This window comes from Pristis pectinata, chromosome 14 (assembly GCF_009764475.1).
Source record: "Pristis pectinata isolate sPriPec2 chromosome 14, sPriPec2.1.pri, whole genome shotgun sequence".
In the NCBI taxonomy this organism is placed as follows: Eukaryota; Metazoa; Chordata; class Chondrichthyes; order Rhinopristiformes; family Pristidae; genus Pristis; species Pristis pectinata.
The window spans coordinates 32,804,407-32,876,495 of record NC_067418.1 but is presented as its reverse complement, the minus strand read 5'-3'; positions in this window follow the sequence as shown (position 1 = coordinate 32,876,495).

The following is a 72,089-nucleotide window of genomic DNA, read 5'->3' as shown; positions in this document are numbered from 1 at the left end:
TTTCAAAATATAATTCGATTTGTGCAAGTTTTTAACATTCAGAGTGTATGACCAAAGGTCAGAAGTACTTTAAAATAAGTTCACTGTGTTCAAGATATAGTTTGTTGCTGTGGAGAAAACAAATAAAAATCTGATCCATGAATGTGATTCTGATAACAACAGCTCTTATATTTCAATGGTCAGCACAGTTGAACAACATCTTCAACCACTTTTATTGAATTATTGTTGTGGATCAATGTCCAATACAATTACCACTAGAAATTGAACCTCACTGTTGAAATGTCAATTTCATATCTGAGACGTTTACTATGTACCATCTTGCCCTTGTTTTTCTGGCACTGACTAAAATCACTATAGGAATTTATCGAGTTGCAGCAGTGATAACTAAATAGCATAGCAACAGACAAAACGTGCTGTTCCCTGGAAGTACTGCTGTTCATCCAAGAGGACAGATATAGATACCACAGTCTCACAAAGGGACCAAGGGAATGAGAGGAATCTTCAGAGAGGATGTTTTCATCATGCCTCTATTTAGAGGGATTAGTTTTCTGACATCCAACCCCTGTTTCATTTTGATTTTAAAAGAAAGAAAAAAGAACAAAATATATGTAGGCTCTTTGTACTTTTGTGAGGTAGATTCTGGCCACAGTATTGGTTTATTGCTCAGAAATCTACATTGCAGCACGTAATGAAGATACCAAGGATGGAAGATTGGAAAGGCTGTATATTGTAGAAAGAGGGTAAAACTGAAAAATAAAGACGGGGGATCTTTTCTTCTCACCACTGGTATTTTCAAGCAGACGTCAATTTTAACTAGACAAAGAATTTTTTTTAATCAATCACATTTGTGTCAAGGCTAGTGTTTAATGCCCATCATTTGTTTGTGTAAGGTGCTAGTAAGCTAATGCCTTGAGTTTAAATAATGCTGAAGAGATTGAAACATTTTGAGGTCCTTGTCCATGGAAGTTCACATACAGGGTCAGCAGGTAATTGGCAAGGCTAATGGAAAGCTGGCCTTCCTTCAAGGGTCTGGAGTATAAAAGTAGGGAAGGTTTACTACAACTGCACAAGGCACTAGTGAGGCCACATCTAGAGCAGTATAGTTCTGGTCCCCTTATTTAAGGGAAGACATCTTATGAGTGGAAGCAGTTTAGAAAAGGTTTTTAAGGTGATTCTGGATACAAAGAGATTGTCTTATGAGGAAAGTGTGAACAATTGGAGTTTAGAAGAATATAGTCACTCTCACTTCATCTCCGGAATTCAGCTCTCCTGTCCATTTCTGGATCTAGGCTGGAATTAGCACATGGGCTACGTGATTCTGGTGAAGCTGAGTATCATCGAGTAAAGTATTGGTGAATGAATGCTGCTTGATTGCACTGGCAATGACAAAAATAAAGCACGTGAAATTGGGGTAAAATACTGTCATGGACTGAGGATTCGTTAATTGATAGAAAACTGAGATTAGCAATAAACAGGTCATCTTTGGATTTGGAGGCGATAACTAACAGAGTCCCACAGGGATCAACGTTGGACCCCAGCTGTTTACAATCTATACATATGACTTGGATGAAGGGACCAAGTATAATATATCCAAGTTTGCTAATAATACAAAGCTGCATGGCAGTGTGAGTTGTGAAAAGGATGTCGTGAGGATTTAAGGGTATAGAGACAGGTTGAGTAAATGAACAAGGACATGGCAGATGAAATATGATCTGGATATATACAAAGTCATCTATTGGTTGAAATAATAGAAAAGCAGCCTATTTTTGAAATAATGAGAGATTAAAGAGTACTTGTGTGCGCATGAATGTGGGAATCCTTACCACAAATCACTGAAAGTTTAGTTGTGGATTCAGCAAACAATTAGGAAGCCAAATGGTAAATTGGACTTATTGAAACATTATTTGAGCATGAGAATAAATTTCACTTTCTATATAATTTCGGTGAAACTATATAGAAAGTGAAACCACACTTGGAACGTTATTTATTGGTTGGTCTCCCTACTTAAGGAAGAATATACCAGTGATAGAGGAAGTTCAATAAAGGTTCTCCAGATTGATTCCTGAGAAAGAGGGATTTTTATTTATTTATTTGTTTTTTTTGGATCTAAGCTTTGCTTATCCATATATAACTGGCATTGAGAGGGTGGTGACGAACCACCTTCTAGAACTGCTGCTGTCCTTCTGGTGAAGGTTCTCCCATAGTGCTGTTGAGCAGGGAATTACAGGATTTACACTCAGTAATACTGAGGAGAGGGCATTGTGCTTCGTCGTTAGGATGGTGTATGACTTGGTGAGGAACATGATGGTGATGGTGTTCCCATGTACCTGATGCATTTGCCCTTCTTGGCGGTAGAAGTCAGAGATTTGTGAGGTGCTGCCAGTGTAGCCTAGGCAAATAATTGTAGTACATCTTTGTACATGACACTGACACAGTCTACAGTGTGTATCAATGGTAGATGAATATTTAGGATGGTGAATTAGGAGCCAATCAAGTCAGCTTCTTTGTCCTTAATGTTGTCAAACTTCTCGAGTGTTGTTGGCACTGCACTCATCCAAGCAGGAGGTGAGCAATGTGTTACATGCCTGCATTGTAGATAGTGGAAAGGGCTTGAGTATCTGGGGGTGATTCACTTGCACAAGATACCCCAGCCATTGACCTGCTCTTGTAGCCACAGCATTTATATGGCTGGTTCAGCTGAGTTTCTGATTGGTGTTCCCTAAATACCCCTTGGCCTGAACCACTATCTTTTATTTTCAGCTTAGTTTTTCTCCCTCGTTCAATCTGTATACCACCTTACTGCCAACTCTGGTGGGATTGTCCTGCTGGTGAGACAGGCAGTTCCCAGAGATTGTGATGAAATCTGGGATATTGGCTAAAAAGAAGCATGATTCCGTGAGTGCAATTATATCAGACTATTGGTTGGTCTGTGGGACAGTTCTCCCAATTTCTGGAAGTCTCCAGATGTTAACATGGAGGATTTTGTCAGGTTGACTTTGAAGTGTATTTCCTTGTTGTATCTGAACCAGTGACTAGGTAGTTAACAAGTTTTCCTTTCAGATTTTTTTCAAATGGCTCATATTTTGCTAATATAACATTTTCCCACATAACCATGAACAATTTTTGAATTTCCACACAAGTGCGCACACTTGCTGCCAACCACAAAATCTGGGCCATTAAGTTTTGACACAGAGGTTTAATATGGTAGCGGTTTGCAGTGGTTTTGGGCCATTTCAGAAGGCAGTTAAAAGGCTGTGGTTTTGGAGTAACACATAGGGCAGACTGGGAAATGCAGCAGATTCCTTTCCTTAGTGAACCAGATGGATACTTGCACTGGTAGTTTGATAGTCACAGTTACTGATACTAGCTTTAATTCCTGGTTATTTAATTAATTGTTTGATTTCTGCAGCTATTGTGCTGGTGAGATTCAAACTCATATCTCTAGATCATTAATGATTTCTAGTCCAGTAAAATAACCCCAATAACAATGTACTATATTTGTAATCTCTCCACTGCAACTTTCACTAAGTTGATTAAGGCAGACAATGGGCCTACCACTTTCAGGGAGTAGGCTGCTCTTAATATACAAATCAGATCCTATAATCTTATGGTCCAAGAATACCAATAAAATTTAAGAGCAGAAATCCAATACCATTATCATTCTATGAAACATTTTTAACTTTTCCATTTGTACTGAAGCCTTTTTATGCATTTACTGGATGTGAGCACTACTGGCAATGCCAGCATTTAACATGCATCCCTAATTGCCCTTGAACTGAGAAGGCATGGTATCAAATATATTAGTGTGCTTAGAGTCACATGTAGACCAGATCAAGTAGGGATAGTAGATTTTACTTGCAGATCACATTCAGATTCAGATTAGTTTATTGTCATATGTTACTGAATCAGATGGGTTTTTGTGCCAATATGGTAATTTCATGGTCATTCTTACTGATGGCAGCTTTTGATTCCAGATTTATTTTTTTCTCACTCTGCTGCCATGGTGAGCTACCGACTCGTATATTTGGATGACTGTTCCAGACCTCTGCATGCTAGTCCAATAACCTAACCACTAGACTTTTGTACCCTTCAATAACATAGTATAGTAGTCCACTTTGTAGGTCTGAAACACACAAAACTTGCTCCTTTTATAATGGAGGGTGAATTTCAAAACTGGCACCAACAGAAGAATAGCTGCACCTGAGGTTTTATTTCTTTGTACATTGCCAAGGAATGTCTGTGCAGGGAACTGGACATTAGCTGCGGATTGTGCCAGCAGATGGCAGCTCTTTAACATTTGCTACAGGCATTGGAACTGCCTTCTTTTTATCACAGTTGAAGCTTCTCTTGGCAATAGTCCTGTAATATAAAAGAGAAATGGACGTGGAGTTTTCTGAGTTGTTTATATAACAATATCGATAAATGAAACTTAGACTGGCTTTGTAATTCAGATAATGAAGCCGTCCCCACTGGCCTTGTACAGGTCTTTGATGACATTCAGGTTGAAGTGGCAAGTTACATTTATGTCAGACAAGTGCCAGACAATGACTATTTTCTTCATGAGAAAGTCCAATATTGATATTAAATGGAATTACATCCTGGGAATTAACATTGCCAGAAACTTAACTTGACTAGCCCCATGAAGTGTGAGTATAAGAGTGAATGAAAGCCTGCTTACAATGTGTTGAGTGACGCCGATCCTATCTTTCCAAAGCCTTTCCACCATCTACAATACAAAAATCAAAGGCATCATGGAATACTCTCCCAGATGAATGCAGAATCAACAAAACTCAAGAAGTTCAACACTATCACAGACAAAGCACAATGTTTGTTGGCACACCATCCACCAAATCAAGTGTTCACTTCCTCTATCAGCCAGTGCACCATGGCTACAGGGTGCATTAGCTACAAGGTACACTGCAATGACTCACCAAGATTTTAATTCCACCTCCCAAATCTATGATGTCTACTTCCAAAATGAATAAGGGCAGAAAGTCAATGGGGATATCTTTCAAATCACACATCACTCTGGCTTGGGGAAAACGAAACACCATTCCTTCAACATGGGTCAAAATCCTGGTTCTTCTGATTTTAAACACTGTTGGAGTACTGTCACAATACCCGCTGCAAAGCTTCAAGTTAGGTTACTTATCTTGCTAGCAATAAGAGATGGGCAATAAATGTCAGCCATACCAGCAATGCCCACATCCCATGAATGAACCAAATATCTTCAGCAAAAGCACCCCAAAGTACTTCAGAGATAAAAATAACCTGCCACTGATGAGAGACAGGCTAGGGGTGATGATCAAAGGAAAGGGGTAGCTAGGCAGAACAGATTACCTGTGTTTATACTATCACACAAATTTCAAGCACAGGGAGACCCTTCAATCCAACATGTGTAAAAGGAACTGTTCAGGCTCATCCCACTTTCAAGCTTTCTCTCCAGTTTTAAATAAAAGTACAGATTCAGCAATCTTCTTATCCTCTATCATCATGTCTGGTGGCCAAAGAGAATCAGACTATTAAGTACAAAGCATTCTCCCATTTGCTTCACAACGGACTGATATAAATTTTATTTGGGACTGTTGACTTGTCTGCACTCCTCGATTAAGCTCTCTAATATTTCCTTTCTTGGTATATTCATCCTGTTCAATATTTAACACTTGAATAAGAGCTCTCCAACAAGATTCTAACCCAGGAAACATTGGCTTTACCATCTGACAATAATCAATTAAAAAGAATAAAACCTCAAATTATCTATATATTCCTGCATTTCAGTTAAAGACATTGGGTGGGGTAACACTTTAGTGGAGGCACCTCTGATTCAGTGGAACCATTTGTTCCTGCCATGCTTCCTTGGAGTTCTTTAGGTCTGGTTGCAGTTCGTCTATAGGAGGAACTTGGGGTGGGGGGGAACATTTATCATGAAGACACCTTGATTTCTCTTTCCTACTTGGTAGTTTAAGATACTATTGTTTGAAATGTGAGCTACAGAAAGAAACATATAGCTCCTACCACATCCTCCTAGATTTGCTTAAGTGTTTTATCGCAGTTTTGTATTAAGGTGATTACTGTTGTAATGTAAGGTAGAACCTCCCAGCTAGAACACAGGTAGAACACAGCAGGAAACTTTATCCTCCTTTGCATTACAGGGCAGTAGTTATTTTGTGCTCAGTGCATAAAATCTCATGATATCAGAGAATGCCTTTTCACAATGATTACGGAAATTTTAAGTGACAGACTTCATCTGTAGAACATATATCACCAGCTTGGATTTCAACATTAAAGAGATGTTGTGGCTTATTTAAACAGAAGAAATACAGCCAGTCAGTTTTTAAACTACCCTTCAATGGACTGCTGCCCAACTGCTTTATCTTTCTTTCTTTTTTGATCATCTTAGTGAACCACTTGAAATTCTCAGGAAAGATCAATGAATTGCTGTTTGGGGACTGAGTATATGGGATTCTGCTATGTCAGACTGGAGAGTTTATGGATTTGGCAGAAAATGCAAGAATAAAGGCCTGGCAAACTGTAAAAGCATCTTGCAAATAAGACTCTAGGGTACGTCATAAAGATTGTTAATATGAACCATCATTATCCATGCCTTTGTAATTATGTTAGGGGAAAAAATTGAAAGGCTGTGGGCTGTAAGTGAGAGATACAGGATACAGGCTCTGTCAAAGGAAAACAGCATGTGATGATGATTTATTGCTATATGTTTCATTAGCCTGGACAGTTTTTTTTTAGCAGGATTAGTAACAGAATATCACAGTGATGTACCACCAACTACCAGTACAATAGGGATTTGTGGTTTGGCTAATCCCCAATTCCACAGTGGATAGAATATTTCCAACATAGAGTTTCCAAATAGCAATCATATAAAAAAATACTTGCACTTATTCCACAAAGTTCCTTTTTAATTGGTATTCTTTTGTTTAAAGTATTTAACTTTTACAGCATGCATTGTGTAATGGTCAATTAAAGCCAAATTTTCCAATTATTTAAAACTTTTTACAATAACTAATTCAAAAGGAATAAAAATAAAAAGGCTGTACTTTCCAGTACCTTGATTTATGAGAATTACAGAAATTTCATTGTCAATATCTGAAAGCATGTCACACAGAGAATTATTTTTGGATTGTAGTGGGTAATTGTTATGTAGGCAATCAGACATTCTGCAATACTAATCTTCCAATGAGTAGTCTGAAATAATTATCAGTGAGTATTTTAATAATGTTGGGAGAAGTATATTTGCCTCCTCTTCACTGATCAGTCTGATAGACCAGTCTCAAGGCATAATAAGTAAGGGGCAGTTTTGAAGGGAATAAGTACAGAGAGGTTTTTGATTGAAGAACTTCTTCAAGGTATATCTTGATTACATTTATTGGTATTATCTACCAAAGAAATGTAATTTTCCTCGCATCCACTTTTCTACATCCAGAAATCATTTCATTCACTTCAATGGGGAAGTAAATCAGTAACCCCCGCACAGAAACCTGGCAAAGGCACCACTACTGCTCAGTGCGACACCTCCATTTTCCATGATGGCTCTCTGTGATGGAATACTTGTGCACAATTGCGCACTTCTGTCCTGTGACCCTGGCAGACAGTGAATAGAATGTTCTTGGCTAGGTTTGAATACATGTGAATGAACTAAGAGGGCAATGGATAATAACTGATTACATCATCCAAATTCAAATATTGTTTGAGCTCTTTAATAATAATTGAACATTGCAAACAAATTCTGTCAACTACCAGTTTACCGAAAATATTATCAAATAATATCTCATAAAAAGGAGAAAATCATAAGCCTTCTGGCTGAAAAGATATTCAGTTTAGCCAAGCTTTTTTTTTATCATCAAGGAGGATAGTTTTATTGTTAATACACTAATTTTAAACTGTGATGTCTGTCATTTTTACCAACTGCCATGTTAATTTGATATTCAACCACAACTTCAATGCTTCCCATGGTGGCCACATTGCCACTGCACTATGGTCACTGAGCAGCGGCAACATGTTAATGGACAGCATAAACTAAAGGATCCAATGCAAATTAAAAAAAACAATATATGGTAACACATTTGGATTTTGTAATCTAAATCGGAGGCTGCACTCTCTCCATCTGGAATTTGCTTTCTCCCAGGGTAGGGGAGTCTAAAACTAGAGGGCATAGATTTAAGGTGAAACGGGAAAGATTTAAAAGGGATCTGAGGGGCAACTTTTTCATACAGAGGGTGATGGGTATCTGAACAAGCTGTCAGAGGAAGTGGTAGAGGCGGATACAATTAAAATGTTTAAAATGCATTTGGACATGTACATTGATAGAAAAGATTTAGATGGATATGGGCCAAACTTAAGCAAACGAGACTAGTTCAGGTAGAAATCTTGGTCGGCATGAACATGTTGGGCCATAGGGCCTGTTTCCATGCTGTATGACTCTGACTCTATCAATGGTTTTGTCAATTGGATAACGGTTTGGTAATCAACCTTGCTATCCTTCAATCTGTTTACTCTCTATTCTTTTATTCAGTTTGGTTAATCCTACACAATTAATTATGGTGAACTGATTGCTATTTTAATAATTCAGAATATTATGGTGTACATATTATTTACAGAATCAGAAAGAGTATGGTGCTCTGGAAAACCAACTGTTGGCATGTACTTGGATCAAATATTTAGTTATCTGATTTTTTTTCTCTCTACTCACAATATGCACTTCTTGCATTGGGAGGTAAGGCCAGAAGCTAATGGTCTAACTCCTGATTGAATCTGGTTATTTTCCTGGGAAAATGTATTGATCCTAGCTAAAGACAGAATTTGTCTTAGGCAGGATGCCTTTCAACAATAGAGGTTGGTGATTTTGATTGTCAAAGATAAAATTAAGAATGACTGGGTTTTATTGACAATTGTACAATTGTAAATTTAGCAGGGTATCAAAATCTTCAATAAAGAGAGCAAGAAAAATGGAAAGAAGGGAGATTTAGAGGAGGGCAGAAACACAACAGGGTGATTTCATCGGGAGTTTTTGGGTGCTATGCATTTTCATAAATTAACAGTGCATAGACAAGGTCCAGAGAACAAAGGTGTTTGTACACATCAAATACACACAAGGTGTTTTCCTCACTCTATTTCATCTCAACTCAGCTGGCAGATGTTCTTCTCAGGAAATAATTAATGTACAAAATTCCACTAACTTATTACTTATAATCAGATCACTTATGATCTATTTCTGAAGTGACTGGACTGACAATAAGATTGCAGATTTAGCAGACGGTATAAGTTTAGATCCAGACCTTTGCAGATGATTCAGAGAATTTGCTGTTTTAAATGATTTGTGGGAAATAATTCTCACTACATTATCATGATTAATGACCAGGCAGCAGTCAAGGGTTATGAGGATCAAGCAGGAAGGTGGAATTCAGAAGTACTAAGGCAAATTATAGGGCCCAAAAGACCCAAAACTGAAATTAGCTCAATTAGTTCAATCTGGGGATCAAAGCCGAGGGATTCTGATGGTTTAGTCCTATATTGGGTAGAACTTTTAATCACTGTTTGTAGCTTTATAAATCCCCAAATAAATTTCCAAGCTCATCATTGCTATTCCTTGTTCTTGTCTTCAAAATCATACAAACATTTCCATAATGCTCCACCAGCATCCTGTAATGATTTTATGGAGCACAATACTTGGTGTAACGCTTGAACTAGTATGACTAATGAGTAATCTTTGGATTAGATAAACAGAGGATAGAGAGGATGTCTCAACTGGTTCACCCTGAGGACTTGGTCATGCCAATTGGGTATATGTGACATGAGAACTGATACCAAAAAATAAAAGATAATATGGCTTCAGATTACCTGTCATTTTTGTATTGGGTTAATGTCATCTGCAGGTCTAACAGATTTGAAAAATGACCATGTGTTAAAATAACAGCTGCCCTATAAAAAAGCACCTAAAACAATCTGGGCAGCAACAAGTCTGACAACATATGACTGAGTGATGAAGGAGAGGATAATAGTTAAACATACAGAAGCAGACTGCTGTGTCAGGGTGAACAATAAGTCATACAGAACACAGCCGGAGACAGAGAACCACACACAGATTTGTGTTTCAGAGGTAACCCAAAGGTAAAAAAAAACTTCAGTGTTAGTCTATGAGCACTTTAATCATTACCTCAATTAGAATGTAAATTCACAAAATAAAACCACCTCATTGCAATGGGAACCACTTTCTGCACTAAGTCTCCAGAAACATTTTGTCCCTTATGTTATACATGTCCTAGGATGAAAAACCTAAAGGTTATTGACTGATGTGCAGCAATGTGATTTCACTTGGGTGACGTGCTAACTTGCTTTCCTAGATGTTGCCTATTTTGGGGATGTGATTGTGTAGCTTGAAAAACTGCGAGGCACAACATCCAGCCTGGAGAATGGGTCTGTCCATCCCACACATCTCCACAAAGTCCATCTGGCACCTGCCCACACTAGCTGTCTTGGCCACCCTCCAAGGTTTGTTTCAATCCACGAGCCTGCGCTCCAAGAGGTTGTAATGCCTGTAGTATCACCTTTCCAATTTTCACTGGTTGAAGACACAAGAAAGACTGCAGATGCTGGCAATGCAGAAGTGGAGAGCTCTGAGGCCTTCCTGATGGGGCCCTCTGCAGCCTCCAATCTCATTGTTTCCCAAACCTGCACTGCCTGTTTCTACCTCTTACCCAAGATTCACAAACCTAAATGCCCCAGTAGCCCCATTGTTTCTGCCTGTGTCTGCCCTACTGAACTCGTATCCTCGTATCTTAACTCCCTCTGGTCCCCCTTGGTTCAGTCCCTTCCCACCTACATCGGTGACACTTCACATGCTCTCAACCACTTCTACAACTTTCAGTTCCCTGGCCCTGACCACCTCATTTTCACTATGGATTTCCAGAACTTGTACATTTCTATCCCCCATCAGGAAAGCCTTAGAGCTCTCCACTTCTCTCTGGATAACAGAACCAACCAGTTCCCCTTCACCACCACCCTCCTCTGTCTGACAGAACTGGTACTCACCCTCAACAACTTCTCTTTCGGCTCCTCCCACTTTCTCCAGACCAGAAGTGTAGCCATGGGCATTTGAGTTTAACTCGGGCCCGAGTTATGCCTGACTTTTCATCAGCTATGTGGAACAGTCCATGTTTGAAACCTACATCAGCAACGCTCCCCAACTCTTTCTCCGTTACATTGACGACTGCATTGTTGTCTGACTTCCTGCGCTCGTGCCGAGCTCATCAGTTCCATCAACTTTGTGATCAACTCCCACCCCGCCCTCAAATTCACTTGGCCCATCTCCGATACCTCTCTCCCCTTTTCTTGATCTCTCTGTCTCCATCTCGGGAGACAGTTTATCCACCGACATCTTCTACAAACCCACAGTTGCCTCGACTACACCTCTTCCCACTTTGTCACTTGCAAGGATGCTATTCCCTCCTCTCAGTTCCTCTGCATCCGCTGCATCTGTTCTCATGATGAGGCTTTCCATTCCAGGAAATCAGAGATGTCCTCTTTCTTCCAGAAAATGGGACCCCCTTCCCCCTTCCTCCCCACCCCGCCCACTGCTATCGTTGCAGCTCTCACTCGCATTTCTTCTATTTCTTGCACATCTGCCCTTGCCCCATTCCCCCCCGATATAACAGGGATAGAGTTCCCCTTATCTTCACCCACCACCCCACGAGCCTCCGCATCAAACACATCATTCTCCCCAATTTTCGCCACCTCCAAAGAGATCCCACCACCGGGCATATCTTCCCCTCCCCTATCTGCTTTCTGCAGGGGTTGCTCTCACAACGACTCCCTTGTCCGCTCGTCCCTCCCCACCGATTCCCCTCCAGGCTCTTATCCCTGCAACCATGCTACCCCTACACCTCCTCCCTCACCACCATTCAGGACCCTAAACAATCCTTCCAGGTGAGGCAGTCCTTCACATGTGAGTCCATTGGTGTCATTTATTGCATCCAGTGCTCCAGGTATGGCCTCCTCTACATCAGTGAGACTCAACACAGATAGGGGGATTGCTTCATCGAGCACCTTCGCTCTGTCTGCTGTAACAGCCAGAATCTCCTGGTGGCCAGCCATTTTAATTCCACTTCCCATTCCCACACCCACATGTCTGTCCATGGCCTCCTCTACTGCCAGGTTGAGGCAAGACACAGATTAGAGGAACAGCACCTCATGTTCTGCCTTGGTAGTCTCCAACCTGACGGCATGAACATGGATTTCTCTAACTTCTCTGGTACCACTCCCCTCTGTCCCCCTCTTGTTTTCCCTTTATCCTACTGGCCCCATCACCCCATCTCTTTCCCCTCTTGATCTGCCCATCATCCATACATTCCTTCCTCTGGTTCCCCTCCTCACCTCCTTCCCTTTATTCCATGGTCCACTGTCCTCTCCTGTCAGGTTCCATCTTCTTCAGCCCTTTGTCACTTCCACCTATCACCTCCCAGCTTCTTACATAATTCCCAGTCCCTCACCTGCTATCATCTCCCTTTCACCTGGATCCTGCCAGTTCTTTCTCCACCCCTTCTCCCCCCCCACTTTTTATACTGGCTACTCCCCTCTTTCTTTCCAGTCCTGATGAAGGGTCTTGACCCGAAACATCAATTGTCCATTTCCACCCATAGATGCTGCCTGACCCGCTGAGTTCCTCCAACTTTTTGTGTGTTGCTCCAGTGGTTGGAGAATGGGTTTCTATTTGAATGGTTCAATCAGATGGAGGATCCAGTGAGACCTGGTAATTGTTGAACCATTTAAGTAAAAAGCCTTTCTCTTCACCAATCTGAGTACTTCCAAAAAAAGAATATAAGACATGTTGAGGCCATTGGCAAGGTAGAAAAAGCTCTGGAAATATAGCAGGGAGATGATGAGGAAGGAGTAAGGAGGTAGTCCGTGCAACATGAGAGCTGAGGAAGAAATTGAAGGGGTTCAGAGAAAACATGTTCTCTCAAAGCAAAAAGGTCTTACTGCCAGATCTAGAGCTTCTGAAGGTCAAGGTGTTTGGAGGATAAAATAAGCCTAACAAATGGATGCTTGCATGAGACCCCAAGAGCACAGAGCCTAGAGGAGTACTGGAAGTGTAGCAGTGAAATTAAAAAGGGAAACTAGAAAAGCAAAAAAAGGACAGGCACGGTGGCACAGTGGTTAGCATAACGCTATTACAGCGCCAGCGACCCGGGTTCAATTCCGGCTGCTGCCTGTAAGGAGTTTGTATATTCTCCCCATGTCTGCGTGGGTTTGCTCCAGTTTCCTCCCACATTCCAAAGACGTACGGGTTAGGAAGTTGTGGGCATACTATGTTGGTGCCAGAAGCGTGGTGACACTTGTAGGCTGCCCCCAGAACACTCGATGCAAAAGATGTATTTCACTATGTGTTTCGATGTACTTATGAATAATAAAGATATCTTATACATCTTGTATCTTCTGTATGAAAAAGTGTCATCAAGTAAAATCAAAGAAATTCCAAAGATGTTTTACTATATGTTAGGAGCAAGGGATAACTAAGAAAAGAGTTAAGTCTATTAGGGACCAAAAAGACAAACTGCACATGAGGAGGAGGATGTGGATAATGTATTAATTTTGTGGTTGTCTTCACAAAAGCAGGAGATGACGTTGATGTTGTATTTAATGCATTCAAGTGTGAAGTATTGAATGGCACATAGTAAAAGAGAAAGTAATATACGATTTGGCATCTTTGGAGGAAGTTAAATCAATGAGCTTGGATGAAATATTTCCCAGGCAGTTAAAAGGAACAAGAGAGAAAATAGTGGAGGATCTAAGAATGATTTTTCAATCCTCTCTAGTTACAAAGGTGGTGCCAGAGGATTAGAGAACTGCTAAAGTTGCACCGTTGCTTAAAAAAAAGCGCAGGAAGGAATAAGTTGAGTGACTACAGCCCAGTTAGTTTAATTTGAATGGTGGGAGCATTTTTTTTGGACTTCATTCTTAGTTTCGAATGGCTTATATTAATTAAGGCCAGTCAGCATGGGTTTGTTAAGTGAAGGTCACATCTGACTTACTTCTCTAAATGAGGGTGTTACATGGAAGGTCGATGAGGGCAGTGCATCTGCTGTGATCTACATGGATTTCATTAAGGCTTTTGACAAGGTTCCACATAGCAGTCTGATCTCTACATTTAACTCCAAATCTTTAATACATACCACAAGAAGCAGGAGGCATAGTACTGACCCATGCAGAACCGCACTACATCAAGCCTTTGGTTATTAAAGTTCCCATTGATCATCAACCTTTTCCCATATCAAATGCCGCACTAAAATCTGTGTATACAATGTCACATTTTCTCCCTTTATTTACATTCCTTGATACCTAAACAGAAATTGAGTAGGTTCATCTGCATGACCTCCCCTTAATAAATCCATTCTGTCCTTGAGTAACTTGTGCCCCAGAATTGTTACAATACTTTTCCCACTAATGATGTCAGACATGGCATACATTTACTTGGTCTATCCCCTTCTCCTTTTTAGAAAAATGGTAGCACATCAGTAAATGTCTATTTCTCCATTACCTCACATATATCCAAAGAGCATTGAGAAACCATTATCAGAGCCTGCACTATTTCCTCCTGCTGTCGTAGAGTCTTACAGCATTAAGTGGGCCCTTTGGCTTTGTACGTCTGTACTTATCTATACTAATTCCATTTTCCAGAACTCATCCCATAGCCTTCTATGTCACAATGTTTCAGGTGCACATCTAAATACTCAAAAGCTGTGAGAGTAATTTCCTCCATCGCCCGCTTAGGCAGTGTGTTCCAGATTTCAGCCACCTGGGTGGAGAAAAAATCCTCAAATCCCCTCGAAACCACTTACCCCTTACTTGAAACCCATGCCTTCTAGTTATAGACTAAGGGGAAAAAAGTTCCTTTAAAGAACCTGGGATACATTTTATCTGGGCTGGAGATTTATCCACTTTTAAAGATGGTGGACCCTATAATATCACTCTATATTTATCATTTCCCATTCTTCACATTCTTCCTCCATGATGTTAATGCCCATATTATCCCCTTCTTCCATGAAGACATGTGCAAAATATATAGACTTTACACAAATCTTCTGCTTCCACTTTTGGGTTCCTCTTTTCATATCCACCAGGCCCTACTTTTTCCTTTCTAGTCCACTTTGCCTTCACATGTTTCTGCATATCTATAGTTATTCATTTCGCAGGGTTTTCCTTGATCTACCTGTCACTATTGTTTTATGTATGCTGGATTCTCTATGCCTTCTGCAGTGTTCAGCTCTTTGTATCCATTATAAGCTTTCAGTTTTGCTTTATCCTGCCCTACATGTTCCTCAAATTGATGTCCTTCCCTTTTCTCTTAATGGGTTCATATTTTTTTCTGAACTTTCAAAATCTCCTGTTTGAATGTCTGCCACTAATCTTGCATCGATTTAGATCATGGCTGTTTCTAGCTGACTTTTTCTCAATCATATTTCAACCCAGTCAAATTGGCATGTCCCAGTTTAGTTCCTTTAGAACATAGAACATTACAGCATAGTACAGGCCCTTCAGCCCACAATGTTGTGCCGACATTCTATCCTGTTCTAAGATCTATCTAACTCTTCCCTCCCACATAGCCCTCCATTTCTCTATCATTCATGTGTCTGTCTAAGAGTCTCTTAAATGTCCCTGATGTATCTGCCCCCACAACTTCTGCCGGCAGTGTGTTCCATGCACCCCCCACTTTCTGTGTATGTAAAAAAACTTACCTCTGACATCCCCCTTATATCTTCCTCCAATCACCTTAAAATTATGCCCCCTCATGTTAGCCATTGTTGCCCTGGGAAAAAGTCTCTGACTGTCCACTCGATCTATGCCTCTTATCATCTTGTACACCTCTATCAATTCTCCTCTCATCCTCCTTCTCTCCAAGGAGAAAAGCACTAGCTCACTCAACTTATCATCATAAGACATGCTCTCCAATCAAGGCAGCATCCTGGTAAATCTCCTCTACACCCTCTCCAAAGCTTTCACATTCTTCCTATAATGAGGTGACCAGATAATGAGGGGACCTTTACTCCCATTCTATGATTATCCTCTTCCAGAATCATGATAAATTCAACTTAATTTTTATCTCTTACCCCAATATGGCCTCTTCCAGTGTTATGTTTTCCATTTATCTTGTTATCTTTGCACTTTTCAGAAATTTGCTTACAAATTTCTGGTTCCTTCTCCCTCTAACAGTTAGAGACCTATAGTACATGCCCCTCAATGTGCATGTTCTTTCTCCATTCCTCACTTCAATCAATATGGCCTTATTTGTTGATCATTTCATTACATCATTCCTCCTCAAAGTTATAATTGTTTCCATGACCAAAATTTCTATGCCAGTTCTTATTTTACCTTTTTGTTTCTCTCATCTAGTAGTTTCTACAATTCCTTTTTTTTCCTGAGAACTAATCTTTCCGCCATTATTTCGAGAATCAATAAGATTGGTTAAATAGTATGAGGCCAGCCAAGAATAGCTTCTAAAATCTGGACTTCTGATCACTTTGTACAACCAAAGGATAAGACCAATGAAAGTTGCAATGTACTTGCAGCTATCCAGATTTACACTGAGCAGAAGATGAGATGTTAAAGCAAAGGTTTTGATCAAGGTTTCCTGGCTTTTCTTGATCAATCATGGCACCCGTGACTAAAAGATTGTCTTCAGGTTCAGGAATGTTCACCCTTCTTTGCAAGCCCTCTTGAAGAGAGTCATCTAAATCTGCTTCATTTTAAAGGTATAATCTCTTTCTACTTGCATTTTGATCCTTTTCTGGTGCCAGATAACTGTCCTCTGATTTTCTGGTGTCCTTGCATTGCTAGATTTTAAAAAGTCTTAAAAATCTCAATTTTTTGGATAGGTTTAAGCCTGGCCTTCCCAAGACTAGGTGTCCACTTGGACAGTTTATCTACAGGGTCCTCACTAAAACTACCAGACCAAGGGTCAATCCTAGACCCCAAACACTTCTCAAAAGACCCAGGATCAATAAAATCCCATTTGGCCTTATTGATCTTCCATTGACCTATGTTATTATATACATAGGTCTTGTATTTGGAGGTCATGTAAAATTCTGCCATCTTACTAATATTGATTTGTAACCTTGGATGCACTGAAGGTGGATATACCACTTAAGTTACTGCAGTACTTCTTGGCACTAAGCTGGGATCGTGTTGTTAGCCTCATAATCAAAGCATTCAATGATTAAAAGATTTTGATGACAAAGATGTAAACAAGTCATCAATTTAAACAGAGATTGCAGAAAAAGAGTTCACTTAAAAGCCTGGAATTTCATTTGATAGCCATTTGTATATAATCCCATTTGATTTTAAAAAGTTATGAGACATATGAAAAATACTGAAGAGAATATGCGGACTAAAATATTTAAATAAACAAGTCAATTTACATTTACATCTGACCAGAATTTACTGCCCACTCTCACTGCTAACCTGTTTGGCAAGTACATCAGAACAGGAATTAGAAGTATCTCCGTATTTGTGGCATTTGGAAAGATTACTCATTTCTTTGCCCTTCTGAAACATGGGTTAATCTGCCTCCTGCCTCTCTTTTCACTCTCTCCATTCCTACCCTACCTGCTTCTATATCTGTGCCAATCTGCCTGACCATCACTTCTCATTTGCATGGAACTCAGTAACCAGGGTGCTAGAATGCTTTCTGTCTGAGGAATGAACTGAATTGTCTAATGCAACTTAAATATTCTAGTCCCATCTTACTTATTCCTGTATCCACTTTAAAGATGGAAACTAAACATCTTGCAGGATGACGTAGAAATGTCATAGAATCATGGAAATGCACAGCGTGGAAACAGGCCATTTGGCTCAACTCATTCATGCTGATCAGTGTTAATCCCTTCTGTATTAATCCCATTGCCAGCACTTGGTCCATAGCCTATGTGATTCAAATGCTCATTCAGACACTTCTTAGCACAAAAAAGAAATCTACTTCATGGGTTCTACGCTAGTGATTTCTTTTTAACCCATGAGGTTTTATTTGCCACTGTACAGGAATCCACTTATAGCTGCCAGTGTATGTTATAAATTTCAAAAAGTGGATAAGGGAAAGGGTTGGGATAGAATTGAATATTTCACAATCTAATTGATAAAAACATCTGGAATTAATTACAAGCCACTTCCCCATAGGATGCCACAGCTTAGCATTTTTGGAAACTTTCTCAAGATCTACAATTAATGTGCAGTTAAAAAATTGCAAGAATTGAGCAAGATTGGAAATTGGGGAAAAATCTATCCCAAAGATAATAGGTATATGATATGTATTCTCAGAGAAGAATCAATTAATACTGTTAATATGGTTTTGTTAAGCAGCTCAATTGGATTTATAGAAGTCTGACAGAATTATTTCTTTCCAAGGGAATTCAGTGAAGAGGTAGGGCTCTTAAAGCGAAGAATGTTAAAATGGTTGCATGTAGTAGGCCAAAGAATGTCCCTGATAGGATCATCATCCATGCAGCAAGCTTGTTCAGCCTAGCGGGCTTTCTTTAACCAATGATTTTTTTTGTTGTTGGAAGTGCAAAAGAATATTAACATGCATTTGATTGAGACAGATATGTGGTATTATTCACCTTGTGGTTCCTATATGTTTCAGTCCAGTTGGCGGTTGTTTGTCTGAGAGTAATGTTAAGATTTGTTGGTGAGAGACAAGTGGTGGAATGAACCATGAACAATGCTGATTAATGGTCTTAGAAAAAGGAATTTGGAAATCTGCAGGGGATGTGCTAAAAACGAAATTTAGCCACGTGACAGGATCACTTATATGGGGTCAGAGTATCCCATCAGGGATCAGGTGAGATTAGTCAACAGACAGTCATTTCTGATTAACTCAATGAGCCTGAAAATAGCATGTTTAAACACAGAAGCCTGGCAATTTTCACCTCATCCCTCACTTCCATTTTCTTCTTGGTCTTTGTAATGAACTGTGGTTTATCCCCATAAGAAACAAAAGCCGGCATTTATTTCATCCTACATCGAAGGTTAAATTAACATCTATTAGCATCTTTTATTACAGAGCTGGGTATTATGGAAAGGCTCCAGAGACCAGCAGGAGATCCTGGGTAAAATTAGCCAAGATTTTCTTAAGGGGCTGTAGCCCATGTTCCTGATTCTCCCAAGCTCCAGATCTAGAAGGTGGATCTCACCGCCCAGGTGGTGACATGGGCAGGCCAGAACAATCCCTGCCCATAAACTGCTCTGGAAGCCTTTTGACAGGTGGCAAGGGCCCGATCTAGCTATGCCATCTGTATAAGTTGTTAAAGGCTTTTAGTGAAGTAAATAATTTTTATAAAATTATGAATTCCAAATTTCAATAAAAAGCTTAAAAAATAAATATTTGAACCAATTTCAATAAAATAAAAATGTTAAACAAGGCATTGTGTTTCTTCCACTGTTTCCACTTGTCCTCCATATACTCACATCACAGGCCAGGAACTTTCATGAATTAGTGAAGATATGACTTTTTTTTTCAAAGGAAACTTTGAGAACAACCTTGAAGCATTTTCACTGTTCTCCTGGAAAAATTTTGCCATGGTGGAATTTGGAGCTAAGTGCTTGCTTGAGAGTCTGGTGTCAGACGTGGGGACACAATGGCCCAACTATTGTAACTGGTTAAGCATGAGCAGAGCCTCAATGACAGGGATATTTGCTTGGGGGAGGACACTGACAATGGTCAGTGAAATGTTAACTCGGTTTCTCTTTCCACAAATAATGCCTGACTTGCCAAGTGTTTCCAGCATTTTCTGTTTCAGCATCTGCAGTTTTTTGACTTTCACTGACAATGATTTATTTATCCTGCCATTAGATTTGGAAAAATTTATGGAACGTCATTGGTAGCACTTCTCTCGTTCCTTGAGATGCTTTCTGTAGATTGTCAATGCCTCTAAAGCATATAAGAGAATGGGGATCACTGCTGCCCAGTAGATTCTGATGCTGGGTTTGATGCCTTGATTTCAAACACTCTTCATTCAGCTAACAGCTCTGCTTGTGCACTGGAGCTGGTAATGACTTTCATTGTTTGACATCTGCCTTTGCTGAGAGGTGGGTCTCAATATATGGAAAGTGATTTATTTTCCAGAGTCTCATCATGGATATTATTTGTCGGGGAAGTTGTGTTTTATGGCAGAAGCAAGCTCAAAGAGGACTTCCGCCTTCCATATGTTTAAGCAAGACCCATTCTCATGTACACTTCAATGAATGAATCAAAAACCATTTGGGGCTTGGCCTCCGAATATGAGCATATGGAAGTGCTGTCTACATATTGTGAATTCATATCTGAAATTGGAGTCATCTGATTGTGCAATGGAGAGAAGGAAGATTGAACAACCTGCCATTCATCTTGTGGATTAACTCTACTCCAGTGGGAAGCTTGTCAATGGTGAGGTGCAGTATTGCTGCAAGCTTAAGAAAGAAAGTTGGTGCAATGACACAAGCTTACTTCACCCCACTCAGAATCAGAATCAGATTTATTGTCATTGACTGTATAACATGAAATGTGTTGTTTTGTGGCAGCAGTACAATGCAAAGACATAAAATTACTATAAATTACAAAAAAAGTGCAAAATAAAGAATAATGAGGTAGTGTTAATAATGAGGTAGTGTTCATGGATCGTTCAGAAATCTGATGGCAGAGGGGAAGAAGCTGTTTGTTCCTAAGTCATTGAATGTGGGTATTCAAGCTCCTGTATCTCCTTCCTGATGGTAGTAATGAGAAGAGGGCATGTCCCAGATGGCGAGGGTCTTTAGTGATGGATGCCACCTTCTTGAGACACCGCCTCTTGAAGATGTCCTCGATGGTGGGGAGGGTTGTGCCCGTGATGGAGCTGGCTGAGTCTACAACCCTCTGCAGCCTCTTGTGATCCTGTGCATTGGAACCTCCATACCAGGCTGTGACGCAACCAGTCAGTATGCTCTTCACTGCACATCTATAGAAATTCCGAAGAGTCTTTGGTGACATACCAAATCTCCTCAAACTCCAACGAAATAGAGCTGCTGGTGTGCCGCCTTTGTGATTGCATCAATGTGTTGAGCCCAGGATAGATCCTCTGAGATGCTGATGCCCAAGAACTTGAAGCTGCTCACCCTTTCCACCGCTGACCCCTCAATGACGACTGGTGTGTGTTCTCCTGACTTCCTCTTCCTGAAGTCCACAATCAATTCCTTGGTCTTGCTGACGTTGAGTGCGTGGTTGTTGTTGCGACACCATTCAGCCAGCCAATCTATCTCACTCCTGTACGCCTTCTCTTTGCCACCTGAGATTCTACTAACAACGATGGTGTCATCAGTAAATTTATAGATGGTGTTTGGGCTGTGCTTAGCCATGCAGTCATGAGTGTAGAGAGAGTAGAGCAGTGGGCTAAGCACACATCTTTGAGGTGCGCCTATGTTGATTGTCAGAGAGGACGAAACGTTATTATCAATCCACACTGACTGTGGTCTCCCCGATAAGGAAGTCGAGGATCCAGTTGCAGAGGGAATTACAGAGGCACAGGTTTTGAAGCTTGGTGATTAGTACTGAGGGGATGATGGTGTTGAATGCCAGTGCACTGTGATTGGGTCTTTGGTGAACCTTTTAGTTAGGATCAAGGTGTGCATATTACCGAGTAGCTGACAAAGAATTGTAATGAATTTCCGAGGACAGCCAAATTGGAAAAATATTCTCTATAATCTTTTTTTGGTTGACAGAGATGAAGTCTTTAGTGTTCTTGAGAAAGGCCATGTCCTGTGGTTGATGCTGTTACCTACAATTTTCTTGGATTTGTCAGCTGCAATGGAACAGGTATACTTCAGAGGAGTTTTTTTTTACTTACAGCAAAGGTCATACTCGCTATTTTATGCCAGGGTTGTCCTGCACATTTCGTGTAATGGAAGAGGCTGCTTGTGTTTTATTCCCAAGTCTGCACAATTAGTTTGTGTATTCTTCCAGCTTCACAGTTTGCACCCATCTATTTCAGTGGTATCATTAATAAGATTTTGCAGAATGTTTTCATACTTTGAAGCATTTCCAGTCATAGTTTGTTTTAAATACAGTTAAAAGATGATGGCACGCAGAGGGAATAGATTAAAAGAGTTCTGTTTCCACAGTCATAACCATGAAAAGCTGGTATATTTCAAAAATGGAAAACAAAATTCTGGAAGGATCATTTAATATCAAAGTTACGTTAAGTTGCCTTTAGTTTGCTTTTCACACTATTGAAAGCCCTCAGTCTTTTACCCTTTGACTTATTTTGGCTTTATTTTAAAGAAAAATAAATCCAGTTTGATTGAATTTCTGTAGAAATGCCGTGGTAAAAAGCACTGAATTGATCCTTAGAGTTACAGATATCTCCTACACAGCTCTGAAGGAGCTATATGTGGAATTCTGCACAGTTCCGCAGAGGTCAACAGTGTTGCACTATTGTATTCCACCTCATGCTTAGTTTTCAAATAATATTCATGGGGTTCAATTTCTATATTCCCTTACCACACAGAAGGAGGTCATTTCAGCCCATCGAGTCTTTGCTGGTTTAGAGGGCAATGCTATTTTTCTCAATAATCTATTCTCCGACGTTCCCATCAACTTACCTCCCATCAACTCACCAATATACTTGGGCAATTTACAGTAGCCATTAACTTGGGAAACTGGAGCATCTGGGACCAACCCACATGGTCTCAGGGAGAACATACAAATACCACACAGATAACTCCAGAGATGGGAGTGAATCTGGGTCCCTGGGAGCTGAGGTAGCAGCTCTACCAGCTACGCCATTGTGTCTCCAAAGTCAGTTCGCCGTTCAAGGCAGATAGAACACAAGAAAATAGGATCAGTAATCAGCTGCTTGATTCCTCAAACCCGCCCCGTCATTCAGTCTGATCATCGCTGATATACCCCAGGCCTCAACTCCTCTTCTGTGCCAGATCCCCATAGCCCTCAATTCCCCGATCTTTCAGTAACTTATCTACTTTCACATTAAATACTTCTAATGATTTGGCCTTCACAGTCTCCTGAGGTAGACAATTCCAGAGATTCACAAGCCTCTGTGAGAAGAAATTTCTCCGTACTTCATCTTTAAATAACCAGCTCCTGATCTTAAAACCATGTCTCCTCATTTGAGACTCTTCCACCAGTAAAAAAACTCTCGTGAGTGATAGTGAGTAGTGTATAAACTGGGCCCCAGTTGAAGGGGTTAGGTTCTTAACTGGATTGTGGAGGCCAGGAGCTGTTGGCAGCAAAGGAGGAAGTGGTGCAGTTCGGTATGTCCCTGTGTGTTGTTAAGTTCTGAACATGAGTGTGTGTGTTTTTGTTTGTTCACAGGAACTCCACCTAGAAGTCAATCTCAATTGAGAGGCTTAGCCCCAGTCAGGCTGAGAATGCCCCAGAGGAGACCTCAGACACAGGAAAAGGTAAGGAACTTAAAGCTGCAGTGCTGGGACTGTGAGGGTGATTGGTCCCTGATTTTGTAAGGGATTTTGAATGTGGAGCAAGAAGTAGCTCTGTTTGTGGGGTGTGGCAGGGCATTGGGATGGAGACAGGGGCAAGTGATGCTCTTCTGCTGCTTGCCCATGAACAGTGTCTGGTTTCAACATGGGGGCAAGTATACTGAAGGAATCAACCTTTCCACTGCTTTTGAGGAGACCAGACTTTGGGTCCAAATTCCTGACAGTGAGATTGGTTTAGCCACTAGCCAAAACTTGGGTGTTGGTGGGGATGTGAGTGGGGGGGGGAAGGGGGGGACATGCTGGTGGTAAGAGGTGGTGCTGGGATGCATAGAACTAGGTGGGAATTTGTGTAGTGGAGTGGGCAACTATTTCAGATAAGTCAGCATCAAAGCATACTTTATGTGCTATAGATCTGCAAACTGCCAAACAAACCTGATGATGACGGTGATCTTCTCCAACTACAGTGACCCTGTCTCTTGCTGCTGGTATGGCCCCAGCACAACCTAATCACCAGGTCTGATATCTGTAATTTCTTCAATCACTATTCAGAAAACCCTTGAAAGACAACTTATACCAAAAAGATTGTAAACCTTTCCTCTTATGATAATATCTGTTGGTATAAGAACATATGAACATAAGAAATAGGAGCAGGAGGAGGCCATCTGGCCCGTCAAGCCTGCTCTGCCATTCAATAAGATCATGGCTGATCTGGCTATGGACTCAGATCCACCTATCTTTCTTTTCCCCATAGCCCTTAATTCCCCTGCTATGCAAAAATCTATCTGTCTGTCTCTTAAATATATATAATGAGGTAGCCTCTACTGCTTCCTTCGGCAGAGAATTGCACAGATTCACTACTCTCTGGGAAAAGCAGTTTCTCCTCATCTCGGTCCTGAATCTATTCTCCTGAATCTTGAGGCTATATACCCTAGTTCTAGTCTCACCTACCAGTGGAAACAACCTTCCTGCCTCTATCTTTTCTATCCCTTTCATAATTTTATGTGCTTCTATAAGATCCCCTCTCATTTTTCTGAATTCCAGTAAGTATAGTCCCAGGTGACTCAATCTCTCCTCATAGGCTAACCCCCTCATCTCCAGAATCAACCTCCTCTGCACCGCCTCCAAAGCCAGTATATCTTTCCTCAAATAAGGAGACCAGAACTGCATGCAGTACTCCAGGTGCAGCCTCACCAGTACCCTGTACAGTTGCAGCATAACCTCCCTGCTCTTAAATTCAGTCCTCTAGCAACGAAGGCCAACATTCCATTTGCCGCCTTGATAACCTGTTGCACCTGCAAACCAACCTTTTACAATTCATGCACAAGAACTCCGAAGTCCCTCTGCACAACAGCATGCTGCAATCTTTCACCATTTAAATAATCATCTGATCTTCTATTTTCCTTCCAAAGTGGATGAGCTCGCATTTACCAGCATTGTACTCCATCTGCCAGGCCCTTGCCCACTCACTTAACCTTTCTATATCTCTCTGCAGACTCTCTGCATCCTCTGCACAATTTGCTTTTCCACTCTATTTAGTGTCATCAGTAAACTTATATATGCTGCACTCTGTTCCCTCTTCCAAATTGTTAATGTATATCGTGAACAGTTGCGGGCCTAGCACCAACCCCTGCGGCAACCCGCTCACCACTGATTGCCAACCAGAGAAACACCCATTTATCCCAACTCTCTGCCTTCTATTGGTGAACCAATCCTCTATCTATGCTAATGAATTACCCCCAACTCCATGCATCCTTATCTTATGGATGTCTTTTATGCGGCACCTTATCGAATGCCTTCTGGAAATCCAAGTATACAACATCCACCTGTTCCCCTCTATCCACTGCACTCATTATATCCGGAAAGAACTCCAGTAGGTTTGTCAAACAGGACTTGCCCTTCCTGAATCCATGCTGTGTCTACCTGATGGAACCACTTCTATCCAGATGTCTTGCTATTTCTTCCTTAATGACAGCTTCAAGATTTTCTCAAGTACAGACATTAAGCTAACTGGCCTATAGTTACCTGCCCTTTGCCTACGTACTTTTTTAAACAGTGGTGTGACATTTGTTGTCTTCCAATCTGCTGGGACCTACCCGGAATCCAGAGAACTTTGGTAAATTATCACAAATGCCTCTACTATAATGTCTGCCATTTCTTTCAGTACCCTGGGATGCATCCCATCAGGACGAGATGACTTGTCTACCTTTAGGCCCACTAGTTTGCTCATCACTACCTCTTTAGTGACAGCAATTGTATTGAGGTCCTCACCTCTCATTGCATCCATAACATTCCTCTTTGGCATGTTAGATGTGTCCTCCACCGTGAATACTGACGCAAAATAGTCGTTCAAGGCTTCGGCCATTTCCACATTACCCAATATTAATTCCCCATTCTCGCTTTAGCCACCCTTTTCTGCTTTAGATAATTATAAAACTTTTTACCGTGTTTTTATATTTTGTGCTAATTTACTTTCATAATCTATCTTCCCTTTCCTTATTGCTTGCTTAGTGGTTCTTTGTTGCTTTTTAAAGTTTTCCCAATCTTCCAGCTTCCCACGACTCTTGGCGATTTTGTATGCATGAGCTTTTAGCATGATGCCTTCTTTTATTTCCTTATTTATCCAAGGCTGGCTCTCCCCACCCTTACTGTCCTTGCTTTTAACTGGAATGTACTTTTGTTGAGCACTGTGAAAAATCTCTTTGGAAGTCTTCCACTGTTCCTCAACTGTCCCGCCATATAGCCTGTGTATCTAATCTATGCTAGCCAACTCCTCCCTCATCCCATTGTAGTCTCCCTTGTTTAGGCATAATACAGTGGTTTTAGATCGAACTATTGCATCTTCTGTTTGTATGAGAAATTCAATCATACCATGATCACTCTTTCCAATAGGATCCCTAACTACAAGATTGTTAATTTTACCTGTCTCATTGCAGATCTAAGATAGCATGTCGATGTGCCTCTTCTTCATTGATGCCAACCTCTCCAATACTCCACAAGTGCACATAGATTTCTCATTCCTGATCCCTCCTTCCACTACCATCCCATCCACACTACAAAGCCTTCTCCTACTTGCCCTGACTGACCATGAGAAAACTCTCAGGACTTTTTACCTCTGTCACCACCTACCAGACAGTGCTGCAATACCCCAGTTACCAGTGAAATAAAAAAGAGCACAATTTTACATCTTTTATGAATACCAAAATTTGATTCCCAAAATCTTGCACCATCTACTCCTGTTGGTGCATTGGAATAGAAAACGTTGAATAACAAAAAAAGATTTATAATTATCTATGACATTAGAACATCTCAAGAGTATTTCACAAGCATATGAATTATTTTGTGTAATTTTTTTGCACAAAATTAAGTTATTATAATCATTCAAAGTAAGAAATGTGTTGAAGATTTACAATAAAAATCCAATTAACATGTTTGATTTTCCATGACCTTTTTAATATATCATTTGTTACATGACATTAAAATCATAATAAAAATCAGATAAGCAGATCTTCCATTTCATCTTCAGCAATAGCAACAGAGATCTAGCAACACATTAGAAAATTCCAGTATCAGATGGCAGCCAAGCACGTCTGAGAAATGGTTCAACAAGATATAAATCAACAAGATGTCAATGGGGGTTCAATATTAATGCCTGAAATTGGCCCTAACATTGGTACGGCAAGGTTAAATTTCTAACCAAACATCTGTCATCTGCCCTGATTTCTGGGGCATTGGATGGGTGACTCTAACTTGAACCGAGAAAGTAAACCCTGTTGTGTTTTTTTTGTGTTCTTGTATTGTCCATCTAAATATCAGAAGAATAAAATGCCTGAAGCCACACAACCTTCCCATTGTGCAGCACATCCTCAAATGGTTGCAATGTGCAAAGAAATATCAGTCGCCTGAATTTTGTAGATTGGAGCCCAATTCCCATATTCATCACAAAACACCATCAATACTGTATACTTAACCTTGTCTGCATTCCTGAAGGCAAAACAGTGGTGCATAAATTTTCTGTGGGGAGGGCCAGTTTTACAGGTTACCTGTACCAGCTCTTTGAAGGAGCTCATTGAAATTGCAATTAGTTACAGCGAGGAAACTTATTTTTACCTGGGCTGTACTCCTGTGTTACTCAGTGACTGATCCATTCCCTCAAGTGGAGAACACCTGTGTCTTGAGATAGACATGGATCTGAACCTAGACTCAGACCCAGAAGCTGAGACCATTTCTGATGGTCTGTAGCCCACCCAATGGTTGGTCCCTGAGCCCCAGCAACAGAGCCATTCATGCATAGCAGGAGGTGGGTGGGAGAAGAGTGGAAACTTACTTTACTCTCTGGTTTCCACAGTGCTCAGCCTGGTTCCCACAGGGTTCTGCTGGAGGATATCATGGGCTGCTCCTATGAATGAAATGGGGATTCCTGGGAACTGATGGCACACCTATGGCTGGAGCAGGGAGTGAGGTTAATGACCCTATGATGCACCATTTGTTGTACATCACAAATTAAAATGCTTTAATTCTCAAAAATATAAATAAACTCACCTGACAGCACTTAAACAGTTTTAAATAATTAAAAAATACCAGAAACATAATTAAAAACATGTAACTGTATCTTACATTTCTCCATTGAACTGAATGGGTTCATGGTTTCTGCACCATGGACCCATTCAGTCATCGGATTTGAGAGCAGATTCCCCAGTATAAGTGCTGGGGAATTCCAGCAGCCTCCTGCCCCGGTGTTGGAGCTTGGATGGATTCCAGCCAGTAGATCGCAGCAAGGAAATCACTGGTTTGGAACTTCCACATACAGACATGTGTTGTGAATTTGCCAGCACAGTGTAGAATTGCAGGCAAAGACCATTTTTAAGCATTACCTTTGCGAATGTTGATAAATATCTTCATAGGAGTGTGTGTGTGGCACATAAATTATGCAAGCTAGAATACTGCAACCACGGTTCTAGATATAGCTGAGCAATGCATATCATGTAGCTTCACTCTTACCTTTTCTATGATTTAATCTTGTTTCTGTGACTATAAATTTCTATGCTCCGGTAGCTCCTTGTTCCTGTTTCTCTTGTGTTTAGAAGCTGTGTTTTTTTTTCCAAACTCCTTGGTGGTCTCACATTGACTTCATAGGTCATCATGCTCACACCAGGATTCCAGGCAGAGGTCTCCAATTGGTGAATTCCGTCACAGTGCATACATCATCTTAAGTTATGTATTTGATTGATTGACCGTAGTTAAAAGTATTATTGACCTTGGAATATTTCAGGTTGCAGTGCCTTTGCAGAGGCATTTCACAAATCCTCTGTAGGGAAATGTGATGTGTAATCCCTGCATTCATCGTTTTATTGTTTTAGTCACCCTTGCTAATAGCTCCTTCTTTGGCATGCTATCAGTGTTTGTGTGATTATATTTCCATGTTGATTTTGGATCTTTAACTACCTCATGCAAACACAAGTCACTGTCTGTTGTAATGTACAGTTTTTTTAAAAATTCTGTTATACACTGAATTCTGTGTTTCATTTCAATTCTGGCTTTAAGTACTTGAATGTTGTATTTTGAAGTCAGACTAGCTGACACTGGCAGAATCTCATATTATTTGTAGCTGCATTTAATTTAAAACAAGTCTGTCCTCTTTCCCTCCTTTCTTGACTTCTTCAGGGCTCGCAGTAGTTTTCCAGGTGAGATTTAAGATGTTAAACTACATGAGTAAAGTTCAGATCACTATCCTAAGTCAACATTCACACGTGGGCACTTCCAGCAGTAATCAGATAGACAACACCCCTCCCTAACTCTAAGTTCATGTGACATCCCTACTGTGATCCTGGCTGATGTCAGCTTGCTCACCACTTACAAGGGATTGGAATAAGATGTATACACCTGTGTGTATATATAAGCAGTTTATTACCTTAATCAGAGAAGCCATCAGAAAATGCATTGTTTCCATGGACACTATTTGACAGTCAATTCTGTTAAATTGATAGCCTTGATTTTTAGCTTCCTCTGACACCGTTAGTGGGTAGTGTCTATTGCCACGTGAGGAGTTTAAATTATTGGCAAGGTATCTCCCTGGATTCTTGCATCATGTATACTATTTTAATGGGCAAACTTTGGGCAATCATTGGGTTTCGAAAGCTGAGTTTTGATGATGTCATTGAGACCCAGTGAAACAGCAGGCCTGGTATGGGGCCAAGGAGATAAGTTTCCCAGTAGACCAACTGGAGAAGAAGTGCAGCTGTATGCTGTGGAAGGCATCATTGAGCCTGCTGTTGCACTAATGGGACTAGTTTGACCCAAACTCTTGTTAAAATTGGCACCAATGTCTTCAGCTATGAAGCTACCCATAATTGTGAACAAAGCAAGATTCTACAAACTACAATGGTTAATAATTTGCTCTTCTGTTTTTTTGTTGCTGATTGATGACCAATAACCAGAAGAAGTTACAAACACACTGAAAGAAATTTTGTGTGAAGGAAGCCAAAGGTGCCAGCATTTTTTCTTTCTTATCAGCTGCTTGAGGGAAATGCAAGCAACATTTGCACACTTTTGGTCATTTGCATGGAACATCACCCTCAACATGTCAAGCAGTTGAAAAACAGTTCATACCAATGCTAAACCATTTATCATTATTAATCCAGGTCTTAAAAGAAGCAAGAGTTCTTTCAATGTACTGGCCAACATTTCACCCTTAGTCAATTCTACCAAAAATCCATCAACTGTCATCCATCTTGTTTTATTTTGTGAGAAGTTACTGGAACTGAATGCCTGACACATTTGACAATATAATTATCGTTATTACAATTCAAGTTGAATTATGAGAAGTGAAGAGCTTTAAGGCATTCATGTTACAAGGCATTTAAAAGGATACAGATGCCATTATCTTTTATATTTCCAGCCCCTAAGAAGTAATGGCTTCTTTTAACTTACCACCAATATTAGTTGTCTTTTATAATTTAATGTTTCTTCTGGATTGTGCTTCTACCATCGGTTGTTGCTCCATTCAAAGAGAATTGTTTTTTTTGCTGGTAGTACGGTCAACACACTCTGATTAAACCATTTATATTTGTGTTTAAATAACTTGTAATAGGTTTAGTCCTTTTGAGATTTTTTAGTGTTTTGAGGGTATAATAACGTGGTCACAATGGTTTATTGTTGTTGCCATACGTTTATTGGTAATGTCAAAGGTTGAAATGCAGATGGGATTCAGGTTGAAGAGTGTAACACCTGTTAACATTTGATCTGAAGAATACTGGCATTGGGTGGCAGGCCAATGTTGTTCCAAACTATCCTGGAGAATGCTGCAGACAGAGCAAAGTGAGGCAAGCAGTACATACTCTGAGGACATAATGGCTGTGAGGAATGCTTGAACGACGTGTGCACTGCCAAGCAAGCATTGCATGTAGGTAGGGAAACTAATGGGAGAATCACTTTGAGCCAACCTGTTAAGCTTCTTGCAGCTATTGTCAGAATGACAGTGAGAGATGCCAGGAAGCAGGGTTGGCCCATTTACTTTGAGCGGCATATGGACTCGGGAAGCAGAATGTGAGATAACAGAAGGAACATGGTGTCCCTAAAGCGTGACACAACAAGGCATATAACTACTCTAAGATAGTTCATAAAATTTTTATTTGAATGTAATTTTACTGTAGAAATGTTATTATAGTGCTCAAGGGGTTAAAGCCCATTGCATAGTCTTGGTATATAATTAGATTTGTTATTTAATCAGGTACAAAAAGAGCCCCTCTGATCCTCTTTGAGTCAATATTTTGGCTGCTGGTCCCAACCTTGCTCATCATTCACTAGATTCCTTAATCCTCCTGACGTGTAGTGAAGATCAAAGTGGCTATTGATAAAATGAAATTGTGGATCTAGGGAAAAGAGATATAAGAGCAATTCTAATTAGACGTAAGAACTTTACATGGAAAGGTGGTAAAATTAAATAGTAAAATGGTAAAATTATTTGGGCTGTATCCATCATCAACATGATTAATTGCATCTCAAAGGAAATCCCTTAAGTGGGATGATCAAAAAGCTATGCACAAAACAACCCTGGCTAGAATAGCAGTCTGCCTGCAAAGCACACATTGGAATTTGAAGAAGGCAGCATAGGAATGACCAGTTGTGGAATCGAGTCCAGCAAGGTACAATGCTGGTGACCTTAAACTGGATTTAATCATTTATGGAATGCTAAGGATCCAATATATTGAAATGCTTGTCCACTATCCAGGAATTCCAAAATCATTTTGTTACTTGATTTTTCTTATCAAGTAACAGGGGATCCACAGCAATTTTATATTGGACAATTGGTTTGTGTATCTTGAGCCTTTTGTGTGAAAATAAGTGTTAGCATCAACATTTTGCAAAAAACACAAACATAATGCATCCCCTGCCATGGGTGGGAGCTCAAACTGGGGTGCAGCCAAGGGGCAGCTTGGGGTAGATTTTCTCTTGGATAGTAGGTGAGTGATGGGGATAAGTATCATGCACTTCTGATGGTGGTTGGCAACTGAAGTCAGAGATCATGATTGGCAGAGCTCTCCAGCAAGAAAGGAGTACAAACTTGAGACCATCTAGAATGAATCGAGTCACTGCTATACTGGTTGACTCCCTGATAGGCAGGCAGGGACTTTAAACAACACTAAACCAGGCCTACACTTTCTGATGCTCCTGCATTCAAGACCTGTCCACTCACAAATTATATATTTGGACTACAATACCACAACAGTGATGTGCATTGGCATTGCAGTCTGATTGATCCACTGCTAACTGTCCATAAGCTGTTGGAAATAAGCTTGATATCCACACTCAGGGCTGTGTTGTAATTTATCAGAGTGTTTATGTGCCTATGATGTTGCATTTTTAATTTTTGGTTGTTTTTCAGATAGCATTGTATTGTTATAGAAAAACACAGATGGTATGTGGCAGAATTTCTTGACCATAACTTGCAAAGCGTAATAAATAATGTGATGATTCCCATCTTCTGGATAAGTTCTTGGGAACAGATGAAGAGAAATGGGTAACAAAACACATGGCTAGATGATATCATACAGTGGGCATGTGGAAAATAAGATGTATAAAATAATTTACCTTGAAGAGAGAGCAAAGAATGTTCTCAGATCATCAACCAATGATTGAGGAAGGAGTGAATTGGTAATTGGACAAAGGGGAAATTCAACCTTTAACTGCCAAAGGGTAAGTTCTTAAAATTGTACCTCATTTTAAGCATGTCTTGCTTTTAGGATGCAACCAATGCAAAATTAGAAGTATGAGAATGCCTCGATTAATTTAATGAGTTTATGATTTTATCACCTTGTTCGCTATAACATCCACCCAGTATTGGGACTCTGCTGTGAAATATTGCTTTGAGGTTCAGGATGCACAGTTCACTAACACTCAGTTAGTGTCATGAAAGTTGAGGGGGGTTAGGGTTCAATCATTACTCTGGTAATATGCCTACCAATCAAAGTTCTTACCAGCTGGCAAGGAAATTGAAATGTTGAACAGACAGTCTAATCACTAATGGAGCCTGAGTAAGAAGTGACACAGGAAATAATGTTATAAAGCTGCACTGGGCAGAAGTCAGAACATGATCAGTTAACAAGCACCATTATATTAAAATGGTGGCTCTCAGTCAGTTGAGTGGTGCAACAGATATGTAATGCTGTGTTGGGAGTATTTATGTTCAGGGCACACAGAAGTGGAAATTGGAGAGTGATCCACTCCAGGTCACAGTCATGGAATTCTCATTGCCCATACACTAAGTGGCATTAGAAATGTGCAGACATGTCCCTCCTTCCCATCAGGATTAATTCTGGTAAATGATTTTATTTGAGGTTATGGTCCATTCCTATGTTAAGTCTGAAATGAAAGTGCACACCAGACAAAAGCTGCACTGAATTTGTGTTTGCTTTTAAAATTCAAATGCAGCTTCTACTCCTGTGTACCACTATCATGCAAGTTTGAACACATACTTCATGAGGTGGGACAATATCATCAAACTAATTCTTTTTGCATTGAGGCAAGAAATAATTGAGCAGATGGAACAAGTCTTTAATTTTCATGTCTGTGCTTGCACAATTTTTCTACCCTTCACTAGTAAAACATCATAACTTTTTAAATCGTAAGAATATATTTATCGCTGTAGATTTTTATTCAAGTAAATATTTTCCCGCCTGTTAATTTCTCCACCGCTTCCTTCCCCTTCCCATTACTTCTGCCATTACTGAAAGGTAACTCCATAGTGCTGCCTGTTCCGCTTAACCTCTGATAAATGATGGTGGATAATTGTAAGTTATCCAGTCATAGGGTGCTTCAAACCCAGGCTATTCTGATTTCAAATGACAATCACTTTTCAGTAGGGACTTAATGAATATTAACCAGAGTATATTCACTGACTGAGTTATATTGAAGCCAATTTTTGCACTCCTGCTACCATCCCACTTGAGACCAAGTAAAACAACATTGAATGTCCATCAGAGTTTAGCTTTTCACCAAATATTCTGGTTGAGTCATTGGAGAATTAAACACTATTTGCCATTGTTCTTCCATCTCTTGTCCATCAAACAATGTTGAAAATGTTCCAAAATTGTAAATTGGCTGTTTTCGGGACTTAAAGTTCAACATTTATTGAATTCTGGTTCCATGTTGTTAATGCACTGCTTATCGAGGCCATCTCAGAAAAAATAAAGTCACTGAGTTAGCTAATTGCCAAGGAGAGTGACTATTGAGTTGTACTGAGAAGAAAATTCAGTCCAAATTATATGCATATTTGCCTTGCTCAGAATATTGAGCATCTTTTATTTAGACTCTGAGGGAAATAGCTATAAATTTTGAAAATTTACGTTACTGCATAATTGGAGTGCATCTTTGAGTAGTAAGTTGTGCAGACATTTTTAGAATGTGAAATGACTAGTTGAAATCTTAATTAACTGCTTCAGCATGTAACTACTTTTGCCATTCATTTTACATCCACATCTGGAATATGGTTGTGGTTATTGGAAGTTAATCAGCACAGCCCCAGGACATCACTGTAGGAGTTCCTCAGGGCGACGGCTTTGCTCAACCATTTCTGCTGCAGTGACCTTCCTTCCATCATAAGGTCACAATTACATGTTCATAATAGCGCAATGTTCAATTCTGTTCACAATTCATTGCCAAATGAACCAGCACATGCCTGCCTATACCGTCAATATCCTGGGATCACTTTGGAGCAGAAACTCAAATGGTCCAGCTACATAAAAACTGCAGCTACAAGAGCAGGTCAGAATCTGGGGATCCTGCAGTGAGTGACCAACTCCTGACACCGCAAGGCCTTTTCACTGTCTATGAGGTACATCAGAAGTGTAACGGAATACCCTCCACTTGCGTGGTTGAGTGCAGCTCCAACAATACTCAAGAAACTTCGCACAACCCAAACAAAGAATTCCAATTGACCGACAATTCTTTTACTATCCTAGGCATTGATTCTATCCAGCACAAGTGCACAGTGGCTGCATCCATAAACTGCACAGCAGTCACTCACCTAGGCTCCTCCTACACCACTTCCCAAACATGCACCCTCTACTACTGAGAGAGAGGAGGGCAACAGAGCACGGGAGCAAGTTGTAGACCATTCTTGCTTGGAAATATCATGCCAGTTCCTCATTGGATCACTGGACCTAAGTCATAGATACCCAACAGCATTTTGTGAATACCTTCATCAGAAGGACTGCAGTTGTTGAAGCAGATGGCTCATCACCAAATTTTCAAGGGCAATTTGCAATGGGAAACAAATCAGCAATACCCAGGTCTCAATAAATAAATAAAAACACCCCATGCTTTTCTGCTTCTGTATCAATTTCAAAATTATATTATGTGGTTCATTTTAAGATTAAAAAGTAAATCATAGATGATGGATCTACTTCTGGATTTCCAATATTAATTTTAAATATCAGTAATTGATTATACTGTGCCTGTACACGCCCCTGTCTGCAATATTACCATGACAAGTTAACTTCACAACTATCACCCTGCTGGATGTGGAAACGAGGGAATTTGGACAAGTGGAAATAAATGTGTTGTGGACCATTATGAAATGAGGCCTCATTAAAGAGCTAATTGAAAATATGGGATAGATTATTAAAAATACTACAGCAGCTTGGGATTGTTAATGTTTTGGTCAACAGAAAGTGATTTGGATCAGACTCCAATGCAGGCTTTTCTTGTCTTTGGACATTTTACACTGTCATACAAGTGTCAGTCTTGCCTCTGTGGCACTACTGCTGACTGTGAATCAGATTATTACATGTTAAAGATCCACTCCAGACTCATCAATCTTCAGGCTATCAATCTGTGCAATACTGAGCAAATCTGTCTTGCTGGAGGAGATGGCACAAATATTCTGTTTTGGAGCATGTTCCAGCTCCTCCATTTATGTGTTATTTTAATATAGAGAGGTATCCTGAAAGGCAGAGAGGTGAATAATGCTGTAAATTTTACCAGTGCATTAACATCAGTCACAGAAGCAAACCCTCACTTGGTGAAGCATGAGGCCTGCTTAGGTGGTACTTAAAGAGGACCTGCCTAAACACATGCAACTACCATCTCCATGGAGTCAAGTGTGGGGAACCTGATTAACCAACCTAACCCTCCAAGTCCAATTTATTCCCCTCTGCCTTTGGTCCTCTCTGTACCTTGACACCTTGATAGACCCAAACCTGAAACCTACCTGTTTTACTTCAGTTCTTCTTCAATAGAAAGTCCTGTTCTATTGTGCACAATGCCTTGGTTCACATGTGCATTACAATTTTGCAGCAATGGGTGTTCACAAAAGACCCTGCTGTTCATCGCATGTTCAATGCACCTTACCCAACGTGGAAACATTTCTCATCTCTTTTGGACGGGAGAACACCAGCTCAGGTAGATGTAAAAGATCTTGTGGATAAACAGGGTGTTGGCCAAAAATTATCCCTCAAGCAACACCTTTAAAAACTGGAAATAAAAGCAAAAAATTCTGGGGGTATTCAGCAGGTCAGGTGGTATTTGTGAGAGAGGAGATAGAGTTAACTTCTGATGAATGATCATTGACATGAAATGTTAATTCTGTTCCTCTTTCAACAGATGCTACCTGACCTGCCATCTTCAGGATTTTCTGTTTTTACTTCAGGTTTCCAGCAACTGCAGTTTTTTTTTGTTTCAACATTAAAATAGGATATGTATTACAAAAGTTCCCTACATGTCAAAAATACTTAATGGGAATGTCCTGTGACTATGGAACATAAATGCAATCAAAAGTTCTGATGAGAGGTCAATGATCTGAAATATCTATTCCATCTTTCTCTCCATAAATGCTGCCTGACCTGCTGAATATTTCTAGCAAGTTCTGCTTTTATCAAATAAAACATTTCTTAAGATGTTTCATAATACACTTAAACTATTGAAATTTTCTTAAATATTGCTGGCATTTAGTTTTGCCTCAGAGAAATGGAATTGTGTTTTAAACACTTCATATAAAAATAATTGTGATTCTTAGTACCGTACTGTTATGACAAAGCTTAAATGTGCAATTTTGTTGGAAGAATTAAAAGGGAAAATATAACATTTTGATTGATGATGAATAAAAAAGAATGCTGATAAAAAGAAACACTAACTATATTTTTATTATTTATTTTCACATCCTCACAACCATCCCAAAATGCTTCAAGGTATTAAGTATTTTTGTGGTCAATGTTTAATGCAGATTAACCTAGTTGCCAATTTGTGCAAGACAATGAGATAAATATTTCATTGGTTTTATTTGAGGAGTCACTGTTAGGATATCAGCCCTGTTCTGCTTCAAATAGTAGTTTAGAATCTTTTACAATGTCAAAAGATGAAACCTCAGTCGATTCATGATTCCTTGGCACTGCACTTCTATGCCAGCTTAGTTTATGTCCTTAAATGGGTGGAGTGAGGCATCAAACCATACTGTTGTGATTTAAACTTTGTCCTTCTGACTTAAAGGCTAGGGCTATAGAGCTCATCTTCTTACATTATAGAGGGAACCATGTGTTAAAGGACACTGGCTTGTAGAGTATGTGTTTGCTATGGTACCAGAAATCCTACAAAGTCCATTTAGTACAGAGAGTGTGAGACACAAGAAGCTGAAAACAAGGAATGTCCCCTGTATTCAAGGGTTCCTCACAGACTAGTCCTCTGGAAATACCTCCAAACTTTGTCGCAGCCAAGAGAGTAGTTATCACATGACAGAATCCTTAAAGAAGCAACAGCCTTGAAATTATTCCTTACAACTAATAGCATAACAACTAATACAACTAATAACACATAGCTAAGGGTGGATTTATGTCAGGCAAAATGCATAGAACTTGTCTTGTGTAACATTATGTGGTTTGTGCAGACTTCCTCAGTATAAATAGAATGAAGAACATTCGACTTCATAATGTCAACTTTACATACTATCCAGGGGTGTTTGTGAAGTAAATTACTTTCTGGTGTGGTTGCAATGCCAGCATTGCTGATTTAATCGTTTTGGACAGATGATGTCTGCCACTTTCTTACCAGCAGCCACATTGGCCTGCACTGGCTTGCTTTCACATTGAAATCACCAGATCACCTGCAAACTTTAAATGAAATGTGGTTAGAAGCCTGCTCACTAACAGCCTCTGAAATATGTGGCTTTTCTGAATGAAAATGACATCACGTGGTCTTTAGCTCCAGATATTTTTGCTTGTCATAACCTGGTATATTTTACCATGGCTGTTTTCTGACGTGACCTGAAAGAAGTTAGGGTCAGGTCAGGCTAGGGGGCAAGCTGCGATTATAACTACACAAGTGCAGCTTGTGGAGTAATCCTATCTTTTCCACTGGTTACTTCCTAGTGTGGTGACTTCTAGTCATCTGGGTGGTAGAGAAATGTTCAAGCTGTCAGAGGTCATTAAGCCTATGGATTTATGGAGGAAAAAGGACGATAGCTAGAATTCGAGGGGAAAAGGTGACACTGCTGTAGGCCTTTCGCCGCACAGCTTTCCATGCTACAGTATTTATGTGTGTTTGCAGAGCAGTATCAGTTACAAATCTGGAAGAAGCATTGGGGTTTTACAGAATTATGACAGTGTTTTCTTATGAAAAGGGACAGCTCTTCTATGACAATGAAGCTTTTTATTTGCATTGTTTCCAGGTTTTATCTTAAACAGAGAATGTAATTTAAATGTACAAAATGTTACTAACTTGTATTGAATCATTCAGAGTTTGTACATTTCCTTGTAATGCTCTCAAGCATATTTAGAAGAAAGACACTGATTTTACCAGTGCAAGGTGATCCTATGACAATTATAACTGATGGAATTTATTCCCTTCCACACAGGTTAACATTGACATCTTGCTGGGTGCAGTTCATCAAAGAAAGGCATGCTTTGGCATAAAATGACAGAGTTTGTACCATTCTCACCTCTCATTGAGAAGGTTCTGGGTTCAAATCCCACTCCAGAGACTTGATCACATGAAACTAGGTCCAGCAGGTTTTTGAAGGAGTGCTGCATTAGAACCATCTTCTAGCAAAAATGACTCAATTTCATGTAGTCTCTTCTTCTAGTGTAGTGATACTAGGCTTTGGCACCAGTACATTCATGCTACTTGTAAACAATTTTACCAGCTTTTGGGCAAGATTTCCAACTCCACAACTGTAAACTGCAGTAGTGTCATGTGGCAAGATGAAGGATGACTCTGGGAATTTATGCTACAAAGGATCAGCTCGGATTGTTTGTATGGTTCAGATGGAATAAATTATCAGATTCCAGTACAACTCATGGTGTCAGATGCTTTGTGATGCCATTCAAGCCTCACAAGTAATGATCCTAATTATCATTATTCGAGACATTAGGGGTTTCTAAATGCTTAGGTTTGTAGCAATGTGACTATATTCCATGCAGTTCATGTAGACCTGATATGCTGAGTTTTGAAATGGCTGCTTTGGTGATTGACTGTGTGGATGGTTTATTCGATTCTTTCCATCACTTGATGCAGCGACATGGAGTGGACTGGGGAGGTGTTCACATTTAATCTACCTGAGTGACACCACACACTTGAAATCCTGGGGGTTCCTAGGTCTGCCTTTGGGGGTGAACACATCCATTAGATGCTGGCAGAATCAGTGAGAGAAGATCTTGTGACTTCAAATCAACGTGTAAACAAATAAGTTATTTATTTTACATGAAAGCAGGAAGGGTCAGTGTTGAAAAAGACGCACAAAGTTTTTGACTCCTATAATAGCCCAAGGAGGTGAAAAAGCCAAATGTCATCCTTGCCTTCATAGGTTGGGGCATAGAATATGAGTTGGAATGTTTTGTTGCAGCTTTACAAAGCACCGATTGGGCCACACTAGGAGTATTGGGTGCAGTGGTGGTTGCCACACTATAAGCAGGATGTGATTACACTGGAGAGAGTGCAGAGGAGATTCACCAGGATGTTGCCTGGATTTGAGGACTTCAGTTTTGAGGAGAGACTGGCAGTGACCTGATATATAAGTATATAAGATTGTGAGAGGCATTGATAGGGTAGACAGACAAAACCTTTTTTCCATGGTCAGTCAAAAACAAGGCATAATTTAAGGTGAGGGGATCTGAGGGGTAAGTTTTTCACACAGAAAGTGGTTGATATCTGGAACTTGCTGCCAGAGGAGTTGGCGGAATCAGATACATTCACTATGTTTAAGAGACATTTAGACAGAAACTGTACTTAAATAGGCAAGGCATAGAAGGATACAGACCTAATGCAGGCAAATGGCATTAGTGCAGCTGGGCAGAAAGGGTGGCATGGATGTGGTGGACCGAAGGACCTGTTTCTATGCTGTACGACTCTGTAACTCTATGACACTATGAGAATTTCTGCCAACAATGGGCTCAACATTGACCTATATAATAAATTTGATCTTAGCTTTTATGGTGTCAACTTCCTGATCAAAACCACCTAGATCCATAGGTTGTGGCTGTTTGTCGTGGGAAGGCTTTACATGTGTAATGGTGGGAGGCAAGTGGAAGGGACAGAATGATGTCTTCATGGGGTGTGGCAAAACAAGCCCCACCTGCAAACAGCTGCAACAGACTAACCATTAGAGAAATGTTATCCTTGGCAATATAGCTCGTGGACCACTAAATTCATATAATCTGTGGGCTATAGTGTGGATACCGATCATGAAGATAAATTATTTTATCCAATTAACTGTTAAGTCTCAAAAATATGTTAAATGTTATTTTTTTACATTTTCAAAGGACACTTCATTTACTGAAAATATATATAACAAAACAATATTTTGAAGAAATTACAGGTAGCACCAGATGAGCAAGTATTGGAGAACAGAGGACCAAGTATGCTTGCACTGTTTGGCTTCATTTCAGTGTCAGTCAGTGGTATTCAACCAATAGTCAACTATTACCATAGGAACAAGAAGATCCAGGCTCATAACCAATGGATGTCAAGGTAAAGTTGACCTGGCCTTGTCAAACCTGATTTGTCCTTCATTATTTCAAAACACTGTTTGCAGCAATTGGGAGCTGTCTGGATGTTAATACCCAGGGAGAGGGTGATAAACTGGGATATCAGACCTCCCAAGCACCTGTGGATTTCTGGACAGGTCATCAAGCATAAGGGACCTTTGACCTACATCGTAGAGGCAAACAGACACATTCAGATGGACCACCTCTTACCTTCGTACGTTCCAACACTGCGAGCAGATATTCTTCCAGCTTGATACAGAAACATGGGACTGCATGTGAGACTGCAGCAGAACCTGTTCTACACACAACTGATCAGCCACCTCACCAGCATCCATTACTCCTGAATGAAGATACTCTCCATGGTAACAGAAGGCACCAGGGACACTTGACTTTTACATTGGACAATTCTGACCATATTTTACTAGTGGCAACAGAATCCATATGTGGGCAGAATAATCCTCTGAACTTACTCTGGGGTTGAATGGTCAACTTCAGATGTGCATTTAACAACTAATTGATCAAAAATTGACCAAAATTCCACCATGGGACCTTTTAAAGATAAAGTTTTTAAAAAATAGTGGCTGCAGTTTGAAGAAACTGCAAGAAAATATCCTTTCTTTACACAGACAAAATTAATCCAAGTTCACAAATGGCATTGCCTGTTTTGTCCACAAAGGTTTTGTAGTCTGACTGACTATGGAACATCTGTTGAGTAGGAACAACTCTTACAGGTGCCAATAAGTCAAAGATCTTCCCCATCACAACATCTCTTCAGTAAAAATTGGTGACACGGTTCTAATTGGATTAACAATGTTAGGGTGCAAGGTTCTATGAGGAATAAACTGGGTCCAGAAAGGACATTCACAAAGGGAAAGGTTTGCTTCAAATAATTGTCACAGGCATGACTTATTGATATTATGAAAGAAGAGGCTGGAGGCAAATCAGGGCAGCTTTGTAAATAATCTACTGACAGGTCCAATCAATGTGTACAGATGGGAGGTAATATTGTGCCCAGAATCAAAGAGCAAATACATGGTAGCTGAAGTAACAGTTAGTTAAGAGTTAAAAGCTACTGCAAAAATGCAGGGAACTTTATTCTAGTTTGTAACATTTCTTGTCATAATCCTATGTCTTTTGTATTTTCTTGCAACATCTTATGTTATTTGTAGTATTTTATATGATATCAGTAGTATTGTTAGTAAATTTCAATAAACCATTAAAAAGAATTCAGAGCTCTGCTGCTCAGTGAGGCTGGGATAGCTTTATCCCACTTAGACAAGTTCAGGACTGGACACAGAAAATCGGTATCATAGAGCACCACCTGCAGTGACTGCTATAGAACATAGAACAGTACAGCACAGGAACAGGCCCTTCGGCCCACAATGTTGTGCTGAAGTAATTAAACTAGTAATTAAATGCCTAACTAAACTAATCCCTTCTGCCTACACAATGTTCATATCCCTACATTCTCTGCATATTCATATACCTATCTAAAAGTCTCTTAAACACCACTATTGTATTTGCCTCCACTTCCAGCCTTGGCAGCACATTCCAGGCACCTACTACGCTCAGTGTAAAAAAAATTGCCCCACATACCTCCTTTGAATTAACCCCACTCTCACCTTAAATGCATGCCCTCTAGCATTAGACATTTCAACCCTGGGAAAAAGATACTGGCTGCCTATTCTATCTATAATCTCATAATCTTATAAACCTCTATCAAGGCTCTCCTCAGCCTCCGCCTTGCCAGAGAAAACAACCCAAGTTTGTCCACCTCTTTTCATAGCATATGCCCTTTAATCCAGGCAGTATCCTGATAAACCTCTTCTGCACCCTCTCGAAAGCCTCCATATCCTTCCTATAATGGGTGACCACAACTGAATGCAATACTCCAGATGCGGCCTAACCAGAATTTTGTAAAGCTGCAACATAACTTCCTGACCCTTGAACCCAGTGTCTTGACTATTAGTCAAGCATGCCATATGCCTTCTTTACTACCCTATCAACCTGTGCAGTCACTTTCAGGGAGCTATAGACTTGGACCCCAAGATCCCTCTGTACATCAACACTGTTAGGGGTCCTGCCATTAACAGTGTACTGCTTCTTTAAATTTGGTCTCCCAAAGTGCAACACCTTACATTTGGCTGGATTAAACTCCATCTGCCATTTCTCTGCACCGTATCTGCAACTGATCTACATCCTGCTGTATCCTTTGCCAGTCTTCTACACTATCCACACCACCACCAATCTCCGTATCATCTGCAAACTTACTAACTCACCCATTCACATTTTCATCCAGGTCATTACAAACAGCAGAGGTTGTTCTGCATTGATGAGTAGTTATATAATCTGTATACTCTTGTTAAGTTTAACCTGGTATAGTGAGTTGTGTAATTTGTTGTATCTGTCTGTCTTGAGTTGCTGTTGTGCTGGCTTAAGAGCAGTTACCCAGCTAGGGGAGTAAGGAGGAGAAAAGCATATAAAGAAGGCTTCACTCAGATGAACAGTGCATGTCTCTGTTTCCCTCTCTGTATTTTTCTGACTAAGGTTATTACAGGTATGGGTCCATAACTGACCTTGCTTCCAATCTTTAGTGCCTGACTTATAGGAAGTCTGACTTCATTATGAGTGATGTGGCCAAGGAATGCAAGACTAGAGATTGAGCTAGGAACCTTCTTGGTTTGTAGAGACAATGGGCATTTACCTGGCTATATTGTCGGTGGAATATAGGGCTGATATTCAGTGCTTTACAAAATCTAAATATTTTAATAACCTTAAGGTTGCTCATATTTCTGTCTATAAAACCTTACTACATTTTGTGTCACCTTTTCTAATTATAATGGAAACTTACCAATGTTATCTTGTCATACTCTAATTATATCATCCCCCCATTAGGAGATCTTTATACTTTCTCAGCTTGTATTGCCCTATTGCACCCTATTCTCCAACAAATTCTGCTTTCCAACTTGCCTTAATTCGCTATTCAACTGTAAATTATGTTTAAAATGTAATGAGAGAACATAGAATTTTAAAATGGCCTGAATACATATATGAGGGTGCCATTCTACTGCTGAACTGTCTGGGCATCACTCCTGTCATCTCACAACAAAAGAACTGTGAATAAGGCACCTTCTGCTGCCAGACTAATTAGTCAGTCCATCATTTGCCATTACCCTGGTGCCACTATTTGACCAAGTGTGAAGAATCTTTGCAGTTGTGGCTGTAGTCACAGCAAAGTATTAATCACTTAACATCCACCAGGCAAGGCTGAAAAAGTGATGAAGGATATCCTGTTGTTTGCACAAAGTACATGCCAATTCCATGTTGAAGCACAATTTTACGGGTTATTTCAACCATCTCCTCAACAGATGCCTTTTTTAAATTGAGAAACATGGATGACAAACATTACATATGGTACACCATACATACAATGTTGAATACTGTATGCAGTTTAGGTCTCTGTGCCCAAGGAAGGATATATGGGCATGTAGTCAGAACAGTGTAGATATACAAGAGATTCCTAGGGAGGTGGGGATGGTGGAAGTATACTATGAGGTACAATTGAGAAAGTTTTGACTATAGATGCTAGAATTTAGAAGAATGAGAGGGAAGTTGAGGCATAGGAGATTCTGAGAGGAATTAACAATGCAGATGCAAGATGGTTGTTTCCTCTCAGTGCAGAGTTCAGAATTAAAGGGAAGGGTCTTAAGATAAGGGATTAGCCATCTAGGACTGAGCTGAGGAGAAATTTCTTTCTGCAAAGATTGAAAGTCTTTGGAATTTTCTTCCTCGGGTGGCTGTGGATGGTCCATCATTGAATAAATTCTGGGGTGAGTTTGACAGATTTTTGGACACTGAGAAGATCAGGGGATGTGATGATTAGGCAGGAATGTGGTCTTAAAACATAGGATCAGCCATTGGATGTTGGAGCAGGATCAGGGGACCACATGACCCACTTCTATTTCTTATTCTATTAAAAGAATGGGAAGAATGATGAGCTGAGACAAGAGATGATTGTGAGAGTGAGATTGGATTAGAAAGCCTTAAGATTATGGAAATAAATAAATAATCAATTCAACCTTTGGGTACCTGTGAAGAAATACCTTAAAGCAGAACATTATAAAATGACTTGACATCGAGAAATGTCAAGGTACAAGAAGAACGATAGAGGTTATAGTATAAGAAAAAAAAAGAAATCATTCGACGATTTACCAGAGTAATTTCCATGATAGTGACAGATAGAAATAGTGTGAATCAAAAAGTACCTTAATGGTTATAAGCCAAAAGGGATGTTACAGTAAATGGAAAAAAAACATTTATTTTGGGATTTGAAGAGTGTTGAGGTTTTCTGAGGAAAATGAACTGTTTGATATGAAAATAGAAAACTGGTGTCTAGGAAGCAGCTTTAGCAGTGGGTGCATTTTTTAGAAATTCTGCTCAATGATTAATCAAAGCAGCAACATAAAATTATGTTTAAAGGGGATTCTTTGTCTCTGGAGCCTGTTTCACTTTTAGCACCTGATCTGTGTTCTATAACATAAGCCAGATATGTGTTTTTACTTTCGTAAAGCTAGATAACATCTGGCTTGGCTCTGGAAAGGTAGGATTACAAATATTCTCTGTTGCTTTTAAATGCAGAACCTTGACATCTGTGTACGTCAAACCTTTTCAAACCCTGCTACTTAAATATAAACATTTGCCTTATGACAGGAAAACAAGGCATAAAAATGAACCTTGATAATGTATTTAAATAAATTTTCAATAATTTTTATGCTTTGCAGACACAACAAAGGACAGCTTGGCATTGGAATGGAGAAGTCTGAGAATATTGTGAGGAATTTGAGATCTTTGATCCACAGAATAATCTTGGTCTCTGCAAAACTTTTTAGAAGTTCTGTATCTTGAAGATGTGATACCAGAATTCAGCCCTTTATACTTCCTAGAATATGGTCAAGTACTCCTCTGATGTCTGCTTCTGTTCACTTTCCTGAAAGGACAACAGTAAAGAGCTTGAGCTCTGCCTGTCACATTTCTTTCTTCAGTTCTGAAGTCCCTCGAATGTAGCCTGACAGAGTCCAGCCTGGTAGACCATTGATTGAACCCATAATTTGAGTCTGAGCATCTCAGTTCCTCTCCAGCTTGTGAATTTATCAATTGACCCTATGGGATCTCAGTTAGACATCAGTGATGCCGAAAGAGCAAAATCTCTCAGATCCCAGAAAGCTGAACTTTTAATAAGCAAATCTCAAATATACTCAGCATCGGGCAACATCCTCAGACAGAGGAACACTGGGTTATTGTTTCAGGTCAATGATCTATTACAGTTACTGGAAACACTTTCTTATTGTTACTTTGTTGCTGAGGAAAAATGATAATAAAGGCCCCGTTGTATGCTTCAGAGATGTCAAATACTATTGACATAACATAATAAAAAGAGAAAATGCTGGAAACACTCTGCAGATCAGGCAAATAAAACAGAGTGAACATTTCTGATTAAAGAACTTTCTTCAGAACTGGGAATGATAGATAGGATATAGGAAACTCCTCTGAAGTTCACAAATCAGATTATTTCATTAACAGGTTATCCACAGGGCAACACTGACCTCCCATATCAGAGATATGCCCTTTATTTATCCATCCCTTCCAACTTAAAACTGACTTGTTTTCTCTTTTGCAGTTCTGATGAGGAATCTTCAATCTGAAATGATAAATCTGTTTCTCTTTCCATAGATACTGTCTTATTTTCTAAACGTTTCCAGCAATTTTTGTTTTTGTTTCAGATTTCCAGCATTGCCGTATTTTTGTTTTGGGTTTTCAATGAGTGAGACCACACTTTCTGTCACATATCACTGGTGGCAGTAATGCCCCAACTACCCTGAAAACACTGATGCTGCACTTAAGTTAGGAAATAGGTACTTCTTGTTGCCAGTCTAAGTTTCTCATCCTAATTCCATTGGTGGAGATTGTGGATGGAGCTCTCTGTCAGTCACCTTCCAAAGGCATTCGCCAGCCACTCGGAAAGTCACCAGTTTTGGATCAAACAATAGTTCTTTAAAATAAGTGCATGCTTTGAAAGCCACAGTTTCTTTGAGTAAATCTAAATCCGATGACCTAACCCTGAATAGATTGAGGGAAAATCTGCGGTCAAAATTCTGAGAGCAAATCCCTCATTGGTTGAATTCCGGGCTTTTTAATTTAATAAGACACTAATTACAAAAACTGTGTACAAAAAACATATTGATGGTAGCAAGTGAATCTTTGAGGTTGAAATAATCTAGGATTGAAATAATTTTATGTTCCTGGGTATCTTCCAGAATTGTAGCACCTTGTGGATTGTGCAGTTTAAAACATTAATTCCTGAAAAGTATTATATGAAATTTAATGAGGGAATAACATAAAAAAATTACATTCTTTTAGTTCCATTGCCAGTTTACTTAATTTCTAATGTTCTTTCTCTTATTGATGTGTGCCATTAAATACTTGGAATGCTAACCATTTGTGGAATTACAGGGGGAGCTTTTGCACTAAAATTAGGAATTCAACAACAGTTATTCCAAGAACTTGAAGATTTCAGTGGTCTTCAATTGAAATCTTAAATCTTACTTTTACTTTTGAATATCCAACATCAACAAAGGCCAGCTGAATGCTTTCTCAGATGTTGCAAGAACATATGCCAGTGCTTAAAGCTGTTGAGGATTTTCTCTGCTTAAAGAGATTCCTCTCTTAAACAGGGATGCTTTGCCTTTTCTTTTCTTGTATGTTGTTCTTTTCCTTGTGTGAGGTCATTAAGGTTAAGATGGAAGATGATGGCCAAACAGAAAAGGTTTTTTATTTAGTTTGATCCTCTAGATGACTTTTTTCGAACCACTTTCTCAGAGTGGAGGACCAGGCACTAATGTCATGCCCCCTCTCAGCCTTGTCACCTGCTCAATCACTTTCCATTCTTACCCAAGTACTGCTGCTTTGTGCATTAAGTTTTAGCTGCTAAAGGTTAAACTATTCACAAATGGAAAGGGTCATTCGAAAGGGGAGATGCCTTTATTAACAAATGAAAATGCAATTCGTAAGGTTTTATCTCCAATAACTTTTTAATATATAATATATAGTGAGTTAGCCTTAGCTGAGGAAATCAGTCCATTAATTTAATGGAAACCTTTGCATACCAATCCCTTGGTTGTTTTAAACCATTTTGTTTACTTTCTGTGAAATTTTAGTGTAATTTTTCTCCTGGTATTCAAAGCAGTGACTGTTGCAATCAGTAAATCAGTAGGAAGGATTTATAAGGCCTGGTAGGGTGAGGGAGCTGGATTTACATCAGTCATCAACAGGGAATACTGACTATGAAGGAGTTATTGAGCCTTCACATAGTTCTTGGAAAAGTTAATGAGTGAAACAGAACTAGGCGAAATTTAGAATCAGATCCAATTGGGACCAAATTCATTTTTGCAGGAAGACTGATGCACTCCTTGTATTCAGAGGTTTTTTAGGTTGTAAGAGAGGATTTGAAAACTAACTGACCCCCATGACTTCTGCAAAAATTATCGATTTTTCTTGACCAAGTGGAAGAGTGGAAAAAATACACTACCGCTTGTTTATTAGCTACAGGAACTGCTACACCCCCTCCCACAGCCTTTGCCCCTTCCCCCCCCACCCCCCTCCCACCCGGCCACCTGAGGTGGCTTAAACTGTTGGTAATGTGAATGCGGACTGTTTGCCAATATTATTTGGATTACTATTACTTCATGTTCTGGAATCTGTCTTACTGATGATCCATTGCTTTTGTGACGTAGGGGAACTTCATTCCCAATGGTAGTAATAACACACCAGGAAGGAGACCTATATTGCAGGCAGCTGGACTAAATAAGTAGGAGTTAGAATTGAAGTGTTGTACCAGTTTGGTTAGATCACAATGTGTGGGTGGTGTTGAACTGGTGACAATAGCAGAATGAAGTTGCCAGATTAAACAAGGCCCAGCAGCAGAACACTTGTTACTTAAAATTGTGTTGGGGAAGTTTATCTGTGGAATAGCTGCCGGCTGCACCAGACATACATTGGGAGCCAACAGGATTAGTATGGCCTTAGAGTAATATAAAGTTGATCATAGTTCTTGCTGGCTAAGAGGAGTTGCTCAACCCACAATGTGTCAGAGCTGGAATAACATCAACAGAGGCATTAACACCAGGTCATCCATGATGTCTGTCCTTAATAGGTTTTTGCTTTAGGATTGCAAGCTTATATTTTACTGGAAGGCATTCTGAATTTCATTTGGCTATATCTGGTATGTGCTTCCATAGAAATAGAAAAGGAAAGTAAGTAGATTGTCTGGCGTTCCAGCACCTGCAAACGTCGCTGAGGAATCTATAACAGTACAGAAACAGTTGTGCAATTGTACGTTGATGTCTGACCTGCTGATTTGATTCACCAGTGGGCCACAAAAGAAGGAAAGATTTTGGAGCTGGAATTATTCTTCCTCAGCCGTTATTCAAAAAACGTGGTCCGTGACTATGACTGGATAAGCAATAAATATGTGTCCTATCATGTGACTTGTTCAGTTTTAGCCAGTTAAACAGCACTGCTATGTACACAGGACTACTGCCCGTGAATATATCTTGGTTGTAGTGCTGAAGATTTGCTCTTTAAGTAGCCCCAGTAAAGCTACAACTCTGTCATCCATCTGACAGAGTGGAACATTATCCAGGAATGCTCTGATCACACAGAGCATGTAAAAAAATTAGCAGCATACTGAACCATCAGTAAATGATGGAATGTGCTGTAACCAGCAATGAAGCAATAAACAGTTCGCTACTTACTGATGATCTTTTTGGTTTCCATTAAGATCGCGCTGCTACAAACATTATAACAACCTTGGTTTAAACATGAACAGAAGATCTAATTTCCAGAGGTCGGATGAGTGTGAGTGTCCTTGACGTCAAGGAAGCATTTGACTGAATGTGGCATCAAGGAGCTTACATGAAAGTTAACCCAATGGGACTGAAGGAGAAAACTTTCCACTGGCTGGAGTTGTACATAGCACAAAGGAAGATGTTCCAGGTAACACACACAAAATGCTGGAGGAACTCAGCAGGTCAGGCAGCATCTATGGAGGGAAATGAACAGGCGATGTTTCAGGCCAAGACCCTTCATCAGGACTCATGGCCAATGGTCAGGGTTGTTGGAAACCAATTATCTCAGCCCTGGGTCATTGCTGTAGGAGTTCCTCAGGCCAGTGCCTCAGGCCCAACCATTTTCAAGTCTTTCATCAAGGACCTTTGCTCCATCTTATGACCAGAAATAGGGATGTGATTACACAATTCTATGATTATACAATTTCATTTGCATGATTAATGAAGCAGCATCTGCCCGCATGCAATGAGAACTGGACAATATTCATGCATGGCAAATATGAGGCAAGTAATATTTAGACCATATAAGTGAGAGCTTTGAACTGCCTCACCTTGACGTTCAATGACATCATCACATCTCATTCATTGATATCACCATTGATCAGAAACTTAATAAGAGAACCCATATAAATGCAGTGGCTACAAAGGCTGGTCAGTGGCTGGTTATCTTGCTGCAAGTGACTCACCTTCTGATTCCCCAAAGCATTTCCACCAACCCCAAGGTACCAGCCAGGTGTGTGATACAATGCTCTCTGTTTGCTTTCATCTGCAACAACAATCAAAAGGTTTCATACCATCCAGAACAAAGCAGTTCACTGTAGTGTACCCCATCACAGGACCATGCTCCATCACCAGCACAATGTGGCTACAGTGTGTATCACCCACAAGATGCACTTTGCCAAGGAATCTTTCAGAGCAACTCCAAAGCATGGTGCCACTCCAGATCATCTAGCATACAAGAACAGTAGTAATTGGATACCCTTCCAAGTTGCCCAACATCCTGAGTTGAAGTACGTTGTCATTCCTTCAGAGTAGGGGTTGGGTGATAGAATTCACCATCTAATAGCATTGATTATATCCATTCAATCAGGCAGTTCAACACATCTTCTCAAGGGAAATAGGCAATACATGTTGGCTTTGCTAGCAACTCCCACAACTCATATGATTTAAAAATATTTGTGCATGTGCTTTTGTCTTTGCCAACTGTTCTTGGGTAAATTGTGTGTGTCCTGGTGGGGATAGAGGGTTCATATCGGTCAAACAACCAGAATCTTTACTTAGATATGTTTCTCTGCAGTTTTATTCAGAAGCTTTTAAGCATACAAGGAATTCTATTTGTGTTAAACATCCATTTTAGACAGTTCTGATTGAATTGTGTAGTTCAATATCTTGATGACAATGGATGTTGTGTGGATTTAATTTCAGCAAGGGTTTTAATATCATGTCTTTCAAACAATTTGTCCACAAAATAGGAATGTAACAACATGAAGCTTCCAAGGTGAATCGAATTGTGGTTAATCCAGAAAAAGCAGGGGGTACTGGTAACTGGGACGGTGTTGACAAGGCAAGGAATTAGTCAAGGAAACTAGAAGGATCAGTGCTGGGTTATTGGTGTCTCAGATTTGGAGTTGAGGACACATCCATTCCTGCCTAGTGTGCACAAGACATCAAACCATAGGAGAAGGCAAGTTTCAAACAAGAATGTAGTATTTGGAGGAGGTTGAAAAATTAGTTTTTAATCCAAATTATATTATTGTGGGTAAGCATACAATGATGAAAATTGTAAGGCAGAATAAATATTTGGAAAATAAAGTAAATGATCCATATTTTTCTGGTTTTTGTTTGTAATTCAGTTCAGCATCGACCTGCTGACATTACTCTGCATAAGTGCTGACAAGTTTTAAGCAGGTCCTGGATGTACTGGACATGTTCTGCGATCTTCCAGCAGCATTACAGAATCCAGTGGCAGAGCAGGATCTTGGTAAAACTCCTCAGCATCTGTACTGAGGGATCAATTCAGCCTGGACAGACCTGGGACAATCATTTCAGTGAGGAATTGGAGGGATACATGGAAGAAAGGGAAAAGTTAAGAAGAGATTTTAAAAATTATTTTGTTTTGTTTTATATATTTAACATTTAAATCTTGATGTGTTTTATCTCTTTAACCTAATTATTTATTTCAATTTTAATAGTTTTTAATTACTTCTGAGTCATAGAGATTGAGAGGCATTGAAAAACATTGAGAACTTGCTGTGGCCACTGTACATCATTTCATTAGTTTGTTCAAGGCCTTGCCCTTGCTTTCCATTCCTCACTTTCTTCCCCTTACTTTCCTTCTCTCACTTGCCACCCCTCAATTTCTACCCCTCACTTCTACCCCTCACTGTCCACCCATTGCATTCTACCTCTCACTTTCACCCCTCACTTTCCATCCATCACTTCCACCCCTCACTTCCAGCCCTCAGTTTCTTCCCCTCAATTTGCACCCCTGACTTTCCACTCCTCAATTTCCACCCCTCAGTTTCTAAACCCTCACTCTCCACCCCTCACTGTTCATCCATAACATTCCGCTGCTCAACCCTTCACATTCCTCCATTGATTTCTACCCCTCACTTAACACACCTGACAATCCACCCCTCATTTTCCATCCCTCAATTGTCTCCCTTTATTATCCACCCCTCACACTCCAGCCCTCACTTTCTACATCTTATTTTCAACTCTTCATTTCCACCCCTCACTTTCTTCACCCTGCTTTGATGCCTCGCTTTCGATGTCTCAGTTTGCAGCCCTCAATTTCCAAGTGAGATGTGGAAATTGAGAGGTAGAAAATGATTGGTGGAATGTGAGGAGTAGAACATGAAGGTTGGAAAGTAAGTGATGGAAATTGAGGGGTAGAATATGAGGGGTAGAAAATGAGGAATGGAAACTGAGCGGTGCAATTTGAGGGGTGGAAAGTGGTGGGTGGAAGGTGGGGGGGGGTGGAAAGTGAGGGGTGGAAAGTGGGGAGTAGAACGTGGGGGGGGGTGGAAAGAGCGGAGTGGAACTTGAAAGGTAGAATGTGAGGGGTGGAAAGTGAGTGCTGGCTCCAGGATCATCTCAGCCTGGGGGCAACCTTTTCACTCCAGCAACAGCAAATTCAGGGGATCAAATGCTGACAGTGGGCCCCATTCGGGAAAATCTGGGCCACTGATTCTGGAATACTGGATCCTAGGATTTGTGAGTAAGTTTGAATATTTCACAAAAAACATTGATGTATATTCTTATAGAGAGGAACGTTAATCAGGCCACAGGGGAATGGAGTGACAGAGCACAAAAGATGGTCTGAGTAAGAAAACAGTATAACACACCTCTTGTATCATGCATAATTCTAATCATCACATCACCGCACAGATTTGAAGACTGATACTAGGCATCGAATCAGTAATGGGAGGTTGAAGCATTTGGAATTGTGTCGTTTGGAGTGAAAAGACATGGGGAGGTATACAGTCTTGTGGCAATACTTAAATTCTATCCAGAGTGCCACAAGGTCCAAAAACTAGTGGACAAAGTCCTTAAGCTTATCAAAGGGAAGCTAGCGCAGACCAGCTCAGAATTAACTACTTACACACAAGGTGGTGAATGTGTGGAATGGACTCCCCAAAAAAGCAGTGTACACAACTGTCAGATTTAAAGGAGAATTAATAGGTATTTGATGGTGAATGATTAAACAATATTATTTTTTGGGATCAGACAGAAGGACTGCAGTAACTTTTTTGGTAAACTACTTTCCTACATTTCAATGTAGCATCAGATTGAATGAAAACCATTATTGGAGTGAAAGTTCAGCCTTTTGCTATAATCCACAGTGGAGGGCAGAGTAATTACTTTAATCACATTGCCTGTGTCATTGTAGAAGTGTAGCTCTAATTTCGTCAGCAGTTACAGTCACTGTAAAAGCTGTTATACACCTGCTTTATATTTGTTCAAGGTCAGCGTGTTTTACTGAACTGAATGTGAGAGGCTTAGGGTGCATCTTAAGCTGCAAAGGAGGGAGACAGATAAAGAGCAATACTGAAATCAGTGGCAGAAGTTAAATAATTAGAAATTAGGTTTTGATAATATTTTGGAGGTTGAATACGGGATTTAACTAACACACCCTTTCTCTCACTTCCTACCCCAACATCAACCTCCTGGAGTTGCCTTACAGATCATGTCCACTGTGCATCTGGAAGGATGGAATCCACACTGCAATTTGGCGAGTAGGTCTTTAGCCACTAGGAGGAGGTGATTAAGGAGGACCCTGGCAATGTGACAGATAGCAGGGAGACCCCTCCACAGTTGCAATGGATGGAAATCTCCTTTCTTGAAGGTGTTCATGATTATGGGATCTCTGAGGTCCCCTGGAATGTCCTCCTCACAGACATAGGCAATGGGGTTATGGATTTGTGACTGGAAATCTTCACTGCCAAGTTTTAGGATTTCAGCAAAGGTATCATCTACCCCTGAGGCCTTGTTTTTTTTTATTTGGGACACGACCTTCTTGACTTCTTGTCGGCTAGGAGTGGCAACATGGCTGACTCAGATAGGGGTGGAGTCAAGAGCACTCACATCAAGGACAGAATCATTAAATAATCCAAGTTCACTGGAAGGACAAATGATCAAGGTCAGTATTCTCTTCCAGGCCAACAGGCCCAGTCTTGAGGCCATAGTTAAACTCAGATGGCCTCATTGGGCAGGCACTAGATTCCCTGGAGACACTCTAATCCAAGCTTTATCATGGAAGAGATTACCAGGTAAACAAACAAAAAGATGTGCTCAAAACCTCCTTGGAGAAACGCAACACTCTTGGGTAACTCTGGCCCAAGAACACTCAAAATGGAGAAAGAGCATTCAGGATAATATTGAGAACCTCAAGGCCATAAATTGGAAGCACACAGAGGTCCTGTGTAAGTGATGGAAGGAGCAGATCACCTGGACCACCTTGTAAACTATCCATCCAATCTGTCATCCACTGATTATTTTGGATAAGGTAAATGGAGTAGGTGTTAATTTGGGACTGAGAAGGGAAGTTTCTGTGGCTTTTCACTGGATTTTTCTGAGCTCTACATTTGTCTCCCCAAAATTGTATGCATAGCTGAAGTTTAGGAATGTAATATTCCATGCAACTGTTTTTAGTTGCAGCTGAATTTTCATTCATCTGTACAGAGCTGAACTGAGGACTGATTTCAATACTGTGTAAATTTTAGAAGAAGCGTGTTTTAACAGTGATGCCGGATGGTGAAAATTACTGGAGAAAACGAGCATCATGGAGTTAAAAGTTTTCTGGAGAGTTGCAAACAGGCATGTGCAAATAATTAATTTTCAAGTTTTTTGTGTAATGTGTGATCTTGATTTTCACTAAAGCAGCTGGTGTGAAAATTATTTTTGAATTGGAGTCTTTCCAAAATATCCAAATCACACGGTGCATTTTGCTCTTGGCTTCAGGTTACTCAGGCATACTTAGAAACTTCATCTGTGGTGAAAGTAACCCAGACCATTTTAAACACCAGGGATATTTAAGGGTCATTTTCAACAGGGGTACAAAATGGGCTATAGCAGACTGAGCTCCAAAAGTACCCCCAGTATATAATTTGTTGAATTTGATCTCCCACATTTTGTCATTTCCTGAATTTACTTCAACATGTGCCTTTGTTAACCCAGGAAGAGCAACTGGTCTGAAAAAGGCACATTCGACAATACCAAACATTTTCAGTGTTGCACTTTATATTTATATAGTTCATGTGTTTAACAAATTAGTTGGGTGTTGACTCCAGAATTTCCTAAGTAAGTGTATGGGTCCAATCACTGACCAAATTTAATGTGAGCAACAAACAATCTGCTGGAGGAAATCAGTGGGTTGAGCAGCATCTGTGGGGGAAAGGAATTGTCGATGCTTTAGTTGAAAGCCTGCATCAGGACACTGCATCAGAAATTTAACATGAGCACTGTTTACATCATTTTTTTCTGCTGTTGGTTGAGGCTGCAAACTCAGATTTGTCAAGTATTGAGATTCTCTATCAATTAAGTTACTCATATTACAGGATCAGGAACATCCCAATGGAAGATTTCAAGTGGTTTTAGTTGAACATTTAACTCAGTAAGAAACTCAGTCAGAAACAACTAAGAGAGAAAGTCCTCTAGTTCCATCTCAATAACCCATTCAAATTTGACTATGAGAAGTAAATTTGGCTGTTAGTAAGTTATTTTCATCTATTGACAACTGATCATTGTATATTGTTTATAGAAATACCACATATAATACTGTCTACTAAAATAACCAGTAAACCCATTTGAACATTTGACTGTGCAGGATTGGAACTGTTGCTGCCAAAGGCATTGGGCAGAGGAATCAAGGGAAACAATTACAGTCACTAACGATGCCATTGACTTTGACTAGAGACATTTTGGTGCCAAGAGCATGAAGGAAGCTGAAGAGCAGGTATTTGAATATGATATAATGGGATTAATGGGCATGAGATAGGAAGCAAATACTTTCTTAAGTAGTTTAGAAAGGAAGACAATGTAGAGGAAAATGAGTGTATAAAAGGAGAAGTGCCAATGCTTTTCAGAAGAAGTTAGATAATAGATTTAGAAGGTGAGAGGCAGAATCCAAAGAGCTTAATGATTTAAGATTTCTTACAGTACTGGGTGGAAAGCATGAATTTGTTTTGAGAAGAGGTGTGGGCTAGTTAAGGGCTTGGGAAGAAGATGAGCTTTATGAGGGGCTGAAGAAGCTATCAATATGGGAGTCCAAGGAAAGTAGGAAAGAGCATAAAGAGCTTGATATCTGGATTGAAATAACTCTTGTTCCTTAGGTCTGGTGTTTGAAACTCTGATGGGGAATGTGTGAGTGGACAAAAGTATCAAAAAGAAGAGGGCGTAGTTTTAAGGTGAGAGGTAGGAGTTTTAAAGGGGACCTGAGGGATAAAGTGGAGAGTATCTGGATATCTGGAACATGCTGCCAGAGGAGGTGGTGGAATCAGATATAATCACTACATTTAAGAGGTATTTAGACAGACAATTAAATAGGCAAGGCATGGAAGGATACAGTCCTTAAGCAGGCAAATGGGGTTAGTATAGATGAGCAAAAAGGCCAGCATGGACATGGTCCTGTTTCCGTGCAGTAAAACTCTATGGCTTTAGTTGAAGAAGGTTGATCTTGAATGAAAAGAGTAACCTTAGATTATCTTTGTTGGTCATAAGTAGTAGGAAATTTGACTGAGGAACAGAATGTACAGTACTGCTTTAGATGTTTGTTCTGTCCAAAGCTATAGTATGCTCCCTTGTTCTAGAATCATTACCAAGTGGATCATCAGACCCATTTATAATTTGGAAGACTTCTAACCACTGTCATCTTGTGCTTTTTTTCCAAGGAAAAAACCCGTCTTGCTCAATTGTTCTTGATGGTTATCTGCAGAAATCACTCCCACATTCTATCCTCCCAAATGCTTCCCTTAAATTGCATCCAGTGTATATTCTTTGGCCATATTTTACTCCATTATTCTGTCTGCCCTTTGACTCTGTACACTTACTCTTTCTCATGACTCCTTATTGAATATATACTGCAACTATTATATTGTTTATTCTTTGTTATGTCATCAGAGTACTCAATAAACTTGGTGAAACTTTTAATTCTTTAAGAAAAAAACACATGTTTTATAACCATTTTATTCATTTTCTTATGTGACTATTTGGCAAAATTTCGGATACCTTCTCCTACCATTGATAACATAATTTCCTGGATTAGTTCTATCTCCCTGATACACATAGGATGGCAGATGTAATTACATTAGAACAGGGCAAACTCATCAGGCACTGGGAATTAAATCAGACTTTTTTCCCCCAAATAGTTGTTAACAACACAGTATATCAATAGGCATCACATCAGCGGATCAATATAGCTCTCTTTGAAACCTGATGTTACCTTGGATCAAAAATGGTGATTAGATTGCAAATTCCCATGATTTTAATTCTCACATTCTAGAACTTAGAAACTTCTACTTAGAAACTCAGAGACACCTGTGTGGCTGTTTTTGTCCAGATGCAGGTTTTAAGCTTATTTTTTTAGGATCATATAACATACATATATTATCATAAACTGCTGATTTCAAATTCAGTGCAAGCTCAATCCGAGAAAATAATGTGCTTTTATTTTGGGAATATCACTGTTCATGGGAACACTGTTCAAGTTAATGCCTGGTATTTAAAGCTCCTTTTCAAATTAAGAAATTAAAAAACAGAGTTGCTGGAAATATTCAGCATGTCAGACAGCATCTGGAGAGAGCTGCTTAGCCTGCTGAGCACTTCTGACATTTGTTTTTATTTCTGATGTCCCGCATCTGCATTTCTTTGTTTTTCCCTTTCTAATTGTTCTGTGAAACTGAATCAGACAAGATGAGTCTGTTTGAATGGATACATTTCTCTTTCCTGACCCACTGATAGTGGAATGGTGTTTACTGTCATCACGCAGCTGGCTCTATGACTCTGGCATTTGAGTGTGTCGGGTGTGCTTTGTTGCCTCTATCCAGCTCGTTCCTGATTCATGGCCTGTGTCGTCACATAAACTGCAGCTGTCTCTGGGATGAAGAAGCTACTTTTGGGGTGCCAGCCAGTCTGACTGCCTGCAATCAGAGAAACCCAGAGTCCCTCTCGACCTTTGCAAACAACACTCAGCAAATCTTGTTGCACTAGAGAGGCAGCACCCTCTGCAGGCAACTCAGAAAAATGTTGCAGGGAGAGATTGAATCCTGTTGCAAGTTTTATCAAAGCTAGTAAAACTGACTTTCTGCTTTATGAAATAACTCTTTGTCAGTCAAATGTTATTAAATGTTTTGGTTAGTCATATATAAATATAAACATATTTCTGAATGTGATTAAAAAGTGAAATTTCAACTGCAATCTATCCATAAATTTATGGGGATAAAACAATTCAAATAATTGAGTCTTAGTCATAAAGACTCAATAAAATGTGGATTTATCTTTTGTTTTGTAAAAGGTTTCAATTAATTACATAAAGTTATTCCATGCAACATTTCTATAGCTGTATCCATACCTCTCAATTATCCATGGTAATTGAATGATGTGATATTAGACTGCACTGCTAGGAATAAAGGTGTACAAAATACTCACAAGTTAATAAAACCTGTAAATAAAAGCTCTATAGCTGAAAAGCCCCTTTCAGCACCAAGGTTATCAGCTGTACTCTAGAATGAGAGAGAAAGAGAGAGAAAGATCTTCCTGATTTCTAGTTGTTTATTTTAAATTTTTTTTATTTTATATTTTATATTATTATATTATATTAAAATATTTTATATTTTATTTTATATTATATAACATTACCTTGAAATACACAATATCTTCTGTTCATTCTTCGTACAGTGGAATGTTGTTTAATTACATTAACTTGGAGTGAGAGGGGTTGGGGGAAAAAGACAGGTTGGGAGGGACTTTAGGTATAACTAGCCTGCATGTTATATGAAATACTCAATTTTGATGTCTTAACCCCACAGCAAACCAAACTTAGTCCAAATGTACTTCAGTCTCATTTTGTATATTGAATGCAGAACTGTGAATGTTTGTTGTACTCTCTCTGCCCCTGGCTGTATCATAATGTGCATCAAGGACCATTCCTCATGAAACCATGTTCTTGATACATTCTTTCAAGATAAATTGGCTTTATTAACTTGCTCTATCCTATTCCAACATAATGTTTTGAACAAACCTCATAACATTGTGTGAACTATAATTATGTTGTCAATGGTTATAAAATGTAGTAAAATTGTACCAGATTATTTTTAAATCCTGTTAGAACTTAACTTAGGCTTTAGGCTTTTAAATTATTGGCTGCCTTCTATTTTCACCCCATAATTGAGCAGCTGAGGAATGGATGACAGATTACCCGAGTCTGTAAATGACCAGAGTTACTGAATTCAGTGGTGGGATTTGGACTCTGGATCTTAGAGTTTGCCCAGTACTACAACCATCATGCTAATGATCACCATTGACTCCCTCCATAACCAACAAATTATTTGAACATTTAATGGTCTGAAACAAGTAAGTTGGCAACAAGGAACTTGATTACTGATTAAACAGTGCCAACAGTGGCTCAGATATCTTGACCAAATTGCTCAGTGATATTAGTTATTTCTTAGGAATCAACCCATTGCAGACATGCCTGTAATATGATTGTAAGAAAGGTTCTTTGTGTACAGAGCCAGTAAAGATAAATTTTCATGCCAATGGGCATCCCCCAATGTATTGTATAAAGTCACTTAAACCCATCAAACTAAAGACAGATCTATAACATGGCATTCATAAAACTCAGAAACATAATGAGAAAGACAGGATAGATCTGTCATGCTCCCATCATGAACCTTCAAACATTTTTTCTCAATTTACAAAGCTTGACAGGAGAGAGAGCAAAATGTCCTTTTACTTGAAGGTTACAATGGTCAAAAAATTCAGTATCACTCAGGACAAAACAGTTTGATTGTGGCATTGTTTTTGGACTTAATAGGTTTCTCTCCATGACCACCTCTCAGTGAATGCAATATAGACAATATACAGGATGCATTGTGTAAATAATACTGTTACTTTGGCAACATCTTGCTCTCAATTTACCAAATGCTTAGTAATTCATATCTGGTGAGTATCACTCAATGCATTATATGGTTTCTTAAGTGTATTGTACTCTGCCTTTGAAATTCATTCTGTTAAAATAATTCAAGCAAATTTCAGAGGGAAAGAACAATATGTTAACATTACCATTTTACATATGTGGTGTTATTGCATAAGGATGGGTTTTTAACCAAAAAACTCCAATTTCCTTTCTAAGTCATGGACTGTTCTGACTTGGACATATATTACCTGTGGTTCACTGCAGATGGGTTACATCCTGGAATTTCCTATCTCACAACATTATGAAGGTACAATCTTTGCAAGGGGATGGGCCGCCACTACTTTTTCAGTCTATCTAGAAATGGGCAAAAAATGTGGCCTTGCCAACTTTGCTATTCCCTTGGAAAAATAAAGATACAAATCGCTCACTGATTCATAATCACTTTATTCTTGAGGAATCACTATGTACTGAATGCTTGTCTGCCAAACCATAGGGATAATGTTTATACTGTATGTATTTATAATTGGTTAAGTACACTAATATATAGTATGGTATGCATTAGGTCATCAAAGTTGTTCACTTCTTTACCTCAAAAAAAGTCAATGTTCTCTAAGAAAGTACCACAAAAATTTGCATATGTTTTTAAGTCCTCAAGAAATTGCAGAGAGTTGTGAACGCAGCCCAGCCTATCATGCAAACAAGCCTCCCTTCCATTGACTCTGTCCACACTTCCCACTGCCTCAAGAAAGTAGCACACATAATCAAGGACTCCTCCCATCCTGGTCATTCTCCCTTCTCCCTCCTTTCATCATGAAGAAGATAGAAAAGCTTGAGAACACGTACCATCAGGTTTAAGGACAGCTTCTATCTGCTGCTGTAAGACTCTTGAACGGACCTCTTATACAATAAAGATGAACTCTTGATTTCTGGAATCTAGCTCATCATGGCCATTGCACTTTATTTGTCTACCTGCACTGCACTTTCTCTGTACCTATAACACTATATTCTGCATTCTGTTATTGTTTTCCTTTTGTACTACCTCTATGTACTTGGGTATGGCATGATCTGCCTGCATAGCATGCAAACAAAGCTTTTCACTGTATCTTGGTACATGTGGTAATAATTAACCAAGTACCAATTAACCAGTTCATTACTTTACAGGTGCTAACCATTGAGTTTAGGTTTTAACCATTCTAAAACCGTGTTTAAAACCTAAAAGGAGAACTTGTTTCGAAGACAAATTTCCAGGTTTACACCAGAAACACACAAGCTAATTCTCTTAGCAGTTCCATAACTTAGTGTTCCTTGGTTCAATGGTTTTTCCTTATAGTAGGAAATGAAAGATGATGTAATTTTAGTGACCCAGAATTGAGCAGGTGTAAATTTTTTTAAAATTAGATTTTATTTACAGCGTGGTAACAGGCCCTTCCGGCCCAACGAGTCCGTGCCTCCCATTTTAAACCCCCATATTAACCTATCCGTACATCTTTGAAATGTGAGAGGAAACCGGAGCACCCGGAGGAAATCTAGTTTGAGAAGGAGATCCTGCAGCCATTGTAACATTTCACTATCTCTGCTAAAACTAGCATTGTCTCCCTGAGAAAAGCTGCCAACGACTATATATCTGACTCATGCCTAGTTGGAGCTGGATTGAAAGTTTCCTCATTATTACAGGCTTGAAACTTAGCCCAGTAGTGCCTAAAGCCAAGAAAAAGTGCTATTATTCTTGAGGAAGGTATTTTAGGATTTTCTCAGTGCTTGTTTCCTGATTGTAGTAAAATCATGGTTTGATGATATTTTAGTTTCAGCACTAATGTGCTGCATTTGTGTGGTAGATCATTTAATGTTCTTGAAAGTGTCAGATTATGCACTTACGAGTTAAGTGCTGCATATTGCCTTACTAATGTATTGCTCAGTCAATACATTTATCTTACTCAAATGGAAATGGTATTGCTAGTGAAGCCGCAGAAAGAAAACTTGACTTTTGCGTTAAAATTGAGCTGCCACTAGGTTACTTTCCATATTCTGGATTTTAGTGCATCTACTCAGTACTCTGCCAGTATGAACATAGCAGTAGAAGACCTGTGAAATAAGGAAGAACCTTCCTGTGACATCAATCCATCATATCAGGCACATATGCAAATGGTCTTCTCCTCAGAGAGGTAAAGCATGGGAAAGATAATACAGCAAAATGTGGCATCTCCTTTGGACAATATTTGAGAAATGTAAAATATTTGGTGGCTTGCTAAGTCAGTAAGTCCTCACTTTATATTAACCATGTGCTTCTTGGCACCAGTGTAATTTTTTTACTCCTGCTCAGAGAAAATGCAGAGCACAGGGATTAAATAAGTTTTGCTATAACCAGAGTAGCAAACATCATCAAGGAGCACTGGACAGATGAGTCATATCTTTGCAGTACAACCCATCCTGGCATTCCAAGTTTTCTGGAATAATTGTCACCCATTGCATATTCCTTAATTTCTCCTCGAAGAGCTCACTATGTATCAAGAGACTGCAACACCAAGAAGTAAAAGTAGTCATTTGGCAATGAACAATTTACAAGCCAGCCTAAAGCATTTAACTCTGTATGTTCTGGATCAGTTGACATCCTATTCTAAGGTTATGCTACACTGTAATCCATACCAAAACAAAGTTCATGCAATATACCTGGGTCTTGACTTGAAATGTAGACTGTCTATTTCCCTCCACAGATGCTGCCTGACCACTGAGTTCTTCCAGCAGTTTGCATTTTGTCCCAGATTCCAGCATCAGCAGTCTCTTGTGTCCACTTTGCTATAATGCTATGGCAAATTAAGTCAGTTTAAAGCTACTGCCTGGTAGTTGTATTCATTTCTGATGTGTTAAGCTTGCACACTACCTGTATTATGTGATTCTCTGGTGGAGGAATTATGTATGATGTTTAGCAAAAGAATTTCATTGATAGCCAATTCTGATAGACATGGATCTCCTTCAACTGTGCATTTGAATCAACTACATCCTGAATGAGGTGATTGAGTGATGGTACTTACAACCCAATTATGACCTGGTATGCCTAGTTCACTTGAGGAGTAGGGAAGATTAGATTTGCTCCTTTACTTATTGATTCCTTGGAATGCCTGATCTATGAATTGATATTGTACACTGTTTAATGCACTAATGGGGATAGCGAAAAGTGAAATCTTTTTCCAGATGACTTAGTGCCTCCTAACTTCAAATTGCAGCTGCTTTAGAAGTTGAATGATTCTTTATTTCAGTGGCTGGCCAGCTGTATGGTAAGTTAGAACTACCCTGATATGTAAATGGGGACTAACAGTTGACAAAGATGTAATTGGATGCAATTGAAGTGGCTGGCTATTATTTATTACTTGATCTTTAAATGTACAACACCTTTTAGAGTATATGAGGTATAAAAGTTCTGGATTTATGAAATATGAGTTGCAAGTCATAGAGTTGTGTGAGTTGAAGTAGATTGATTTATTTGCAAAAAAATGCAACCAAGTGGATCCAAGACTTAATATAACAATGCACCACATATATCTGATTATTATGGGGGGGGGGGAAATAGGTACTAATTTTTCAATTATGAAATATATCATTTTTTAAATGGTTAGTCAATGACTCTCCTAAATCATTGTAGGTATGTTCTTGATCATCCCCCTCTCCATCTGCTACCAAAATAATTTGCAGTGTTACTGATCTGTTTTTTTTTGTAAAGTCCTCTTCTTTCTACCTGGACCATATTGTTCAACCTTTTTTCCGGTAGGTCAAACTGCATTGTGTATTGGTCAGTTACCTTTACTGAATGAAAAAAGTTGACTCGTTCTCCAGTGCTGTAATGGAGAATAGATGCCAAATTTCCCACATGTGTCTCCAAATGTAAGTACTCATCACGGTTAACATTTGCACTAGAACTTGTTAATCTTACTTTGCTGAAGTCAAGTCTACCTATGAAAGGCATTGAGTTCTTTGATAATTCTCTGTACTTCTTTGAAATATCAGATTTTTTTAAACATTTGGTTGATATTTCAAGAAAGAATATTTAGAATAATGGAACATGTAAGGAATTGAATCCTCCTGCTTCAGTTTATCACATCATTTTAAAAGCTTATCAGTCATGTCCCTGTACTGCAATGCCGAACAGGTCTTGAGTCTCATTTTAAGTAAATGAACCCTTGGCAGCATGTTGGCAGTTTCATGTCCATCAACTAATGAAGGAGACCAGACAAAGGGACCCTTTACTAGACTGTGGTTAAAGCTGTATCTCGTCCAAGTGGTGAACGTGCCTGACTCGTTCTGCAAGAGTTATTTACTTTTTTTTTGAGTCAGTGGCATTCGCAAACCCTGACAGCTGGGGCCTGATATTTTGGCTTTTGGGTGAACAGGTTTGCAACAGTTATCCACAGAAGCAATTCACCACATTGCTTGTGGCTCGCTTAGCAAGATAAATTAAAATTTCAAAGGGGTTAACTAAAAAGACGAATAGATTCATTGTTTCAACAGGAATCCAGTTGTTTTGGTCATGAATGTGGCTGACTGAAGCATAACTATTCTGTTCACAGAATATTACTGTTCATAAAGCCTAATATATAGCATGACCAGGTGGAAAACAAGTTAATCTTCAGCCACACATGAGGAATTAAGTGTTTTTTTTAGGGTTAACAAAATGTAGTGAAAGTGGTTGAAAGATCTTTGAACCACAGGCCAGGAGTGAAATATTAAGTTGGCTCCATAAGTTTGTTGTTTTGCAAAACAATTGTTCTACACTGGTGAAAGGTCTGGTTTCAAAAAGGAAATTTCCCCCGAGTGCTCTCATTTGTTTGTCGTCTTCTTTCTCTTAAAAAGGATGCACTAGTACTTTGATACTAGGAGTGTTGAGATGACAATTTATAAAGAAAGAGTTTTAAACTGAAATTGAAATTTCAGCAAGGAATTTGTCAAATTGCTTAAAAGTTTTTTTGTTAGCTTGGTGGGCAGGTGTGTTTTGTGGTGTAAAGCCATCTTGTCCAGTCTGTGTGACCAAACTAAAACAAGTTCAATGTCACTGGGATGAAAAGAGAAATATTTCAGTTGCATTCACTGATCCTCCCTTTTCCAAAGCTGAATTGTTTTCTTCTATATCAACTTTGCCCAACAATTTTGTTTCTGCACCACTTTCCTGAAGTTGTTAACTCCTTGCTGGACAATGGTCCCATGGGTTACAGTCACCTTCTGCTGCCCTACTTAAGTGGATTTAATCGTCTGTTAATCTTGAATGTTGGGTGAGACAATTCAATTAGAGGGAAAAATTATTTGCAGGGCCACAGGGAAAGAGCTAGCATGGATTTGAGGAGACAAATAGCCACATCTGTGCTATGATAGCCCTATAATTCTGATTGGTGCTATAGTCCAGCCTCCTCCACCCCTCCACAGTGTTACATTGTCAGATTAGTAATCCATAGGCCTGGACTAACAATCCAGGAAAAACAAAAGAACAATTTCCATCATGGCAGCTGTGGAATTTAAATTCAGTTAATTAGATAATTAGGAATTTAAAGAAAAGCTAGATGGTGACAACAAACTATCAGATTGTTGTAAATTCCTATCTGGTTCACTAATATCATTCATGAAATCTGATGTCCTTATCCAGTCCGGCCTATGCGTCACTACATTCCATTGCAATGGGGGTGACTCTTAAATGCTTTCTGAAATAGCTTAGCAAGCCATTCAGTTATATCATTATTGCTACATTAAAACAGAATAAAGATAAAACTGTACTAAACACTTGGCATTGGATTCAGATATGGGAAAGTTACTCCTTGCAAAGTCTTCCTATTGAACCTCTGGATACTGGGGTCTCAGGCAGAGTTGTCCTTCAGCCTAGTCAAGCAACACCCTGATATACTTGTACTCACAGAATCATACCTTACAAACAATGTGCTAGACTCCTTGACCAGAATCCCTGGGTATGTTCTGTTCTGATGGCAGGACAGTGGTATACAGGTGGGAAAGAGTAGTCCTCAGAGTCCTCAACATTGACACCAATCCCGTGAAGTCTTGTGGCATCAAATCAAACATGGATGAGGAAACCTCCTTCCTCAACTGATGAATCAGTGCTCCTCCTTGTTGAATACTGCTTGGAAGAAGCACTGAAAGTATTCACAGAATGTGCTTTAGGTGGAGAGTATCATTACCCATCACCAAGTATGGCTTGGTGGCATCACCACTGACAAACCTGGCTGGGTTCTAAAGAATATAACTTCCAAACTGATTCTGCAGCACCAAAAATTTGGCAATTTTATGAAAGGCAGCTGATTTATTACTGTCAGTTTTCTGATACAACCAGCAGTGAAAGTCATCCCCACCTCATCAGCATTCCATTACCTCAGCGGTTATCTTATCACAATCCTTTTCTGATAAGCAGAGAGGATTCATTATTGTACTTCATTTTGTAGGCCCTGTTTGGAAACAAAGATTGTTTAAGGTATAACAATCTTTTTAGATTTCATTTTTATTCATGTTTCCTTTGTCATTGTTCTTATCTGCATTATTTTTCTTTTTTTTAGTTTGCTTTTCACAGATGCCGCTTGACCTGTTGAGTTTTTCCAACATTTTTTCTTTCTGTTTCCATTCTATAGTTTCTCTTCCCTATCAGCGCATCTCTTTTCTTGCATTCCCACTTCATTGGCACAGACAAAGAATGAAATAATAATAAGCAATACATCAAAGTTCCTGCCAACAGTGAAGAGAAATATGTTCTCTTGAGAATTTTAGAAGTATGTTTCTCAATGGCTTCTGGAAATGTTGAGTTAATGTTTTGTGTTTTCCTTTTGGTATTGGTATTGGTATTGGTTTATTATTGTCACTTGTACCGAGGTACAGTGAAAAGCTTGTCTTACAAACCAATCGTACAGGTCAATTCATTACACAGTGCAGTTACATTGAGTCTGTACAGAGTGCATTGATGTAGTACAGGTAAAAACAATAACAGTACAGAATAAAGTGTCACAGCTACAGAGAAAGTGCAGTGCAATAAGGTGCGCAACAAGGTAGATCGTGAGGTCATAGTCCATCTCATTGTATAAGGAAACTGTTCAATAGTCTTATCACAGTGGGGTAGAAGCTGTCCTTAAGTCTGGTGGTATGTGCCTTCAGGCTCCTGTATCTTCTACCCGATGGAAGAGGAGAGAAGAGAGAATATCCCGGGTGGGTGTAGTCAAGACAGCGAGAGGTAAAGACAGAGTCCAAGGAGGGGAGGCTTTGAGTTTTTAATGTTAGAATAAGATAACCATTATGTAAGCTCTGCATTTCCAGTAGATTGAGAAACACTCAGAGAATATATTTTCATAATGTTTTCATTACAGAAGGATAAGGAACAACTTTTTCAAATGTAAGGTAAGTTGAAGTATGTTGTGAAAGTATGAAAACTGAAAACATGAAAAAATATATTTTAAAATGAAACAGAAGTGACAAAAATGTGTAGAGATATAGTGTGCTTTATTAAATACCGGACTATTGGCATCTCATTGAAAGACACCTCCATCTGCCATGAATACTGGGAATACCCTCGTCTGCATAAGTGAGACCAAGCTGGGATACTACATGGAACAGCTGAACCCACGAGTCTCTGGTCTTCCTGAATCAAAATAAAGCAGGGATGTGTGTTAGCAGTTTGGAACATACACGGTTAGAACACAGTCTGTCAAAATAAACACAGAAAACATGTACCTCTTGTATTGTTGCAGATCCTTTCATTCGATCAGTAATGCCGACATTAGAACAACTTGTTCTTCAGACCAGCCCTGTTCAGTAAACAAGGTTACTGCACTGTAGATCACAGGAAAGAGAAAAACACACCAAAACATAAATTGAAAGTATGCTAACGTCAAAATTAGCCAGTCACCAATTGAAAGGAAAACTTATGGAATTTATCTAGTGTTTACAAAGTTTAAAAACGTTTTCCACCTGAAAGTTTAACATCTATCGTATGCTGGACCAGCTGTGTATTTATGAATTTTTATTCTGTTATTATAGTTTTCTGTATTATAATTCTTTATTTAAACATTCTTCAATCTAAATCCACACAATCATAGATTGAAATGCATTTTTTTTTTTTTACCATTTAACTTTTTACCATTTACCATTTACCTCCCAAACTTTTATGTCCATTAAAATCATCCCCGTGATTTTAAACCAACCACTGGGGAGCTGGGAGTTGATGGAAGGAAGGAGTAAGGATTGGGAAGAGGGCATGGAAAACCTATAATAGAAAAGCTCTTGAGTTCCAATTAAGGACATCTCTACTTTCTTCTTTCACTCCATCCTGAATGATATAGTAAGGTTTGGGAGCTCACTGAGAAGCAGAATGTGCAATGAAACATACTGCTTGAGACTGCTGACCTGTTTTCTTCTCTCCCTTTCACACCCATGCATGGTCTGAAATACTGAAAATGTTAATGTAAACTGCCTGGAAGTTTTGAAGCCAATTTGAAGCACGAACAATTTTTGACTTCATGGAGGTGCCTATCAGTTTAACCCAAATGGAAATTTGGATCAGTATTTATTTATTAATGTCAAGGAGCCTCTTAATAATCTTTAAATATGATCATTTTGCCTGATTTTATTTCTTATGTCAGATCACATTCTGAGTTCTCTCTGAAACAATGGGTGAATTATTACAACATAATAGAAAGTGCTTTTGCATTCAAATGAATGAATGTCACTCCATAGAAATTTAACCAAAATCAATTTAGGGAGGTGAGAAAATTTACAACATTTTGTCTAATATTTCACAGCTGGATACCAAAACCACCTCACCAAGTTCCAGCCTTTAATCCAATAAAAAGGCCCAACAGAAAATGCAGCATAAATAAAGAAATAAGAAAGAAAATTTGTCAAAGAGAATGTCCAATAAAACTTGAGGAACATTCATAAGTGGAATTCCATAGAAATTCGTGCCTGGAGTACATGCAGGGATTAAAGAGTGCATGCTCTGGATTTTGCCAGTTATTCCATTCCTCTGATACTGCATTATTCACCGATTAAATTAGAAGCTTGTTGATGAATTTTAAAAGGAAAGTAGATTAATCTGGCTGTATTAATAACCTCAACGACACTGAGAGGTACCCTAGGGGATTCTTTGACCCTTTGAGTTGTCCAGGTCATGGCCATGTTTCTGTTGTGTGTTTAGGAGAGAAATGAATGCTGATTGACAGAGACGGCAGATGCATGTTGAGTGTTCCCCATCCAAACTGTGCTCCTCCACCTGTTCTCTGCCTGCTCGCATCAGTCTCTGACTGCTGACCAATTTCTACTCCCAAGAGCATCCGAGTTCAAGCATCCTCACACATATAGAGACTGAAAATCTTTGACAGCCCCTAAATTACACCAGGAAATTTGGGCTTTCTGTTCCCACCAATTTTTTCTGAACTAGTTTTTCTTTCCTTTCTTATAGCCATTGTCTTCTTTCTGGGAATTGATTGAACAGATGCATATCCCCATTACAGCCTCTCACCCATTCTTCACATGTGAGCCTTGACAGCAAGGGGCAGCTAAGCTATGCTGAACACTCTCAATTCCCACAGGGCACAAACTGTTATTGTCCCATTCTAACTTCCATGATGAAAGGGACCCTGGTTGATATTATTTATCCCTGCCAGCCCAGGGCAATGATTCCAGGTAAGTGTCTCGAGTAGCCATTATTACCTCAAAATTCTATCACATCACTGAAGTCCATTTTAAAGGGTTAGAATGGTGCAGCTTGGAAACAGGCCATTTGCCAATTGAGTTTTCACCAATCATAAAGTATCCATTTATATCAATCCTCCACACTTTATTCTCCCCACATTCACAGTAACTCCCCCCCCCCCCCCCCCCCCCCCCCCCCCCCCCCCCCCCCCCCCCCCCCCCCCCCCCCCCCCCCCCCCCCCCCCAGATTCTACCACTCACTTACGGTGGCCATTAACCTACCAATCTGCATGTCTTTGGAATGTGGAAGGAAATCAGTGCACCCCAAGGAAACCCACAAGGTCACGGGGAAAAGGTGAAATTCCACACAGACAGTGCTTGAGGTTGACGTTGCACTTGGACTGCTGGAGCTGTGAGGCGGTGGCTCAACCAACTGGATCACTGTGCCGCACTAATGTTCCTTACAAATTGAGATACTTAGGTGAAGGACAATGATAATACTGCAGGTTTAAGATTTGTAATACTCATTTACAGGATGTGATTATCACAGCAGATAAGGCCAGCATTTCGTGTGCATGCTGAATTTCTCTCAAAATGAATGGCTTGCTGGGCATTTCAGAGTGAACATAGAACATGTAACATAGAACAGTACAGCACAAGAACAGGCCACTCAGCTCATAATGTCCTTGCCAACCATGATGCCAATTAAGAAACTGGTGCAACTAAAGGTCAACCATCACATTACTGTGCATGGGGCAGGCTATGGCAGAGAGAAGACTTCCTTCAAAGAAGGACATAGTGAACCAGTTGCGGTTTTATAGAAACTCAACAACTTTATGATTATCATTGCTGGATGCTAGATTTTTTTTCAATTAACCACATTTAAATGCCCCAGCGGCTGAGGTGGGATTTGAACTCATGTCTCTGAGGCAACAGCCCAGACTTCTGGAATGCTAGTTCAGGATATTAACCAAGTCCTTAACACTAAGCTAATGTGGCCTTTCCATTGTATTACTGAACCCTTGCAGAATTTTTAAAAATTATAGAAGAGGTGAAATAAAGCATGAGAAATACTGGAAAGAGAGCATGTGGCAGGAGATGAAGAAAATAGAGATTTTCACAACTTTGAAGAAAGAAGGAAAAGAGTAAGAGTGGAATGAATGTTGTTGTTAATATAGTGATAATGCAAAAAAGAGAGAAAAAAACATTCACAATGGTATATGTGACACTTGGAAGGAATACGTCTGGAGGAAATTTAACCACTGGACAGATCAAGTAAAGCAAAGAATGATGATAGATTACCTTATGGAGAGAGTTTGAAGTTTAGAGGTCGGAGAAGAATAGCTCAGGTTCAAGATTTCATGTACTGTCCTGAGACTGGTGAACACTTTCCAGAAGCGTCTCCTAGGTTGAATATTCACGAGAGAGAAAAGGACAGGATGGTACCAGAATCAAAGTGCTGTTCCAGTATAGTAAAATTGAAGATAACTTCAACAACTAGTCAGACACAAAATTGATCCGAGGATATTTTTTTTTACACAGAGTGGTCGGAGTCTGGAATGCAAAAAGTAGTAGTGGAAGCAGATTCAACTGTAGTGGTCAAAAGGCATTTGGATATACTTGAAAGGAATAAGAATTGCAGGTCTGTGGGAAAAGGGGAACCCAGTGGGACCAGTCGGACTGATCTTACAAAGAGCTGATACAGACTCAACCAGATGACAGGCCTCATCAAGGTTTTATGCTTCCCATGTATGTGCTCATAAAGGTAGAAAACTTGAGACCTGAAGAGCTGCCTACTTTTCACCAGCGTTTAGGAATTTTATCAAGCACAGGCAGCAAATTCTGCAATGGCCCATTCTGTTTATTGAGTGGCATAAGGGGCTGTTCCTTGAGAAGATAAGCATGAAAACACATTTGATTGTGAGGCTCATGCAGCTAATAAATCCATTC